Here is a 72,089-nt window from a genome sequence, read left to right as displayed (position 1 = left end):
GTCCGGCACACAGTTTTAATCTGCCATGAAGTTTTACAGTGAACATGTCTTGCACCAGTGTCACAGAAATCCGTCATTTCGCTTTGTGTGAGGTTTTTGGCCTCGGGACAGTTAAAAACCGATTTTTCTCATCCCATGTGGTACGACCTTGCCGTGGTGGGTGGGTTTACCTAACAGTGCCACAACTGTTGACTCCCGAACTTGTGCAGTCATGCACATTGAACAGTACAGTGTAATGAGCAACTGAAACCATGGTCATCGTACTGCGATTCATCTGTCACTTGTAGCAGACCCCATTTGCGTTAAGACGCTTACATCTCTATCTATTGGTGAAATTTTCGTCAAGGTTTTTTTCCATAGCGTTTTCCCCAGGGTCAGTAATAAATTTTTGAAATTTGGCGTCGTTCCGAGTAGTGGTTCTCTTTCCACAGCGTTTTGAAACTGGAAGTTTAATAATGGACACCTGTATATGTAAATTGTTGTAAGTATGTGATTGGCTTGCATGCTGTGCTTCCTGTAAGCCGCAGAGCAGAGTGCGTGTCTTCCGCGTGCAGGCAGCGGCTTCTTCTGCTACTGGCGCCCGCATGACATTGGCGCCTGGCGCCCGCGTGCCGTGTCCTCCGCTGCGGCTGGTTCGGTGGCCCAGCTCGCGTGCACCGCCCCCTACGCCGTCGCGGACCATTGATTTCCTGCCACGTTACGCGGAGCGCCGACGGCGTGTTTGGGCTCTGCGAATGCTATTGACCGACATTCTCGTAGCCGCGTTCCTGCGATACGGACGACTCCCTGCGCGGGCGCTTCGTAGCCTCCGTATTACTCCTTAAACAGCACAGGCTGCTGGCTGTCTCACGGGCTGTCTCAATGAACCATCGATTACCGACTCGGCGCTAGCGAGCGGGCACACCATTTCTTAAGGGTACTGAGATTCCTTTCAGAAAACGCAGCTATTGTTCAGCAGGCGTGCTATACAGCGAACGTCGCGAAATTTGACGTGAAAGAAATCACGTGACAGGGACTGTTTTGACGTGGCACGGCTACCTGCGCTGCACGATCTGTCACCATTTGATCCGTTGGCACTGCCGTCCTGTAACCTTGAGTGTTCACACCATGAGACAACGAGTCTCCAGTGAAGCCAGTTTATTTATTTAGCGTCTGAATTACAGAATTATATTTTAAAAGTACATATAATTAACTTGATATAAGATAAGATAAAAGATATGAATCAGTGCAAACAGATACAACTATATATATATATATGTATGAGATGCGACAATAATGAGACTGATTTTCTTTGCAAGATGTGGCAACCCTGCAGGCATGCGAAGGCACAATATCTTTGACCTTGGTCAATAGTCTGCTTCTAGTCCAAGCGGCACATCGATGCAACTGTTCAGACGTGAGTTGTGCTGTAATAAGTTAACAGTGTTTGTGTCTCTCGTCACAGAAATAGAAGCTCATGATATTGCGCAACGGTGTGCCATTCATTTTTGCGTTAAATTGGGTGAAAAAGCATCGACAACTTACAGTAAGCTCAAGAAGGCTTTTGGAGAGGAGGTTATAACAAGACCTCAAGTTTTTCATTGGCATAAAATATTTAGTGAAGGCAGAACGAATGTTGAAGATGAAGACAGCAGTGGACGACCATCAACCTCAGGGATGGATGTCAACTTGGCCGGGTGCGTGAACTCGTACGATCTGATCGAAGATTATCGGTGAAAATGATTGCAGAAGAACTGAACATCAATCGAGAAACGGTTCTCTAATAATAACTGAAGATCTTGGCATGAGAAAGATTTGTGCAAAAAATGGTCCCCAAAAACCTCACACCACAACAGCGAGGAACATGGAAAAATGTGGCAGCCAATCTGTTAGAGCAAACGGAAATCAATCCAGAATTGTTGAGCCATGTTATCACTGGTGATCAAAGTTGGTTTTTTCAGTACGATCCAGAGACAAAACGCCAAAGTTCGCAATGGTCCTCAAAGGGAGCACCCAGACCAAAAAAAGCTCGCATGTTAAAGTCAAAACTGAAATGCATACTTGTGTGCTTCTTTCATTCCAAGGGAATTGTTCATAAAGAGTGGGTGCCTCCTGGACAAACAGTTAACCAATATTACTACAAAGAAATTTTAGTAAGATTTGGTAAAAGAGTTCTTCGTGTCAACATTGCTGATAATTGGATTCTGCATCATGATAATGCACCAACTCATACTGATCTGTCAGTGCAGCAATTTTTAACCTCAAAACAAATTTCAGTACTATCACAGCCACCTTATTCACCAGATGTCGCTCCATGCGACTTTTTTCTACTTCCAAGAGTCAAAACGACGGTCAAGGGACACCATTTTCAAACAACACAAGCTGTCCAAAAAGCTGTGACGAGGGTCTTGGAAGACATTACAGAAGATGAGATCGACCAATGTTACCATCAATGGCAGAAGCGCTGGAGAAAGTGTGTGCAGTCAGAAGGGAACTACTTTGAAGGAAACAGCACTAAACTTGACTAAACCATAAGCAACATTATTGTCGCACCTCGATGAATAGGTAACTAAGGAAGCTGGAGAACCGGCAGCTGATAAAAGATGTTGTGAGATCTATTTTTCACCGTAGTTGGATATCTTAAGACTCCAACCAGTTAACTGCTGCAGGTGTTGCGTCTACAAAGTCTTTCCAGGCGCCCATGAATTTTGTTTTCGGGTAGTCGTTCAAAATGTACTCCAGTGTTTGTTCCGATGTTGCGCAGTCACATTGGTCATCATCGGCAATTTCCCACTTGTGTAGCGTAGCTTTGGTCACGGCATGGCCAATTCTGATACAGTTGAAGGAGCTCCATATTTTCCTTGGTTGGTTCGCATTCGGGAGTTAGATGGTCTGATCTAAGTTGCCTACGACCATGAAAGGACGGCCATTGATTTCAACATTCATCTCGTAATTTACAGCTTTCTGGGTCGCGTTGGCCAGTGTTCACCGAGATTGATTATTTAGTTTTTAGTCGAGTGCGCGGTAAGTTGTTCAATGATTCATGAACAGGAAAGTCTCCGGATTTTCTGAGCTTCATCCACTCCAGTGTTACCGCTTGTTGGTGTATGAGATTTGGGGGAGCATTGTTTGTGAGTATTGACAGCCTTGGTGTTGGTGCGGTTTCAAGAGTTTCCGTTGCGATCCTCATCGCATCATTTAGATGGATATCTATTTTGTTGACATGGCAACTCCAAACAGGAGACACAGTTGCTTGCGCTGTAGTTCTCAACGTGTTTGCGTTAGATCCACAGCTAGTACCAGCCGTTTTCCTTAATATGTTATTCCTCGATTTTAGCTTCTGTCCTAAATGTCAGGCATCTGTCGAGAGTCACACCCAAGTATCTAGGATGTCGACAATGTCTGATTTATTATGGTTCGGGCAAAGTCTCCACTTTTTGTTTTACTGGTCGAGCTTTCTAGCTCGAATGCGTTGCGGACAAGTATATAACATAAATAAAAGCGGGGCCAAAACCGAGCCCCGTGGGAGCCTTTTCTTAATGGAATAGAATTCACTTGTGGTTTCTCCAATGTTAACTTTAAAAGAGCGGTTTTAAGCGTAGTTTCCATTAGTTCACGAATCTCTGCGTTTGGAACTGTTTGATTTAGATTATACGTTAATCCAGCCAGCCACTCGGTGTCATACGCTGCTGTGACGTCAATAAATGGCATTGAGATTTTCTTTTTCACTTGGAAGCTTGCGTCTGCTGACGATGTTAAGGCGAGAACTTGCTCTCAGCAGCTTCGATTAGTACGAAATCCTGCATGGTGTACGTGGGTTTTGGCATCAATTATTGATATATTCGGTTATATGGAAGTGTTTCCAGCGTCTTGTAACAAAAAAAAGCTTGGGAATGCCATTGGACGGTAGCTCACTGGGTCATTTTTATATTTTCCTAGCTTTTGCAGTTTTAAATTGCTGATGGATTTTTCCGCTGTCCAGTGCTTCATTGTGAAATTTTGGTAGGCATTGCCTTGTTTTCCTTTCTAATTGTTTAATGAACTCGGAAAATATACCACCCAGTCCGACAGCTTTCCTGTTTTTGAGGGATTCGATTACTATGTCAAGTTCCTCCTCTATGAAGGGTAAGGAGAGATTAGGTTCAAATGGTTCAAATGGCTCTAAGCACTATGGGACTTAACATCTGAGGTCATCGGTCCCCTAGGCTTAGAACTACTTAAATCTAACTAACCTAAGGACATCACCCACATCCATGACCGAGGCAGGATTCGAACCTGCGACCGTAGCAGCAACACGGTTTCGGACTGAAGCGCGAAGAACCACTCGGCCACAGCGGGCCGGCCGAGAGATTAAGGAATTCTATTTTTTCTCTCTTGTACCTGAGTTGCTTCTTCATTTCTTTTTCGGAAACGGGATCAATTTGTACGTTTTCTGTGCGTTTCTTTATGTGTAACCCTACTTGGGAAGTGGTTATGTCAGATTCCTGATTCGGGATTTCTGTTGCTCCACCTAATTTCCTTAGAAGGGACCATGCTTCCCTAATTTTGTTAAAGAAATCTAGGTTTTCTGTAGTTTTTATCCACCTTTTCCAACGCGATTTTTTAATAGAGTTGTAAGATCCTGTCTCCTGGGGCTTCGATATTACCTATGCAGGCATTACATCTCCTTCTTCCACCATCGGGTGTATTCTCTGCTATGACCTTGGGGAATATGTCGTTTTACTGGTGCTGTAGTCATTCCAACAATTCTGTTATATGTAAACGTAGGCTTCCGCGGTCCTTGTCACAGTCAATAAACTTCTTCTGGGTTTGAGGGATTCGATTACGATTCTGGATTCGAGTTAGCAACACACTCTGAGAAAGGCGCTTTGCAACAGGCGCCGAAACGTCGGAATTTTACAGATGCCAATGCGGCCTCAAACCCAGAAGAATTTTATTGACAAATCTGTTACAGCTGGCTACTCTAGGTGTTTTCAAGTTTATGTTTGAGTCAGTTGCTTTCCGGTACTATTCCCAATCTGCTTTCCTCAAATTCCGAGGTGGTTGGTGGTTTCTGGGCCGTTGTTATAAAGGGAATTTGTATGCCAACATTCACAATAACTGGTCTACGCTGTAAATGCGGGAACCCACGTAGAACTTACTTCGAGTTAGGTAACGGTATCTTCTGAATGGATATTTTTCGCTTTGACATGTCATACTCGTATAACAAAAGGTGCGAGTGATCCCCTGTTGCTACTACTGCAGAGTTTTATCTTGGGGAAACGCTTTTATCGAGTTTAGAGGCAGCCAAGGCGGAGTTTCTTTGGAATACTTCCTGTGCTATGGTGGACTTGTTCAAAATGCTTCTGGCTCAAAACCATCACTAAAGTTCGTACCAATACTTCATGTGCTTTGAGGCATAGAGTAGGCCATTCCATAAAATGCCATTAATTTCCTTCAGATTACGAAACAACGATGATTAAATTGCGGAGACGAACATTGTCTTACTTTAACAGGAAATGTCTGACGCAAACTATTGAAGGATACGGAGAGAATGCTGTTGTTTAAATGTTAATTTTGCCTCAGATTTATCCATGATGTATGAAACCTGAGGTTTGCGATTGTATTAAAAGATTTTTAAAATAATTCTCTGCTTTAGTCATTTTTTCAGTATTTATTAGTACGGCGTGTTTCGGAGCATGCTGACATCATAAAGTGCTTTACGGTTACGTGTACGTACATCTTTAATACGTGTTTTTAAGTTTCTAACTTTTGATTTTAAAAAAATGTACATGTGACTGTAAAGCACCTGACGATGGTAGCATGCTGCCCAATCCCGTCTACCAATAAATATTGATAAATAAAAGTTACTGAACCAAAAAAATTGTTCTATAAAGATTTTTCCATCAACCAGACCTATAGCACCAACGTAAAGCGTGGAGAAATACCCTCAAGACCATCGTAACATTACGTGCTACGACTCTAGAAGCGGACCCTAGACCACACAGAGACACAGAGAAAGTGCGAAGACTTAGTGGGCATTGCCACCACAAGTACGTATACCCAAGCGCTATGGTGTGACCAGAAGGCCCAGAGTGCTGTTGGCCAGCAAGATCAGTCATACTGACACAGTGACTGAACTAGTGGACATGATGATAATTTACTTGTCAACGGAGAACAAAAGCATATCGTCTAAACAGCTCATGAATAATTTTAGACAAGAACATTCTTCGTGTGAGAAAGGAGGTCTGTACACAACATTAATGGTTCAAAACTGGCTCTGAGCACTATGAGACTTAACTTCTGAGGTCATCAGTTCCCTAGAACTTGGAACTACTTAAACCTAACTAAACTAAGGACATCACACACATCCATGCCCGAGAACTTAGAACTACTTAAACCTAACTAAACTAAGGACATCACACACATCCATGCCCGAGGCAGGATTCGAACCTGCGACCGTAGCGGTCAAGCGGTTCCAGACTGTAGCGCCTAGAACCGCTCGGCTATCCCGGCCGGCAACAGTAATGGAATTGGGGTTTGTGATTCAAACACTCTCAACTCACCACTAAAATGCAAGGAAGCATCCAGGGCAAATTTTGTGGAACTACAGTCTTAGTGTCAGATACACTGAAGTTAGGCCTGACGTGAGGAGCTATGTCTCCTACTAACCTGGTCCGGACTGACAGTTGCTTCCTTTTATGCACAATAGGCTCCTGCCCTTGGAGGCTGCTTTTCTCATGGTGTAGCATCGACGTTACATAATAACTGACTGCTTTTAAGAGACTTATTAGGGCCTTGTGAAGACAAGGACTAAAGCACTAAAGTAAAAGCCCACTTGCGAACCCGGCCGAGGCGGTCAAGCGGTTCTAGGCGCTAGAGTCTGGAACCGCGCGACCGCTACGGTCGCAGGTTCGAATCCTGCCTCGGGCATGGATGTGTGTGATATCCTTAGGTTAGTTAGGTTTAAGTACTTCTAAGTTCTAGGGGACTGATGACCTCAGATGTTAAGTCCCATAGTGCTCACAGCCATTTTTTGAACCACCTGCCAATGTACTGTTCGACTCAACGTACCGATTAACATCCAGAAACGCAACCGTGAGATAGTATGAGAATGGATGCGTTATTGTTTTCATTTCAGTCTTTGCATGTGACGGAAATACGTTAACTGTTTCACAAAAATGTTTTGAAAGTGGTAACTAGTGAATCTAGCCGTGATCCAAACGAACAATTATCGTTGCTATGTGCCGATAAGCGTAGAGAATACCATGCCCTGTGTCTGCTATATCGTCTTATCAATAATTGCAGTCCTTCCTAGTTTTCATCAACCGCTACACTGCTATCAGAACAACACGGCAGAAGTACTCGTTCCCAATAAAGTGATATCCCCCTATGCCACTCCACAACGCTACCGTGTTCTGTAAATCATTTTCTGTGCCAGGAACCAGACTTTGGAACAATCTTCCACAAAATATTAGAGAAATTAAAATCCTTTCACACTACAAAAGATAGCTAACGGCCCACCTTCTATCTGAACAGCTAATTCTCATCAACCCTCCCTACCCCACTACTTATCGCTCGCCTTGTCTACACTCTATTGTCATTCTCTTCTTTCTACCAGCCATCGTCTGTTTCACTTCAATCCTCTCTTGTCTCATTATCCCTTCTATTTCTTCTAATACCAAAAAAGGCTTCAAAAGCGCTAAACTAATCAGTATCATTCGTAATGCGCCCATTATTTGTTATTATTAGTGTTACTATTATTATTATTATTATTATTGCAAATTCTTTTCTTTAATAATCTAAATTACTATTATTGAGTTTGTTATGTAATAACTAATTAATACCATTCTTAATTCCTACATTATTTTATCATCATTGTTAGTGTTATTATTATTATTACTACTGCTATTATTATTTTTATTAATAATGCAAATTATTATAATGTTTGTTATGTAATATTTTCTTGTATGAGTTGTTCTTAGTCAGATGCAAGAGGGGGACTTAAGACGTTAATTTGATCAGGCTAAATGAACAATAAATAAATAGATAAATAAATACATTTTATGGAAATGAAAGAAATTATAACGTACTTTTAAATACGTTCCTGCCCCTCGTGCGTGTAGTGCTCTGTTATTGTTTGAAAATACTGCATTCAAGAGCGTCTGTTTATGAGTGATAAAGACGTTTAATCTATATCAACTTCCCAGGCTGGATACCTATTAAATTAACTTCTAGAGCGGGCCTAAGGGAATCCACCGAATGTTATTATTATCGCAATCAACTAAGCTACACGTAATTCACTAGACATCCGTAAGGTCCGAACACACCGGCCTCTGAGTGCTCCCCTCAATCCATAAAACCTTCATCAGCACCTCTTCAGACAATTGTGTGAGTCATTTACGCCACTTCATACGACGTGACGTAAGTTAACGACCAATACTGCACTGTCGGCTGCCGTAAGTGGAGTTACAGTTTCCTTCTCTAATGACCTTTGCGTCGACGAGGGAGGAAAGCAGTCGCGTTTAGCGCGGCGAGTTATTCAGCAGCTTTTATCCCGTGAGGAAACTGACAGGCGGTACTTGGGGCCGCTATCAGCTCGCGCAGTAACCTGCCCCTCCCCTCCCCTTGCCTCACCGCCTCGTTACCGTCGTCGCGTCGTAAACGCCTCCCCCCCCCCCCCCCCATCTCCTCTTGCCGACCCCCACCACGGCCACCTATGCCGCGCGCGGCCGACGCACCGGTGCTCGGCGCATCGCGTCGCGACGCCACTTGACCCACATCCTTCCACACGGCTCGCCCCCGCAGCGCGCCGCTCGGCTGCCCGCCACACACCCACCCCGCCTTCGCGTCCCGTCCCGTCACTTCGCGACGCTGTTCCTCCCAAGCGTTGGGCGCGTTCTTCTCGCTACGCTCTCGAGTCGACGGCGGTGATAAATACTGAGGAGATTTTGTGTACTGTTTGACGTTCCTTCCACCGGAAACCGATTAAAGAAAGAGTGCGTTTGTTGTAAAGGCGGACCAAGTCTGTTGAATAAGAATTCTACGCTGAGTTGCCTTTCAGAGAAGACCTAATGACTTGCTTCTCTAACTCTTTGTCGAATGTTTGAGCGGAGTGAGAAGAAGACTCCATAGAAATTACACAATGTATTTTTTTCCGAATTTTCATAGCCTAACAAAGAGTAAACAAGGGACAAATGGGACGTCAAACTGACCACCGTGAGGTCTAGGTGTGCGTTATATACGTGAGAATGATCAGAGGTTGATCGAAACCGGCCACCGTTTTTTAAAACAAAATGCTTTGTGGAGTCTAGACTGCTTCTATTACGTTTAATAATTACGAAAAATTTAATTAGCGATTTGAGGGAAGACTGAAATATTCCAGTGACAGCTGGTGATAGTGTCAAAAAATATGAGACAGCAGCTTAAATTGAAACTTGTCTTCTTTCTCTTGATCTATATGTTCTTAATAATAGAGTACTCATCGTTATTTAAATATATTTCATGCTTTCTGAACAAAACTTCTAATGTTCAAAATGGTTCAAATGGCTCTGAGCACTATGGGACTTAACATATGAGGTCATCAGTCCCCTAGAACTTAGAACTACTTAAACCTAACTAACCTAAGGACAGCACAAACCTCTAATGTTAACAACATCATAACAGCTGTTTTAGTTGCCAAGATGCACGTCCTAGAGTTATCACTATGTGATATGACGGGGTTTGAACCTTTTTGACCTGTGTTCCTATGTCTGGTTTTTTATGTGTAAAGTAAAAGATTCTGATAATTACACGATTATCTGACATGCGACATGTAGTGCGTTGTATCATTGAGATTTGTGTAACGCTTTATTTATACATGGTGATGCATGCAGACATTTTATGAAACCAAAACAATGGAGTGCTCACTTGAAGTTTGATACAGTTGCTCTAGCACAAAGTCAAGGCTACAACATGAATTGTCGGTATCGTCATCTTCACCATCATTGTCAATAAAATCTTGCTCTAATTCACGCAAAACTTTTTCGTGTTGTGCGACAGAGAACGGAATGCGATTTTCAGACCATGAGTTCGAAGTCCTAGTTAAAATACTGAACGCTGCATGAGCTAGAAATTCGAGCAGTTAGACCCTCTCCAATGAGAGTTAGTCCAAAGAAGGGGCGGGCTGTGACAAGCGCGGATAAGACAGCGGTATTCCATGACGGCTCCAGTGACGTGTGGTCTGAAATATTCTGGTCGAATTCTGTGCCTCGAGGAATGATGGTGATGATGATGATTATTTTGGCTTGCGGGGCACTCGGCAGCGTGGTTATCAGCGCCCTTACAAATTCCCAATCTTTGCGCTTTCCAGTCTCGCCTTTTTCCTGAATGATGATGAAATAGTGAGGACAACACAAACATCTAATCCCCAGGCGGAGAGAATCCGCGACCTTCCAGGATTCGAATCCGGGACCCCGTGATCCAAGGTAGCAACGCTAACCAGTAGACCATGAGCTGCTGACGCCATGTGGAATGGGGGATAGGAACGTGCAGGATGTGACACTGGTGGCAGAAAACTGCTCCTAGGGGCAGCTGTCAACATCATTTGCCAACAGTAGAGGTGGTAATAAGATTGGACTATACCCTGATCGTACAGGTTCGACGACCAGAGCGGCGCTCACTCGCCACTCTGCAGAATCCCACACCGGCGTGAATTGTGGCCCGTGGGGTTCTAGGAAGGGCACTGTATTTGGTCTGGTGGAGCTTTCTGGTATCACTACGAAAAGTACTCCATATGCTTCTTTCGAAAATGTATTTTACGACACAATCACACACAATTTCAATAATAAATTACTGGCTACCTTAAGATTCTGAGACAGATGCAGTAGTCCAGTCGTTTTATTGGCAACGCGGTTTTTGTTAGTGATTGAAATGAGCTACTGCATCCGTCGTATAATCAGTCTGAAGATAGCTAGTGAAGGTCAAAACCGTTTTCTTACTTAAAACTGTGTGTGGTCGTGCTACAAACAATATTTTAAGAAGAAGCGTTTTAGCAATCTCTGACATCTCCAGTGCGACCGATATGTCATCCTACATCTATATCTACGTGATTACTCTGCTATTCACAAAAAAGTGCCTGGCAGAGGGTTCAATGAACCAACTTCAAGCTGTCTCTGTACCTTCCACTCTCGAAAGGCGCGTGGGAAAAACGAGCACTTAAATTTTTCTGTGTGAGCCCTGATTTCTCTTATTTTATCGTGAGGATCATTTCTCCCTTCGTAGGTGAGTGCCAACAGAATATTTTCACAATCGGAGGAGAAAACTGGTGATTGAAATTTCATGAGAAGATCCCGTCCCAACGAAAAACGCCTTTGTTTTAATGATTGCCACTCCAATTCACGTATCACGTCTGTGAGTTTCCCCTATTTCCCTATAATACAAAACGAGCTGCCCTTCTTTGTACTTTTTCGATGTCATCCGACAGTCCCACCTGATGCGGATCCCACACCGCACAGCAATACTCCAGAATAGGGCGGAAAAGGGTGCTATAAGCAGTGTCTTTAGTAGACCTGTTGCACCTTCTAAGTGTTCTGCCAGTTTTCTCTATCGTCAGCATTATCTATGTGGTCGTTCCAATTTAGGTTATTTGTAATTGTAATCCCTCAGGAACAACAGAGGGCCTGTAACACTTCCTTGGGGAACTCCGGATATTACTTTTGTTTTACTCGCTGTCTTTCCGTCTGTTACTGCGAACTGTGACCTTTCCAACAGGGAATCACGAATACAGTCGCACAACTGAGGCGATATTCCGTAGGCACGCAGTTTGGTTAGAATACACTTGTGAGGAACGGTGTCGAAAGCCTTCTGCAAATCTAAAAATATGGAATGAATTGGACATTCCCTGTCAATAGCACTCGTTACTTCATGAGTATAAAGAGCTATTTGTGTTTCACGAGAACGATATTTTCTGAACTCGTGCTGACTATGTGTCAATAAATCGTTTTCTCCGAGATAATTCATAATGTTAGAACACAGTACATGTTCCAAAACCCTGCTGTAAATCGACGTTTGTGATATGGGCCTGTAATTCAGAGGATTACTCCTATTTCCCTTTTTCGGTATTGGTGTGACTTGAGCAATTTTCCAGTTTTTAGGTTCAGATCTTTCTATGAGCGAGCGGTTGAATATAATTGCTAAATATGGAGCTATTTTATCAGCATACTCTGAGAAGAACCTGACTGGTATACAATCTGGAGCGGGGCCTTACCTTTATTAAGTGATTTAAGCTGCTTTGTTACACCGAGGATATCTATGTTTCTCATCTTGGCAGTTGTTCTTGATTGGAATTCGGGAATATTTACTTCGTCTTCTTTGGTGAATGAGTTTCGGAAAACCGTGTTTAATAACTCTGCTTTAGTGGCACTGTCATCAGTGACTTCACCGTCGTTATCCCGCAGAGGAGGTATTGAGTCTTGTCACTCGTGTGCTTTATGTATGACCAGAATCTCTTTTGGTTTTCTGCCAGATTCCGAGCTAGAGTTTCGTTATGGAAATTATCAAAAGCGTGTCCCATTGAAGTACTCGCTATATATCGAACTTCTGCAAAACTTTGCCAATCTTGGGGATTTTGCGTTCTTTTAAATGCGGCATGTTTTTTTCGTTGCTTCTGCAACAGCGATATGATACGTTTTGTGTTCCATCGGGGATCAGTACTACCAATTATTAATTTATGTGGTATATATCTCTCAACTGCCGTCGAACTATCTCTTTGATATCAATCCACATATTTTCTACGCTTACATGATCAGCTTGGAAGGTGTGGAGACTCTATTTAATCTATCCTTTCTGAAAACTGTTAGGTCGTTTGAAAAGATTTCGGCTGAACTTATTTCCGGCTTTAGCCAGCTTTCCGTACCGATAACTGTTTGAGCTTTAGTGATTTCTATTAGGACTTGGAACTCTGGTTCTTTCCCAACACAGATACGACAATTTACAACTACAATACTGATTGTCCCTACAACTACCTTCTTGTATTTTACCTGCCCCTTTTACACGGACGCCCTTTCTGTGGTTTTCTGAGACCTTCTTATCCCCCCCCCCTCCAAAAAAAAAAACCCAATCCCTTCCACACAGCCTCTGCTACCCTTCTAACCGCATCCTGTGTGTAGTGGACTCCTGCTCTGTTAAGCAGAACCCGAAAACCCACCACCCGATGGCGCAAGTCAAGGAATCTGCAGCCAACTCGGTCACAGAACCGATTGAGCCTCTGATTCAGACCCTCCATTCGGCTCTGCACCAGAGAACCAAAGTCGGTTCTGTGTGAAATCTTACGGGACTTAACTGCTAAGGTCATCAGTCCCTAAGATTACACGCTACTTAACCTAAATTATCCTAAGGACAAACACACACACCCATGCCCGAGGGAGGACTCGAACCTCCGGCGGGACCAGCCGCACAGTCCATGGCGGCTACTCCCGCGCGGCAAGTCGGTTCTACTGACGATGCTGCAGATGGTAAGCTCCGCCTTAATCTCGCAAGCAAAACTGGCAGTCTTTACCATTTCCGCTAGCCGCCCGAAACCAGAGATAATCTCCTCAGATCCAAAGTATTCTGTACCTGTGTTACCTTTTTTACGGCCTATAAATGAGCTGTGGAACAATATTTTAGGCAAAAGAGACTCTTTTTTATTGCATAGTATGCCACTAGGTATAACGATACGTTCATAGTAAACACGTCACACATTGGAGAAATATGTAGGATGTAAGATTTTCACTACATTTTATAGTATGTTCAGTTCTTCATATGCTGAGACACATAACATACAGCTGTACATTGTAACAAAGTAGTAAACATAATTTAACTGTAAAAATCTAATGATGAAGGTTAGTAATCCGCATATACACTATGTAGTCTAACAAAATTTAACAGTGGCTGTTCGTAGTTAAACAAGTGACTGACTAACATACATATTTTACTGCTAACGACGTACTGTGAGTGTATTCACTTGTCAATGTAACACATAACTGCGCATTTGGAGAGCTAGCTGTCAAGCAATTTTGAATGCGCATGCGACACGTGTATACAGATGCATGCGGTACAGGTACTACAAAAAAATAAAATACGCAGTTATTTTATTTTCAGTACTAATGCAGAAGACAGGGAAAATGTATAATAAATACACACATATGACAATTAAGTAAATTGGTATAATTATAAGCTATGTAATCTAAAAAAGGCAAAAATAATTGGTACTGTACAATTTTATGAGATAGAAGTTTTAATGTATACTAACATTTCCAAATCCTGCCAAGAATTTTCTGGGAATTGTAATAACTTCTAACTGGAATATTTCACCAACTTGTTATTCTGGTACAGTTACACATTTCTGGAATTAGAAAAATTGTGGCTACAACACTATAAAACTAGGTTTAGGAGAGAATTACATTTTATCATCCAAACTTTCTAGGACATAATTTTGAATAGAAACAACGTTAATTCTAAAGCAAATAATTATTAGCTGGGTCAAATTTATAAATGCATATGGTTTACACGATTCTAAATTTGTAAATTTTCCTTTAAACAACATGTTTCAATGGATACTAATTGTCCGCCCCGATAGCTGAGTGGTCAGCGCGGCGGCTTGTCACGTCAAGGGGCCCGTGTTCGATTCCCGGCTGGGTCGGAGATTTTCTCCGCTCAGGGTCTGGGTGTTGCCCTCATTATCATTTCATTATCATCAGTGGAAGGCAACGGGAAACCACCACTGGAATCACCTCCCAAAACGCTCATGTGGTGGACCACGCTCCCCCATGACAAGACCTGCCGTGAGGCAGAACACAAAGAAAAGACATATATACTGATTACACAGTTATCATCAGTAGTCTAAAAATTGTACAATTAAAATCAAAGTTTGTTGAAATACAGCCCGAATATATGGTATGGTGTTACGAATGAAGAGAGAAAGAGAAAAAAAAGTGATACACTAGGAGCAGTATTACAAGTGGTACTGCTAGTATTTCGCCTTGCAACGTTATAAATTGTATTTAAGTGTTGATGTGGAGTCATCCATTGGGGTTGGCACCTTGAACTGCCTTCAAACTCTTTTCTTTCACTCCAACTTTTCAAAAACAGTAAAAATAAAATTCTATTTGAAATGCGATAGCTACTCGCTTCAGCAATCTCTACTCGAGTCAAACAAGTTGTACTCGCCCTGTCGTCTTGTGACCTCTACGCTGGCACCATTGTGGCCGGGGGCCGTTTCTGGCTTCCAGGTGACGTGTGTGAGAAGCTGTGGGATGGGATTTTACAGTACCGCGACTGAGCGCGTATGACCCCAGTTGTCTTTTGCGCCCTAAAGCAAAACAAAAACAAAAAGATGTACCGCGACGAGTGCGGAATCAAGAACTCTCACTCAACAATAACATTCCTTACTAATCGGAGGTCGACGACTCTGGGCCTGGAGCCAGCCTTGCCTAGCAGTCAGCGAGCGAGTTCTCTGTGGCAGCGGGACGCTGTAAAACACCATAAAAATGGCTGGAGGCGAATCAGCAGGTTAGCCAGAAAGCTCGGCGTACACCGCGTTCAGCCCAAGGCAGCTAGCTGGAACACGTAAGGGTAGATGCCCCAAGTTGAACCCACGATTCTCAGAGACTGGCTGGAGTGCCATGCAGTATCACCCAATGGGCCATGGAACCATTAGGGTTAGCTGCCAAGTTGTTGACGCTGCTCGAAGAGTCTGTTGCTGCTAGGCTACATTTTTGTCAAATGTGTGGTGTGAAGACTGCGCTGGTCAAATGCACGGCGCTGATGGAAGTGTAGCTGTCGGTTGGGAGTATTTATTATCGCCCTGGCCGTGTGTATGACAAGAGATAGTCACCCACCATGTCAGTGGCTGTGGAAGCGCTGCGTTATGCTACAGCATGTAGCAATCTAGTTCACTAACAGTGGCAACACGCTGCACTGCAGAACACTGTGCCAACGTTGTTGCAGCACTCAGGCGCAGAACTATGTAGGTTCTGTCACTTCGAGTAGACTCAGTGCGCAGTACATTGTCTTGGTAGGTAATGGACTGTGAGATCGAGCGGGTGGACGGCTCTCCACCGACGATGGACATAGACGACACAAGCGACGACCTGATGAACGAAATTCCTATTATCATGGCTCGCCGTTGGTACCTACTGTGGTATTTCGAATACGTTGGAACACTTGTTCTGTTGTAATTCACCCGCTCTGTGATACTAAAAACTTTTCGAGTGAATAACGTATAGTGGAATCGAGGGTATTATTCAGGTAGCTTTGGATCTTCGCCGGCAGCATTTCGAAAGGATTATTAGGTAGATACAGCAGAGGAAAGTACACCAGAGGACACAACTTCAGAGCCATTGTCAATATTACTTTTATTGGAAGACGAGAAGTCGATTGCGGGACGTCACATTGAGTCGAATTTAGCAGTGTCCCGCTGTTCTGTAACTTCAATCCTTGCTCATAACAGGTGGTAAAAGCTGCGACTGAGTCATTCACTCAGTAAACCCAGCGAGGTCCTACTTTCTGAAAGTATGGGTGGTTGCAAGGATGTCCCCTGGTCATCCTCCCGCATCTGTTCCCCTGAGGAATAGTTCCATTTTGAATGCCATAATGACAGTTTGGAACACCTGAAGTGACATACCGTAAGTTGCTTCCTATGGCATTGGCGCAGCTTTTCTGCTGTCATCAACGCATTACTCCTCTTAACCAGCGTAACTAACAGAATCCCCTTTATTCTGCTATGCAAAATTTTTCCTGAAGTCTTTTTCATCGAGTACAGGTGTAACATATAGTATTTGTATCTGCCGTTAGCCGCGCGTAGTGGCCGCGTGGTTGGAGGAGCAATGTCACGGATTGCACGGCTCCTCCCGCCGGAGGTTCGAGTCTTCCCTCGGGCATGGGTGTGAGTGTGTTTTTCTTAGCATAAGTTAGTTTAAGTAGTGTGTAAGTTTAGGGACCGATGACCTCAGCAGTTTGGTCCCTTAGGAATTCACACACATTTGAACATACGCCGTTAGTACCTGCTAGTCCAATCTCTTTTCTCTGTCAGCCTAATTCTCGATCGAATATGGGAAGGTGCACACAGATTGTGTTAGGGTGGCTTGCTCACTTTCTTGTATTCCTTTTCTTTCTTACACTTCTGTCTCTCTTTTTGGAGATTGGCGCCAGTAATGAAGGTAAAGCCTTCAGTGCGCCCTGAAAAGGGTGACTGCTGTCCGAGATGAAATTTCACATTTATCAGCGGGGTCATCTTCACCACTTGGTATGATCCTTGATGATGAGCATAAAGTTGTTTGTTTGTTTTTCTTCCTGCTTCGGGGTGTGAGGACTTGTCAACATCAACCAATATGGTTTGTAGGCATCTTGGCATTCCATTGTCCTTTTTGCTCCTACCAGTATAGGACCTTCACATATGCTTTTTGCACTTGCCACCACACTTCCGGTCGCAGGTTTGAATCCTGCCTCGGGCATGGATGTGTGTGATGTCCTTAGGTTAGTTAGGTTTAAGTAGTTCTAAGTTCTAGGGAACTGATGACCACAGATGTTAAGTCCCATAGTGCTCAGAGCCATTTGAACCATTTGAACCACACTTTCTGTAAGGTTCACGAAATACTGCATTGATGCACCATTTCCTCTCACTCTGGATTTCACTATTGCAAATAAAGATGGTATCTTCTGTCCATACGCTATCTCGTATGGTGATAGACCCGTACACCTGTGAATTTTAGAATTGTAAGCAGTGACTACATAAGATATTAGCATATCCTAGTCATCATGATGCCTGTTGGTATACTCTCTATCATTTGATGAATCAATTCCATATTAATTTTTAACAAATGACAAAGCTGCTTTACCAGCTCTGAGATGATCTTTGTCCATAATCAACACCTCTAGCGTATCTTACTTTAACGACCAGCTATCCACTGCAGCTTACACCACTCTTTTGGCTTGTTGTTTCGGAATAGATGTCATTTCTACATAGCGTGAAAAGTAATTTGTTATGGATAACACACCAAGAACTCTTGCCACTGTCTACTGAAAAAGATTCAGATTACCGTAAACGATCATATCAAATAGATTTCTGGCTTCTGCTCACGCCTGCAGTGGAATAAGCTGATGACTTAATTCTGCTCACTGTGCACATGGTACGTAGTTCTTTACATTCTGTTCTATGTCCTGGTCACATGTTTGCCACGTTTCGTTCTGTTGTTCGATGCCCACCATGCCCTGCTAAACCGTAATAAGTAATGTGCCTGCTTTAATACTTCATTTTGTGTCACAGCTGGTACCAGGACATGAGGTTCAGATTTTGTATGCTTTCATAGCACAACAGATTGTGGCTGTGTAGCAAATAGCTTGCAGTCATCATCAGCTGCTTGCACTTTCTGCAGTGGTGGAACCTACTCAGATTGCACGCAATTTTCAGTTAAACCCATTTGCATTTCTGTGATTCATTCCAGATTGAAGAATTATCTTAAAATCAAATTAACTGAGTTTTAGCATCCAGTACATTAATCTGCTCGATGGGTCTTTCAGAGCTAACCGTCATCTGTTACAGCATGATGTGTTATGACTTTAAATTTCGTCCCATATAAATAACAACGAAAATATGTTACACCGTATATGAGACCCAGTATCTCTTTCCCCATTATAATTTCCTCTCAGTTTCGTCTGATAGATGTGAGACACAGGCAAACAGATGTTCTGCCCTAGCTACTTCCTGACTCAGTACACAGCCAAACACATGATTGCTCGCTTTGCATGACAACACAAATTCCTTGTCACAATTTGTGAAAACCAATATCGGTGCGGTTTTCAACAACTCTTTCAACTGACAGAACACGTCTCCCCACTCCATGACCAGAGAAACTCCTTTCATGAGTGAGAGGCCAAGCTTATTCTCAAATATTGTCACAAACTTTTAATAATAATTCGCGAGGCCCAAGAAAGACTGCAACCACTTGTCTATTCACGGTGCCAGAAAGTGGATTTTCTTATCCTGCGTTTTCCAGACTATCTAGTGACAAATTACATGCCGTAAATACTGCACATCTTCTAGTGCAAAGTGGCTCTTTTCTAAACTGAATGTCAAGTGCACCACGTGCAATCTCTTAAACACTTCCATTATCCCAAATACGTGCTATTCTATGCTCTTTGCAAAGATGATTTTTTCACCTAAATACGCCACACATTGTCTAGATTTCAGTCCCAAAAAACTTGTCAAGAGGTGCTAAATGCGGCTGGTACACTATTCAATGCAAACGGAGTAAGCCAATACTTAGACAGTCCTGACAGGAATGTGAATGCTCTCATTGGCCAATTCTCTGGTCTATATCTGATGACAGCCACTTTATAGATGTGTAGTAGAAAAATATCTGCATTGTCTCAAATTATACAAAGTTTTCGTTATATTCGTGACTGGAGAAGTATTTGTAACCATGCAGTTGTTAAGATGCTGATAATCACGTCAGCAACGATAAACCTTTATCCCATTCTTTCTTTTCTTCCTGTCGATGACAAATGGTCTTGACCAGGGACTGGTGTTTCATGTAATTGATTGTTTTCCTGTGGTGTTTTTACTACACACACACACACACACACACACACACACACACACACACACACACACACTACTTTTACTGGGAGATTAGTTCTGTGTTGATCCACATTAGGTTTCTCGTACTTTACAGTTCATCATCTAGCAAACTGATGCTTAGTGGTTCTGCATGTAGTCTAAGTGGTTCACCTTGCACCAACGGGCAGTATGGCACTTGTCTGCTGTTTCCCCCACGTGGAAACATGGTCCACCAAGTTACACCATGCACCATCCAGGGGCAATTTTAACGTGATGTTTAACCAAGAAAAGTAAACCTAAGAGTGTGCAGTAACCCCACCTGTATGAAGCAAAACTTGCATGTAAACCTGAAATATTTCGTATCAGTATGAAAACTCAGTAGTGCTGTGCTCAGTGAATGTACATCATTTCCATTCACGGTACTTAATCAACAAATGATATGCAAAACCTATCTTCCCCCTTGAGGCTCAAACATCCCACAGACACCCGTAAACCAGAGTCCAATAAAAACGTATGCTTGTTCCATCCACTCAGGAGTATAAGCAAAATTCCACAACTGCACACATTTTGTCTGTGCTTATATTCATTGGGAGCACCGTGTGGCAGTTCTGGAGTGCCAATTGTCCTTAACAGTTATCTCCATCTTATTTCCGCCGACATTATTTATTAGGCTTTTTCGCACTACTGTTCTGGATGACCTACAATCCTGCATTTCTTACAATATGGGTCATGGAATTTCTGCTATATGTGGTTATTTGTCCACACCTGTAACATTTAACACCGACAGTAGAAATTGCTCACTTTACTGAACTGTGTCTATCTCTTCTAATGCTAACGCAGTTGCTATGGCTTCAGCTACTATTTTTTATTTATTTTTTAAGTCATCAGTCTTCTGACTGGTTTGATGCGGCTCGCCAACCTCTTCATCTCAGAGTAGCACTTGCAATCTACGTCCTCAGCTATTTACTGGATGTATTCCAAACTCTGTCTTCCTCTACAGTTTTTGCCCTCTACAGCTTCCTCTAGTAACATGGAAGCCATTCCCTGATGTTTTAACACCTGTTCTATCATCGTATCCCTTCGCCTCGTTAGTGTTTTGTACATATTCCTTTCCTATCTGATTCTCCGCAGAACCGCCTCATTCCTTTCCCTATCAGTCCAATTCATTTTCAACATTCGCCAGTAGCACCACATTTCAAATGCTTCGAATCTCTTCTGTTCCCGTTTTGCCGCAGTCCATGTTTCACTACCATTCAATGCTGTGCTCCAAACGTGCATTTTCAGAAATTTCCTCCTCAAACTATGCCCTATGTTTGAAATTAGTAGACTTCCCCTGGCTAGGAATGCCCTCTCTGCAGTTCTAGTTTTCTTTTGATGTCCTCCTTGTTCCGTCCGTCATTGGTTATTTGCTGACTAGATAGCAGAATTCCTTAACTTCATCAACTCCGTGACCATCAGTCCTGATGTTAAGTTTCTCGCTGTTCTGATTTCTTGTACTTCTCATTAGTTTCTTCTTTCTACGATTTAATCCCAGTCCATATTCTATAATCATTAGACTGTTCATTCTATTCAGGAGAGCATGTAATTCTTCTTAACTTTCACTCAGGATAACAATGTCATCAGCGAATCATATCATTGATATCCTTTCACCTTGAATTGTAATTCCACTACTGAATTTCCTTTATTTCCATCATTGCTTCTTCTATGTACAGATTGACCAGTAGGGGGCGAAAGACTACTTCCTTGCCTTTCACCCTTTTTAACCTGAGCACCGTTCTCGGTCGTCTACTCCTATTATTCCCTCTTGGCTCTTGTACATGTTGTACATTACCCGTCATTCCGTATACCTTACCCCTATTTTTCTCAAAATTTCAAACACCTTGCGCTATCTGATATTGTCGAACGCCTTTTCCAGGTCGATAAATCCTATGAACGTGTCTTAATACTTCTTTAGTCTTGCTTACATTGTCAACCGCAACATCAGAATTGCCTCTCTGGTGCCTTTACCATTCCTAAAGTCAAACTGATCGTCATGTATCACATCCTCAGTTTTCTTTTGAAATTCTTCTGTATTTTATTCTTGTCAGCAACTTGGATGCATGAATTGTTAAATTGATTGTGCGATAATTTTCGCACCTGCCAACTCTGGCAGTCTTCGGAATTATGTGGATGACATTTTTCCGAAAGTCAGATGGTACGTTACCAGACTCATACATTCTACACACCAACGTGAATAGTCCTTTCGTTGCCACCTCCCCATTGACTTTAGAAATTCTGATGGCTTATTACCCATTCCATCTTTTCCAATCATACCTCTTTCTCTTGTGATCCTTGAAGAGAATATACGTTACTACCATCTGAAATTTGTTACAGAACTCAATTAGTCTTTCTATCATTCCTAGTGTCAAGCCCATATTCTCCCATAAACCTTTCATCTACTTCTTCCCATTCAACCGCATTCCAGTCCCGCATGACTATTAGATTTTCATCTCTCATTACGTACTGAATTATCTGCTAAATACCCTCAATGCTTTTTCTATCTCTGCATCTTCGGGTTGCGTTTTCGATGTGTGTACCTGAACTAATGCTGACGGTGTTGATTTGCTATCGATTTTGATGAGAACAACCCCATCACCGAACTATTCATGGTATCACTCTCTCCGCCCTACCATCGTATTCGTAACAAATCCTACTCCCATTATACCATTTTCTGCTGCAGTTGATGTTACCCTATACTCATCTGACCAGAAATTCTTGTCTTCTTTCTATTTCATTTAACTAACCTGAACTATATCTAGATTAGGCCTTAGCATTTCCATTTCTTGATTATCTAGCTTCCCCATCACGTTCAAACTTCTGACATTCCACGCCCCGACTCACAGATCGTTATCCTTTCGTTGGTTATTCGGTCCTTTTCTCATGCTCAACTCCCCTTGGCAGTCCGCTTCCGGAGATTTGAAAGAGGGGCTATTCCGGAATCTTTTGCCAACGGAGAGATCACCATGACACTTTCTGAATTACAGGCTACATATCTTGTGGATACACGTTATACAGGGTGGTCCATTGATATTGGCCGGGCCAAATATCTCACGAAATAAGCATCTAACGAAAAAACTACAAAGAACGAAACTCGTCTAGCTTGAAGGGGGAAACCAGATGGCGCTACGGTTGGCCCGCTAGATGGTGCTGCCATAGGTCAAACGGATATCAACTGCGTTTTTTAAATAGGAACCCACATTTTTTATTATATATTCATGTAGTACGTAAAGAAATATGAATGTTTTAGTTGGACCACTTTTTCGCTTTGTGATAGATGGCGCTGTAATAGTCACAAACGAATAAGTACGTGGTATCAGGTAACATTCCGCCAGTGCGGTCGGTATTTGCTTCGTGATACATTACCCGTGTTAAAATGGACCGTTTACCATTTGCGGAAAAGGTCGATATCGTGTTGATGTATGGCTATTGTGATCAAAATGACCAACGAGCGTGTGCTATATATGCTGCTCGGTATAATGGACGACATCAACCAAGTGTCTGGACTGTTCGCCAGATAGTTACGTTACTTAAGGAAACAGGAAGTGTTCAGCCACATGTGAAACGTCAACCACGACCTGCAACAAATGATGATGCCCAAATAGGTGTTTAAGCTGCTTTCGCGGCTAATCCGCACATCAGTAGCAGACAAATTGCGCGAGAATCGGGAATCTCAAAAACGTCGGTGTTGAGAATGCTGCATCAACATCGATTGCACCCGTACCATATTTCTATGCACCAGGAATTGCATGGCGACGACTTTGGACGTCGTGTACAGTACTGCCACTGGGCACAAGAGAAATTACGGGACGATGACAGATTTTTTGCACGCGATCTATTTAGCGACGAAGCGTCATTCGCCAACAGCGGTAACGTAAACCGGCATAATATGCACTATTGGGCAACGGAAAATCCACGATGGCTGCGACAAGTGGAACATCAGCGACCTTGACGGTTTAATATATGGTGCGGCATTATGGGAGGAAGGATAATTGGCCCCCATTTTTTCGATGGCAATCAATCTAACTGATTCAATGTATGCTGATTTCCTACGTAATGTTCTACCGATGTTACTACAAGATGTTTCACTACATGACAGAATGGCGATGTACTTCCGACATGATGGATGTCCGGCACATAGCTCGCGTGCGGTTGAAGCGGTATTGAATAGCATATTTCATGACAGGTGGATTGGTCGTCGAAGGACCATACAATGGCCCGCACGTTCACCGGATCTGACGTCCCCGGATTTCTTTCTGTGGGGAAAGTTGAAGGATATTTGCTATTGTGATACACCGATAACGTGACAACATGCGTGAGCGCATTGTCAATGCATGTGCGAACGTTACGGAAGGCGAACTACTCGCTGTACTGCAGTAATGTGGTACTTACAGGTAATCACGCTGTAACAGCATGCATTCTCAGAAATGATAAGTTCACAAAGGTACATGTATCACATTGGAACAACTGAAATAAAATGTTGAAACGTACTTACGTTCTGTATTTTGATTTAAGAAACCTACCTGTTACCATCTGTTCGTCTAAAATTGTGAGCCATATGTTTGTGACTATTACAGCGCCATCTATCACAAAGCGAAAATAGTGGTCCAACTAAAACATTCATATTTCTTTACGTACTACACGAATATGTAATAAAAAGGGGGGGGGGTCCTATATAAAAAAAACACAGTTGATATCGGTTGACCTAAGGCAGCGCCATCTAGCGGGCCAACCATAGCGTCATCTGGTTTCCCCCTTCAAAGTAGACATCTTTCGTTCTTTGTAGTTTTTCGTTTGACGCTTATTTGTTGGGATATCTGGGCCGGTCACGATCAGTGGACCACCTTGTATATCTGTAATGCAGTGGTTCCCATTGCGTTCTATATCTTCATGCCGTTGATCGTTGCTGATTGTTCCGATCCCAAGCACAAGAGATTGCCTTGAACCTCTGTCCGTTTCTGCGCCCTCTGTGACAAGGCCGTTGGCAGAATGAGGATAACTTCTTATACCGGAAGTCTTTGGCCGCCAAAGCTGATTGTTAATCAGCATTTAAGTGATAGGGGGTTTCTAACCCGCGACCAAGAACGTTTTGATTAGTATTCAAAGACGTTACCCGTAAACCACGTGTGTGTTTACAACAATAAGCTCTTAGGCAACTCTGTCTGAACTTTGCTTGACGTATTTGTTGGCAATGCTTCCAAAAATGCACCCTAAATCCTATGCTCTTGTAGAAGGAGCCTATTGGTATGATAAAACTATCCGTCAAATTGTATATGTTGACATTTACCTTTCTAATCCTTTCCACGAATTGACTCCTTCCATTTATCTGACATATTGCTCGACTGTTCCTATGATACAGATATGTTTCTTCCTGTTTCGCTGTACCAAGTCTATCCCCACAATTTCTAGTGTTCACGGATTCTTTAACTTTTCATAACACATACGTTTCAGCATCTTCCACCAAACGCAATTTCGTCATACGTAAAAGTTGTTCCTGTGACTAACATCGCCGGCCGGGGTGGCCGAGTGGTTCTAGGCGCTACAGTCTGGAACCGCGTGACCACTACGGTCGCAGGTTCGAATCCTGCCTCGGGTATGGATGTGTGTGATGTCCTTAGGTTAGTTAGGTTGAAGTAGTTCTAATTGTAAGTTCTAGGGGACTGATGACGTCAGAAGTTAAGTCCCATAGTGCTCAGAGCCATCTGAACCATTTGTCCAACATCCCAGCTTACCGGCTGTTAACAAGTTGCTTAGAAAGAGGTAAGAGGTATGCAGCTTTAGAAAGAGGTAAGAGGTGTAAGAGATAGGCGTGGACGTTGGGAGCGACTCCGGCGGGTTACTTTGAGCCGGCACCGGCAGAGCGGCGGCACGCGGCGTGCGACCGGATACCCTCTCGAGTGAATCTGCGCCGGAGGGCCGATGCGACGCGCCGGCAGACGGACGGCCGTTTGAGCACGCGCGGCGCGCGTTGACCCAGATCTGAGCGGCGCGCCGCCGTTAAATCCGCGAGCGCCCGGCTAATGGCAGGCTGCGGCAAGGGACGGAGGCCGCCGCTGCGCGAATAAATCATCCGCGCGCCGCCTCCGTCACAGGCCATGCGACGCCGACAAAAACTTGTTGTTCCTCACTGGTGTCGAGAGCTCGCCGCGGGTCGCTGCCCAGCGTCGATCCCCCCCCCCCTCCCCCCCTTTCTGTCTGTCTGTCTCTCTCTCTCTCTCTCTCTCTCTCTCTCTCTCTCACACACACACACACACACACACACTTGTAATCCTCCGACATAAAGGCTCAGATGGTGGCACTGCTGTGGCATCGCGGCACTGTTTCCATCGTTAGACATTATGAAGTAACCTAGATATGGTTACAGTAAGAATTTAGAAGTATGAACAACAGTGCTTCGTCTGGAACCGCAAGACTGCTACGGTCGCAGGTTCGAAACCTGCCTCGGGCATGGATGTTTGTGATGTCCTTAGGTTAGTTAGGTTTAACTACACTCCTGGAAATGGAAAAAAGAACACATTGACACCGGTGTGTCAGACCCACCATACTTGCTCCGGACACTGCGAGAGGGCTGTACAAGCAATGATCACACGCACGGCACAGCGGACACACCAGGAACCGCGGTGTTGGCCGTCGAATGGCGCTAGCTGCGCAGCATTTGTGCACCGCCGCCGTCAGTGTCAGCCAGTTTGCCGTGGCATACGGAGCTCCATCGCAGTCTTTAACACTGGTGGCATGCCGCGACAGCGTGGACGTGAACCGTATGTGCAGTTGACGGACTTTGAGCGAGGGCGTATAGTGGTCATGCGGGAGGCCGGGTGGACGTACCGCCGAATTGCTCAACACGTGGGGCGTGAGGTCTCCACAGTACATCGATGTTGTCGCCAGTGGTCGGCGGAAGGTGCACGTGCCCGTCGACCTGGGACCGGACCGCAGCGACGCACGGATGCACGCCAAGACCGTAGGATCCTACGCAGTGCCGTAGGGGACCGCACCGCCACTTCCCAGCAAATTAGGGACACTGTTGCTCCTGGGATATCGGCGAGGACCATTCGCAATCGTCTCCATGAAGCTGGGCTACGGTCCCGCACACCGATAGGCCGTCTTCCGCTCACGCCCCAACATCGTGCAGCCCGCCTCCAGTGGTGTCGCGACAGGCGTGAATGGAGGGACGAATGGAGACGTGTCGTCTTCAGCGATGAGAGTCGTTTCTGCCTTGGTGCCAATGATGGTCGTATGCGTGTTTGGCGCCGTGCAGGTGAGCGCCACAATCAGGACTGCATACGACCGAGGCACACAGGGCCAACACCCGGCATCATGGTGTGGGGAGCGATCTCCTACACTGGCCGTACACCACTGGTGATCGTCGAGGGGACACTGAATAGTGCACGGTAATCCAAACCGTCATCGAACCCATCGTTCTACCATTCCTAGACCGGCAAGGGAACTTACTGTTCCAACAGGACAATGCACGTCCGCATGTATCCCGTGCCACCCAACGTGCTCTAGAAGGTGTAAGTCAACTACCCTGGCCAGCAAGATCTCCGGATCTGTCCCCCATTGAGCATGTTTGGGACTGGATGAAGCGTCGTCTCACGCGGTCTGCACGTCCAGCACGAACGCTGGTCCAACTGAGGCGCCAGGTGGAAATGGCATGGCAAGCCGTTCCACAGGACTACATCCAGCATCTCTACGATCGTCTCCATGGGAGAATAGCAGCCTGCATTGCTGCGAAAGGTGGATATACACTGTACTAGTGCCGACATTGTGCATGCTCTGTTGCCTGTGTCTATGTGCCTGTGGTTCTGTCAGTGTGATCATGTGATGTATCTGACCCCAGGAATGTGTCAATAAAATTTCCCCTTCCTGGGACAATGAATTCACGGTGTTCTTATTTCAATTTCCAGGAGTGTAGTACTAAGTTCTAGGGGACTAATGACCTCAGCAGTTGAGTCCCATAGTGCTCAGAGCCATTTTTTGAACCAACAGTGCTTCCAGTCACAATTTATTTTCAGTTATTAAGTGACACGATGCATTCTGTGCCCTTTGGTCCATCATCAGGCATAAATCGTTTAATATGCTCTTAACGTCTGCTCTTGAGCGAGATGGTGAGAAATGTACTTACCTGTAGTGAAGAAGTTAACTGAAGAAATCTGCAAATCAGGCAGCAGATAAGAAGAGAAACAATGAAAACCTCACCAAAAGGTCCAAGACGAACGTTTTTAACGATGTAATGGCATTAAAAGCTCATTTATACATTCCGTAATTGCACATCGCGTCACTCAAGACGCACAGTTCTTTGTGCACCTCAAAACGCACAATACTCCAGTATAATATTAGGCGACCAAAGGCGAAGCTTATTATGTATTGTCGTATGTGAGAGTTATGAAATAATTTGAGATATGTAAGGTACTAAATATAAAATGAGTATTTAAGAATACTAAATAATAATACTAAAATAACTATGGCTAGGGAAATCTGCTTGTCATTTACCGTGCATACAGGCTTTATGATTTTCTGTAGGTATAATTTCATTTGCTCTAACAGACACTGGGTTCACCGTGTAATACTACCAGACCGTTTTGTAGCTTGTTGATAAGTTATTTAAGTTCGAGCATACACTGTGCAATGGCTGATCTTTCAAAGTGGTTAAGTCAGAAGGCATTCGTAAGTTCCTGAAATCGGGTTTTGAAACCTGCTTATTTTCCCGACGTAGCAGACAGGACAGCTGACGTGTGATATTTTGCATACCCTACTTTTGTTGAATTTTTGGGAATCTGCTTTTGTGCTGTGGACGTATAGGTGTCCTAACTTATTCTTACTGCAGAACGCAGTTGGTAAATGTCTTTTTCTATTTAACAGGTTAGCTATTTTTGTGAAATACACCCTAGGTGAGATATACTAACATATATTTTCTCCTCTTTATTATTATGTCTATTTTTGTCTTACTTTTGTGTGTTTGTAGGTGTAAATTATTATTGGTTTGAACTACGTAGCCATGGAAGCAGCAGACATAAATAATTTTTTGAACGATTTGCACCTAATGCACAGGGTCTAAAATGCTTCTTATGAGCTAATAAAACACAAACATTTTTGTGATTCACGGCATTATTATTCGTAATTCATGTGTACTGAATACAGTCAGGTCCAGAAACCCAAAATATAGGTGGAAATAGATTAGAGAGAAGATTTTATTTTAAACTCCTGTAGCTTCAAGACGGGCTACATTCTTACAAATAAGTTATTATAAGCGATCCATAGCTCAGACAAAGTAAGATAAGGAGCCGTGGTCTTCACCTTAAGAGATTTAGGCAAACCACGTCGTTAGTATGGTCGGAGGATGGTCTCAAGCAACCCTTATATCCTTTGATAGTTATTTTGCAAGTGACACCATTCAGTACTGGGATTCTTAATCATGTATGTACACTTGACAGCAGTGATTCCCAATTGTAATTACATGGCTAGAACCGGCAAAGCAAATGAAACAAAGATTCGAGACAGCACCCTTGTTTCTCTGTAAAAGTACTTCATTATGTTTCCGCTCTTTACTTGGTAATGGAAGTATGGTTAATCGGTGTTAATGAGTGTGCACAGCATTTGCACTCTGATACTGGCCCGCCCGAGGGTACATAAATCACAGCGTAGGAGGTGACACAGTGGTTAGGGCATTAAACTCGAATTCTGGAGAAGCTAGGTTCATCTCCTTGTCTGACTATAACAGATTTCGGCAGTCAGTGGTTCTGCAGATCTCTTAAGGTTGGAACAGTTTCTTTGAAAATCCCATGGGCGATTTCCTAACTTATCTCTGTCCAATCCAGTTTTCGTTCCGTGTCTGAAATCTGGTTGTGGACTAAACGTTACAATTTAATCTTTTTTTCTTCTGTAAAGAATTAAAGGAAAATACCATGACCCTTACAAAAGCCAGTCGGCCCTACTCTTTTATAGCGTTCGCACTGGTAGTCGGAACAACTGAAGAAAAATCTCAATTCCCGGAAATTTACACATTATTGTTTCAAAAGAGCTCTACGTCTCCTCTCATGCTTTAAACACGTAGACACGTTATTGGTAATTCGCACATCGCATCTGGACGCTCGAAAGTTTAAGGACCTCTCTCACGCATTGTTTTTTCTGCCTCATCCGACCCTTTGGTCCAGATGGCTGGCGTCTTTGGTAGATGACTCCTAGGTCCCAGGTTCCGTTCCTAAGAACACTCTTCAATATCGTGTAGTCTGTAACAGCGTCCTCCTCAGCTGCGCCACCGAATAAGATAGCTAGGACACTGAACAGGTTTTAGAGTAACAGAGTTGGAATCTATGATCAGGTTACATGTTTTCGATTTTCCACTATTTATGTAAATTAGTTCCGGCCATTACGTTGGGATGGGCCATTCATGAAGGCCACGTCCGATTTCGGTCCCCCAACCTTGTTCACTCCGTGATTTATTCTCCGTCTCTTGCTTATCTTCCGGTTGAGGTTGTGAACTTCAGTTTGTCAATACCAGCTATGAAAATGCCTCAAGACACAGAAGTCAGTAGTGTGGGTACGTGAATTGGAGCCACTCACGAGGAGTCGAGATACTTAGTGTCACTGGTGCATGGGGAACGATATCAGGCGAAGTGTACTCATTAATATATAAATTTGTGGAGGCGGAACTAGAATTGATTGCTGTAAAGTAACCACAATAAGTTTCAGGAGATACACCACAATAAATAAACCAAATAATGTCAGAAAATGTGGGACATTTTGGTACTCCGCAGCCACATGCATGAAATGCTGACATGTCTGACAGACTGCTCGTCTAACCAGGACTTCGACTGGACACGAAACTTATCCGAGACTTCTGTTTGGTGTAGGTTGAGTAAAGTTATATATTCCAATTCCTTATAGTAGAAATAGCTGAGCTTCTGCTATTAACAGAAATGAAGCAAATAATTCAGATTCAGTTTTATTAATACATAACATTTCTGTTTTCGAAACATTATGGACGGAACTATACAATAAGCTCCCTCGAACGGAATTTCATTGCTATGTGGAATGTTTGCCAGGTGGTTGGCAAGTTGGCGGCCAGCCAATGACACAAAACGCAGGCAACTGTACTTCAGTTGGTTCCTAGAAAATGGAGCCAAAGACAGTCACAACGAGAGCGCGGAGTACGATGGAAGTGGAAACTATGCCTCAGCGTTGCATGAAGCGACGAATGCCCTCTCGGTTCAAAAGAGAACGCGAAATTGACGACAGGCGAAAGTTAGAAGACATTCGTGCGTTTCTAAAAAGATCAATCCGCGAAGCATACAACTACCACCGTCATACCTTAGCAAAACATCTGGTCCTATGTAAAATCACTAAGTGCATCTAAGGATTCTATCCAGTCACTCGTTAAGTAGTCTGGTGTGACACTTGAAGATAACAAAAGGAAAACAGAAATTTTAAATTTCACGTTTAAGAAGTCGTCCACACAGGAGAAACGCCCAAACATACCGTCGTTTGACCAACGCATGCACTCCCGTATTGAGAATATAGTAATAACCATCCCTGGTGCAGAGAAACAACTGAAAGAGTTGAAAACAACGTCCGGATCGAATCCCAGTTCAGTTTTACAAAGAGTATTCTGCGGCATTGGCCCCTTACTTAGCTTACATTTATTGCGAATTTCTCGCCCAGAGCAGAATCCCAAGCACAGATGAAGCACAGATGAATCCTGTATATAAGAAGGGTAATAGAACGGATCCGCAAAATTACAGACCAATGATCCCTAACATCGTTTGCTACAGAACTCTAGAGCATATTCTCAATCCGAATATAATAAATTTCCTTGAAAGGGAAAAGTTTGTGTCGACGAATCAGCACGGTTTTATGAGCAGAAAGTATTGCTCGTGCAGTGCGAACCATGGATGAAGAGCTTCCTTATTTCTAGATTTCCGAAAAGCATTTGACACGGTGTTGCATGTGTAATAGCTTCCCACATATGTGATTAGGTCGAAGACTTCTTAATTAACAGAACCCAGGGATCATTGGTCTGTAATTTTGCTGGTCCGTTCTGTTACCCTTCTTATATACACGATTCATCTGTGCTTTTTCCAGGCACTTGGGATTCTGCTCTGGGCGAGAAATTCGCAATAAATGTAAGCTAAGTAAGGGGCCAATGTTCATCAGAGACGAGGGTATCGTCAGAAATGCCCCAGGGGAGTCTGGTACGACCGCTAATATTTGCTATGTACATTAGTTATCAGAAATCTGCGGTTCCTTACTGATGATACTATGGTGTACGGGAAGGTATCATCGTTGAGTGACTGTAGGAGGATACAAGATGACTTAGACAAAATTTCTAGTTGGTGTGAGGAAAGGCAACTGGTTCTAAATGTACAAAAATTTAAGTAAGTGTGGATGAACAGGAAAAAGAAATCCTTAATGTTCAAATACAGCATTACTAATGTGCTGTCTGACATAGTCACATCTTTTAAATAGCCGGGCGTAACGCTGCAACGCGATATGAAGTGGAACGAACGATCATGTGAGGACTGTAGGAGGGAAGGTGAATGGTGGACTTTGATTTATTGGAAGAATTTTAGGAAAATGTGGTTCATCAGTAAAGGAGACTGCATTCGTAAGTACTGCTCAAGTAGTTTGCTATCCGGATCCGTATTAACGGGAGACATCGAAGTAATTCAAAGGCGGGCTGCTAGATTCGTTGCTGGTAGGTTCGAACAACACGCAGGTATAACGGAGGTGCTTCGGGAACGCAAATGGGAATCCCTGGAGGAAGGCGATGTTCTTTTAGAGCATCTGAAGCTGACTGCGGAACGACTCTATTGCCGTCAACGTACATTTCGTATAAGGACTACGAAGATATAAGATACGAGAAATTAGGGTTCATACGGAGGTATATAGACAGTCGTTTTTACCCTCGCTCTGTTTGCGAGTGGCACAGGAAAGGAAATGTCTACTAGTGGTACAGGGTACCCTCCGCCATGCACTTTACGGTAGCTTGCGGAGTATGTGTGTAGATGCTGATGTAGATGACGTGCAGCGCCTCGGAGCTGCAGCGTCGGTGCTGAGGAAGAGACGAAGGAACGACTAAGACTGGAAAGCTGTAGTAGCTGGAGTGAGCGGTGCTTTATACGAGATTTGCCTTACGTTTGCAGAATGGATATTTTCGTGGAAGTGAAAGGAAGCTTTTTTGGTCATCAACTTTCTGACTAATTTCATGCGGCTTGTCACAAGTTCCTCTTATGTGCCAACCTCTTCATCTCAGAGTAGCACTTGTACAATATGCCCTCAATTAATTGTTGGATGTATTCCTATTTCTGTCTTCCCTTACAGTTTTTACCTTCTACAACTCCCTTCAGGAGCGTTAAACTTATTCCGTAATTTTAACATGTGTCCTATCATCCTGTCCGTTCTTCTTGTTAGTGTTTACCGTATGTTCCCTTCCTCGCAGATTTTGCGGGGAACCTCCTCATTATTTACTTTGTCAGTCTAAGTTATTTTCAACTCGCTTCTATAGCATAACATTTCAAATGCTGCAATACTTTGATTTTCCGGTTTTCCCACAGTTCATGATTCACTGCTATAAAGAATGTACATTCATAGAAATGTATTCCTCAAATTAAGGCCTAAGAATATACTTTAGGCAAATAGTGGTCATTTTTCCCAGTTACTACATAAATCAACGCTTGAAAATTGATGTAACTCGCTGCAAAGTATTGAAGGGCGCATGTTTATTTCAATCTAGAGTAATTAAGAAACAAATAAATAATTAATTAAATGCCCACTGTGCGTCGTGAGTCCAAGTGAGGAGCTACAAACGGTTGCAGTAGCAACAGGTCGAAAAGGAATCCGTCGTATACACGTGATACCAAGTGATTCTTATTTTCTCTCACAAGAGTCTAAGGCGTAGATACTAATTGTGTAACAGATGCGAGGTGCCGGGGCAAGCAGTGTATTTAACACTAAATTCTTCTAGAATCTACATATGTAAATTCTGCTCTAAGCCCCCCCTATTCTAACTCCGACTTTTGCTGTTGCACATGGATTAAAAAATATACGTGAACTGACTGTAATCATCCCTGCAAGTGGAGTAGAAAAGAGTTTGGCACCTGCAATAATTTAATTTGATAAATAAGTTAAATAAAGGAAGGTTTCATTAATGTAGTGAAACATTTCTAATACATCAAATTGGCTCAAAGTGGATACTCAAACAAATGCTGTGAAGGTGAAGTTGCCCCTAAACTAGATTGTGAGGTTTATGACGAAGTGGTATGTGGAGCCAATTCCTTGCCACTCAAGTCTTAAGAGAGACACACAGCTAACCAACATTAATTGCTGCTACTCAAGACAGAACAAAGTTAGAAAAAGACGAACAGGCGCGCTCTGCTGAGCTCTGATTATCACCTAGGAAAATCCCTTTCTGCCGGTGCTGCGGACATACATTACCAAACTGTCTTCTTAACTGCCAGAACACGATCTGGCGTACCGGAGGCGATGGCTGGTTGCTTCGACGTCCTCGACCGAAAAGCGAGAGCCGACCCTACACAAGAGCACCCGTACAGGCCGAACACACAACATTCCCGCCCCCACGACAGTGGCCGTGGTTAAACGTTCCAATCAGCAACTCGAAAACCGGCGGAAAATTCCACTCTATTGCCGGAACACTACCATTCCACCAATGGAGATTCTTGGCGCCAATTTCTGCACTGATTTTGCTACGTCACGGAGCTATGCCCTGAGCAAGCCAATCACAGTTACTATTTTTCAGAAAGCGCGGGAATTTTCCGGCCACAACTGCCTGGGTACACAAGTCATTCCCACGCCTCGCTGGTAGCCCGCTAGAAAGTGTTTTCGCTAAGTTTCTGCGAAGTAACGGAACCTCTAGCCCAGCCGCTACTTCAGGCCCCTGCGGGCGTGTCTCTTGACAATGTCGGCGTCTGGAAAGCTTTCACTCGACTCCCTCACACTCGTCGGCTTAACCCTCTCGAGATCCGCAGAGCCCGCCTGTCACCGGACCACCTGGGTGACGAGAGACGCTGCGTGGGAAGTCCGCGTGTGAAGGAATAGCAACTTTTCACCGCATGCAATTAGAGACGAAAATCGTAAGATAGAAATATGAGAGGGGGCTCATGCCACCTCTCACAGACACATTCATTTTCTCGTCGGTTTTATGTATCAGGAAAAAGGCGTCATGATCTATGATCATTTGATTACGGCTTTAAACCTTTTCAAGTGATTGTGTATGTGTCGTACATCAGGCACCACACTTATGACACAATTCCGTGGCCCTTCTGCATAAATGAATACAAGGTTTAGTTGCCATAATCATCAAAAACCAAATCCTGTGAACTAATCGCTCTGGTAACAAAGCTTAGTGTCAGTCGAAATTAAAGTAAGAAATACCACGTCCCGGGCTCCAGTCAAGAAATACGTGATCCCACGAAACCGCCAGCTGACAGTTCTCTTTGTGATATTTACACGATGGAATCTGAATATAATGAAGAGTATAAGTTAAGAACCACTACAAGTGTGTATTTGCTGATGACACTACGCAACTCCAGAACCAAATCACTGGTTAAATGCTGTTTCGTTTAGTCCTAACAGGACGTTGGTGGAAACAACGGTAGTTTCAGAGGCGCCAGTTTACTTGCCTCCCCCATTTTGTCGCGTAAATCCATTCGCGTAGATACACTCGACGTACACTCCTGGAAATGGAAATAAGAACACCGTGAATTCATTGTCCCAGGAAGGGGAAATTTTATTGACACATTCCTGGGGTCAGATACATCACATGATCACACTGACAGAACCACAGGCACATAGACACAGGCAACAGAGCATGCACAATGTCGGCACCAGTACAGTGTATATCCACCTTTCGCAGCAATGCAGGCTGCTATTCTCCCATGGAGACGATCGTAGAGATGCTGGATGTAGTCCTGTGGAACGGCTTGCCATGCCATTTCCACCTGGCGCCTCAGTTGGACCAGCGTTCGTGCTGGACGTGCAGACCGCGTGAGACGACGCTTCATCCAGTCCCAAACATGCTCAATGGGGGACAGATCCGGAGATCTTGCTGGCCAGGGTAGTTGACTTACACCTTCTAGAGCACGTTGGGTGGCACGGGATACATGCGGACGTGCATTGTCCTGTTGGAACAGCAAGTTCCCTTGCCGGTCTAGGAATGGTAGAACGATGGGTTCGATGACGGTTTGGATGTACTGTGCACTATTCAGTATCCCCTCGACGATCACCAGTGGTGTACGGCCAGTGTAGGAGATCGCTCCCCACACCATGATGCCGGGTGTTGGCCCTGTGTGCCTCGGTCGTATGCAGTCCTGAATGTGGCGCTCACCTGCACGGCGCCAAACACGCATACGACCATCATTGGCACCAAGGCAGAAGCGACTCTCATCGCTGAAGACGACACGTCTCCATTCGTCCCTCCATTCACGCCTGTCGCGACACCACTGGAGGCGGCTGCACGATGTTGGGGCGTGAGCGGAAGACGGCCTAACGGTGTGCGGGACCGTAGCCCAGCTTCATGGAGACGGTTGCGAATGGTCCTCGCCGATACCCCAGGAGCAACAGTGTCCCTAATTTGCTGGGAAGTGGCGGTGCGGTCCCCTACGGCACTGCGTAGGATCCTCCGGTCTTGGCGTGCATCCGTGCGTCGCTGCGGTCCGGTCCCAGGTCGACGGGCACGTGCACCTTCCGCCGACCACTGGCGACAACATCGATGTACTGTGGAGACCTCACGCCCCACGTGTTGAGCCATTCGGCGGTACGTCCACCCGGCCTCCCGCATGCCCACTATACGCCCTCGCTCAAAGTCCGTCAACTGCACATACGGTTCACGTCCACGCTGTCGCGGCATGCTACCAGTGTTAAAGACTACGATGGAGCTCCGTATGCCACGGCAAACTGGCTGACGCTGACGGCGGCGGTGCACAAATGCTGCGCAGCTAGCGCCATTCGACGGCCAACACCGCGGTTCCTGGTGTGTCCGCTGTGCCGTGCGTGTGATCATTGCTTGTACAGCCCTCTCGCAGTGTCCGGAGCAAGTATGGTGGGTCTGACACACCGGTGTCAATGTGTTCTTTTTTCCATTTCCAGGAGTGTATTTTATTTACCCTATACCAATGATGTATGGAAAACAGCTAACCGAGCAGTATCGAGAGATATGAAAGCTTGATCTGATAGTTTTTACGTTGCTGCTAGGAAGTCGTAATCTTTTCGCTACATTTTAGATGCAGATTCCATTAAAAGCATTTCCCTCATAGCCGATATCAAAATGACTCCAAAAGAAAATACGGCAATGAAAAATTCGGCCAGAGGCCAAACTAGATAGGCGGCAGTATCGTAAGGATTCTTATATAATTTATAAATGTGTGTGCGTGTGAGAGCGCGAGTGCGTGTGCGCGCGGCAAGTGTTCATGTGCCGATTAGAGATGCGAATAAATAGTGAACCATTAATTTAGTCATTATCAACTAACTTCTTTGAGCAAAAATATAAAAACAGGGCCGTAAACAGTATATAAATCCTTGTGAAACAAGATAAATAACTAATTAAGTGTCTGTGTGTATGAGTTTTTCTAAATTTTATCCCCTTTGCGCTAAGCCACACACCGTTGGGTGGCTTGCGGAGTATCAATGTAGATGTAAGCTGATACAATTGAAGAAATCTTCTGCGGATGAATAAAAAACTAGACAATTAATGACTGGAATCTAATTAGAAAACACAAGTGGTATGCTTGCGTCTCTTGACACAAACGCATACGAAACACATTTCATCTTTGCACTCTACTTCCACAGTGGTCTAACGGTTTTACACAGTATCGCTATACGTTTATGGTGCCCGTGATTACATAGTTTTATCCATATTGTGCAGCTTCAAGCGTGACTGTATTCAGTACACTGGAGGTATGAATCAAAAAACTTTTTCAGTCGCAACTTTTCGTATTTTATTAAATACACGTTGCATTTCGGACCCTGTAGGTCCATCATCAGGTATAATTTGTCTTAACATGTTTTATTTCTTCTCTTCAATGAGGTGAAATGCATATTCCTGTCACGAAAACATGACATAGTTCGGGACCATATCAGTGCAAATGTAGCGGATATTCCACTTACATTATCAGAATTTTCTCCTTTTTTGCAGATGATACAAACACAGGAATGAAAGGCAGTGCCAATCTTCTTACTGAAAACGCAACTAAAAAACGTTAGAAACAGACGGTTCAAGACAAATGGAGTATCGTTAGATTCTAACAAGACTCAATACATAAGCTTAAGTATTTCTCGTAGAACTCCAAACGCTACAGAAAAAAAACAATGAAATACAAGGAACAGAAAGTGTTACACGTAGATCATAACTTTTACCTGGAAAATCCCTACTTTAGAAGTAATGAAGCATTTTAGTTCGGCTGCACTTGCAGTATGAATGGTTACTGGTTTAAATTGATGAACTAAGTTTACGTATTTCCATTCAGTAACGAGTGAATATTTTTTTTGGCGGGTGTTTTTTTTTTTGGGGGGGGGGGGGGGAGCACCAACTTGGTGTGATGGCACTATCAGTCTGCTTGGGTAGCTCAGTGGGTAAGAGCATTGCCTGCGAAATGTAAGGTTTTTCGTTCTACTAGTAGTCGGCACAAAGTTTCAGTCTACCAGAAAGTTCCTCACGTCGAGATCACATACAAAATTAAGAGTTACGCGCACTCAACACACGTCAACACTTGGCCCGGACTAAAGCCATTATGAGGCAGCAGCTGGTTTGCTCTGTATAGTTGTTAGTATACCTTGAGTATCTGCTACACGTGGGAGCAGAGCGGATCTCCGAAGATGACATCCGACACATCGACAATCGCTTTTATGCACGGTTGCAGGAATGCGTTGTAGCTAGAGACGTATACAAAGTACTGAACCTGTTTTTCAATATAGTCTGTCAATAGGTGCACGAATCTCAGTCCACAATCATACGTTACAAGACTGGAAATGTCTTACGAAGTTAACTGTCTAATCATAACGTATGAATTTTTCTAGTCGCTCGCAACCAGTGACGACATCTGTTTCAATAATTTTGCACTTCATTAACGGGTATGTTGAATATTTGTCTCGCAAACAGCCTGACAAGGAGAGGATGGTTTTGCAAGCCAGCCATTGCGCTGTGCATCGACAACCAGCCAGATATCACTCGGCAATAACCCTGAGAAAGCGTGTAGGGAACTACGTTTTCGTTTCCGAAAAATCGTACTCGTAGATCATATCGCGTCATTCTTTTCGGACCAGGCGGAATCGGTAGAACACTGGAAGATGAGGTAATTTTATCAATATATACTAGACCCGCAACCAAACAGAAATTGTCTCCGAGAAGTCGAAAAAGTTAGATTAGATTTCTATCTGATGTAGATGAGGTGGGAAGCGGTCAAGTTCTACGAGGCCTACTTTCAGGTCCAACCCATTTTCCCTACACGCTGCCTCGAGTAGCGTTTCTTGCAATACTTTTTAATCTTAGATAAGAATAAATTTTTTATGTTTATGTCTAATACTTTTTCATACAATTCTTACAGAAATCGAAAATTACATACCGGCCAAAGTGTTAGTTAGACCTGCCGTTTATTCCTTTTCCACCTTAACATTCCCTAAAATGGAAGAATGTGTCTTGTGGCAAAAGCACAGATAAAAGCATACAGTCTGCACCGGAGACCAGACACATACCGTTGAAGTCCCTACGCACGTTATCTATTCACAATACAATTTATTGAAAGAAATACCTATAGATTTCGATTCATTCTCTTGCCAAAGATTAAAAAAATATTGCAAGAAGTGCCATTCAAATACATCTACACGGAAGTTAACTGATCCAAGCGCAAGACTTCCACCAATCGAGCACCAATAAGGTTTGCAAAGGTATTGCTCCTCAAGTAAACTCAATGGAAAAAATATTTGTCATACCCTTAAAATCTGGAGCACTGGAGATTATGTAGAAGTGCGAGGTTCATACAATAACTAATGTTCAATCTTTTTTTTTTTTTTTTTTTTTTTCCAGCCATTACCAGATGTACGCGGTATGGAGTAGTAGAGTTGATTTGAGCTGTGAGTGATCATAATCACTAAAACTTTCATTTATTAACACATTAGAAAAAATAATTTTACTATCTATGTTAAAGCTTAAAGGAGCACTGCGTTACAAAATAGAAGGTAATTCAGTGACAAACTGACAGCCTCTCAATCGCACGAAAATACCAAGGCGTTACAATAAACATGAAAAATTCAAAAACAGGTAACAGACCCTCCCAGATACCCTAGTAACGCTAAAACAACTGCTATAACAAAATTACAGAGGGCTGCCCACAAAATAAGTACAATTAGCCAAAAAATTTTGAAAGGTATGCATATGCCAGAGCACCATGATCAAGCTTGCTATAATCATGAGAACTCTTACTTGAAACGTTGATCTAATTAATGGCGCACACAATCTGGCCAATAAGACAGTTATAATTTACGGACAGTATTACCAGATATAAGTAGTATCGGAGAAATTTGAAAATTGGCGATGACCGCCACCTGCAAAATTTGAAAGCTGTACATTCGGAAGGCCATAACTGCGTCCTATCAGAATTATGGGCCAAATTTTCGCACTGGGTAGGTTACTGGGGTTTATATGTTGCAAGTGTGCTTTTTTCATCTCGAAACACGGAGTCAAGATGGTGATGTTCAAAGTTTCGGAAACACAATTCATGTAGTGAAAACATGGGCAAGAGCTTTTACCAACGTGCGTAAGTGCGTGGCGTCAGTGCATGGAACATGTTGAAGAGGTTGTAGAAAAATAGTACATGTAAAGAAATGTTGACTGATATTTGAGATGTGGCGCCGTTGAATTAGTAGACTGTTCTGTCAGGCGCCACTGCCTCAGGTCTAGTATCGACTACCCCTCTTGCGGCTCCATTGCCAGTATCCATGAGGAAGTGTTGGTATCTGTAGGCTGTCCCTTTAGAAGGTCTTTGCTTGCCGATATACAGGGTGTTACAAAAAGGTACGGCCAAACTTTCAGGATACATTCCTCACACACAAAGAAAGAAAATATGTTATGTGGACATGTGTCCGAAAACGCTTACTTTCCATGTCAGAGCTCATTTTACTACTTATTTTCAAATCACATTAATCATGGAATGTTCATATATGCTGATGATGCAGCAGTGGCCACACAGGATAAAACCTTTGAACAAGTGGAGGAGAATCTCACAGGAGCCTTAACAGAACTTGCTACCTATTACGACGGCAATAATCTCAAACCAAACCCTAGTAAATCTCAAGTATCCGCCTTCCATCTTAGGAACAAACAAGCCAAACGGAAACTCCGAGTCATGTGGCAAGGGGAAGAGCTGAAACATACAAACAGCCCAAAATACCTGGGAGTAACATTGGACAGAGCACTTACTTTTAAGCAGCACTGTCACAACACTAAAAAAAAGGTCTGTGCCAGGAACAACATACTGCGGAAGCTAACAGGTTCATCGTGGGGAGCTCAACCACATGTTTTGCGCACCACGGGTCTGGTGCTGAGTATCTCAGCAGCGGAATATGCGGCGCCAGTTTGGAGGAACTCTGCTCACACTAAGCAAGTTGACGTCGCCGTAAACGAAACTGTACGTATTGCCACAGGATGCCTCAAACCAACTTCCACAGACATCATTTACCCCATCATAGGCATAGCACCACCCACTATCCGCAGACAAGTAGCCGCCGAGATCGAAAGATCAAAACAAAAGAATGATCCTCGACACCCGTTGCATATGCACCGAAAACAACGTGTCCGGCTGAAATCCCGCAGGAGTTTCATTGAAACTACTGAAGAGCTCGTCACCAAACCCGCCGCAAGGCGGCTATCTCTTTGGGAAGAAATGGTGCCACACTCCACAATGGATCTACTTGAGGAGGGATCTGCAGGATTTCAACTACCTTTTACAACTTGGAGGTCATTAAACCGGCTGCGCACTGGAGTAACTGGGTGCAAATCAAACCTATTTAAATGGGGTTACAGTGATGGCGACAGGTGTGAATGCGGAGCAATACAGGACTTGGACCACCTACTGATCTGCCCAGATATGTCTATGACATGCACTAAAGATGATATTTTGAAAGTCAATGACAAAGCAATCTACGTTGCTAATTTCTGGGAAGGGAAGATATAATTGGTGCATCCGGACACGGAAGAAGAAGAAGAATGGAATGGAAACACACAGCAACAGAACGTACCATCGTGACTTCAAACACTTTGTTACAGGAAATGTTCAAAATGTTCTCCGCTAGCGAGGATACATGCATCCACCCTCCGTCGCATGGAATCCCTGATGTGCTGATGCAGGTCTGGAGAATGGTGTATTGTATCACAGCCGTCCACAATACGAGCACGAAGAGTCTCTACATTTGGTACCGGGGTTGTGTAGACAAGAGCTTTCAAATGCCCCCATAAATGAAAGTCAAGAGGGTTGAGGTCAGGAGAGCGTGGAGGCCATGGAATTGGTCCGCCTCTACCAATCCATCGGTCACCGAATCTGTTGTTGAGAAGCGTACGAACACTTCGACTGAAATGTGCAGGAGCTCCATCGTGCATGAACCACATGTTGTGTCGTCCTTGTAAAGGCACATGTTCTAGCAGCACAGGTAGAGTATCCCGTATGAAGTCATGATAACGTGCTCCATTGAGCTTAGGTGGAAGAAACTAAAATGAGCTCTAACATGGAAATTAAGCGTTTCCGGACACATGTCCATATAACATCTTTTCTTTATTTGTGTGTGAGGAATGTTTCCTGAAAGTTTGGCCGTACCTTTTTGTAACACCCTGTATATACAGCGTTTCCTGAGTGGGAGCACGAAGTTTGGGGATTGGTGGTAGCGTCGCGACAAGAGGTGGTCGTGAGGTCCGAGCGACCGAAACCACGAGCTGCGCCAAGGAGGGCCTGCGCAGAGCGAAGATAAAGGAGCACTTCACCGGGGTCAGCGCCGGCTACAAGCAACAGGCTGACCATCCCATCGGTTGTTTGGCAACATTCGTGTTGGACGACCGCTCGTGGCCTGGCTGCCCTCTTCTACCTGGATTTCATCGGCACCACTCAGTAACCGTTGCGATGCACCGTAGACCTATGGAACTATTTGCTAATAAAGGGGAGTAACATTCTTTAATCCTCGTGGTGATTTGTGTCATTGTCTACCTGCCCTCCTTATTATTTTCTGGTTTGTTCCCTACCCTCGGAGTTTTACTCGGTCGGCTCTTTGTTCGTAAATATAGGCCGTAGTACTGTACTAAGACACAAGTTGTCGTTTGAAAATTTGTCCCGTTATTATATTGCCTGTTCTTTCTGGTTTGTTCCCGATCATTAATGTTCTAATGAATCAGCTCTTGGTCGTAAATACAGCCATAAAAATTGTACTAAGGCACAAGTTGCCTTTAAACAAAAGAGGGACCTTGTGGTTAGATTTAGATGTTAACCAGTTCAATTCTTTAATTGTAATTGTATCTCTTAGTCATTAGATATAACCTGAACAACCAGTTGTACTAAGCTGTTCATTGCTGTGTTTGAAAGATCGGGTCATTATTGCTGTATTTTAGCTGGATCTTCTGGTTCCGCCGAGTGAGTTCTCTTGTAATAAGTGTTCAAAAGTAATGTTTTAAGATGTTCCTTCAGAGCGGTCTTAATAACTGACAATCAGATTAAGTCTGAAAATATTAATAGACAACTGTCATCAGCGCTTTAGTCAAAATAAAATCGTCAGAAGAGACTGGTTGGGATCCAGTCGAACCTTGGTTGCCGTTTGAAAGTCAGAAGTTGGTTGCTTTGAAGTAAGCTTTATCATTGTCATATTGTTTCCTAATCTGTTTAACCTTTATGCACAGGTGCGCATCTTAACCCCCAACTTTTGCGACATACAGCTTTCAAATTAATAGTTACGTCACCTGTTTTGAGTAATTAAATCACTCTTGTCATCAATGGTGCTTATATAGTTTTCATGTGTTGCAGAAGGGCATTCAATAAGACAGGCGGTGTCCATAGCGGTAGTAAACACCGCTGTTTCACCCGATAACGGGAGGGCTGCAGGTCCGGCCATCTTGTAATCATTGTCATATTGTGTGGTGTGCGTACTGTAAGACCATCGGTACACACACCATCAGATTATTTGACTTGTCGCTCTAACGAAGTAGGCGAGTGTCAGCAATATGTCTCGTGGTCTTATCGCGGCGTGTTTATCTTCTGCCGTTAGGTCAGACGATAGAAATGCCACTTGCACGCTTAGAGTAGCAGATTGACGGTGACCAACTTTAAACAGAACTTGATTAATTTTCACACACATTTATTAGAATAATAAAAATCATAGACATTACGTAACTTGATTCTGGATGCTATTTACAATTAACATCTGAAGTTCCTTTGGTCTTGGTACGTTAATCTTATTCTCACATATCTCTGAAAGTAATGGTTTTATTATATACTATTTTCTAGGGCAGACGCTAGTGTACTTGTCATATATGAGATTGACAACCATACATTTATGGAATTCTTAACTTACCTATAACATCGCTGAAGCGTTTTTCTTATGTCTTTTAAAGTTATTTTATGACGTAGCTTTCATAGGCTATATTTATTGGAAGTTATAGCGTATGAAAGCTACGTCATAAAATAACTTTAAAAGACATAAGAAAAACGCTTCAGCGATGTTATAGGTAAGTTAAGAATTCCATAAATGTATGGTTGTCAATCTCATATATGACAAGTAGGCTACCGTCTGCACTAGAAAATAGTATATTCAGATCGCCTGATGATGGAAATAGTGCTGAAACAGGCCTGTCGTGATTAAATAAACATCTAAAAAAAGCAGCTTTTCTGACTTAATTCATAAAATTTTCTATTTTAAGAATAAACATGTTCCGAGAAAAAAATTGTGTGATACTATCTACTGGACGACACTCGTAGCAGACGGTCGTGCGACTGTCCACTGCTGACGTAACTCAAGGCAGTGAAGTAGTGTGTAGGCTATGTGCCATTCGTTCGCTGGGTTGACGAACTGACGTGACAGAGTGACAGGAAGGAGCTGCCGTGTATGGATGTGCCCATGATCACGGCCTGACTAAAGTTCTGCAGTTTTTCAAGTGTCACCGCCGACTGCTAAATGTTTGTCTGCAAGGCAGGATGTACCACTCGCAGCCATGTAATATGGGGTAAGTACAGTGATCATCAGAAGAAAAATGTGTGTGAATTCCTAAGGTACCAAACTGCTGAGGTAAACGGTCTCTAGACTTACGCTAAAACAGACCCACACGCCCATGCTCATGCCCATGCTCATGCCCATGCCCAAGGGGGAACTCGAACCTCCGGCGAGAGTGGCCGCGTAATCCGTGATATGGTGCCTAAGACCGCGTGGCCACTCCGCGCGGCTCGTCAGAAGAACGAACCAACAGGGAGCGGAGAAGAGAGGTCGCCTTGTCAACGGCAGTCGGTTTCAGTCGCAACAGCAAATGTCAGTGAATGCAGATCCACTTCAGACATATTTCAAGCGAACGGTACAAAGCAGACAGCATGCAAGGGACCTCGAAAAAGGCTCGCATAGAGCTGGGCAGTATGTCGTTGGAGGTACGTTGTGCCTCTTATTCGGCGGCCGGTGTGGCAGAGCGGTTCTAGGCGCTACAGTCTGGAATCGCGCGACCGCTACGGTCGCAGGTTCGAATCCTGCCTCGGGCATGGATGTGTGTGATGTCCTTAGGTTAGTTAGGTTTAAGTACTTCTTAGTTCTAGGGGATTGATGACCTCAGAAGTTAAGTCCCTTAGTGCTCAGAGCCATTTGAACCATTTGAGCCTCTTATTCAAATGATTCAATGTGTCGAATTCGTCTATGGTCCAATGAGACATTAATCTGCAGTGTGTGGAGGCCGTAGTCCAAGCTATAATTGGGTCTGTGGTGTTTTGGTGGTATTTTCCGCGTTATGACTTCGCTCCACTCATTTAGATACCTAGTACATGACCCAAAATGTTTATTTCAACATTGTCGTCGACCAAATATTGCTCTTTCGTCTACATCTTCATGATGAATTTGCCATGACCACTCCTCTCTTCTAATATGACAACAGTCGTGTTCACGGAGTTGCGTTCATACTTTCCTGGTTTGACGAACAATGGGACACCCTACCGCACCTAGACTTGCCGGCTAAATCAGCCGCACTGATTCTCGTAGAAAACGTCTGCGACTTGGTTCAAATAGCTCTACGCACTATGGGACTTAACATCTGAGGTCATCAGTCCCCTAGCCGGACGGGGTGGCCGAGCCGTTCTAGGCGCTACAGTCTGGAACCGCGCTACCGCTACGGCCGCAGGTTCGAATCCTGCCTCGGGCATGGGTGCGTGTGATGTCCTTTGGTTTAAGTAGTTCTAAGTTCTAGGGGACTGATGACCTCAGAAGTTAAGTCCCATAGTGCTCAGAGCCATTTGATTTGATCAGTCTCCTAGACTTAGAACTGCTGTACTTAAACCTAACTAATCTAAGGACATTACACACATCTATGCCCGAGGCAGGATTCGAACCTGCGACAGGAGCAGCAGCGGGGTCCCGGATTGAAGCGGCTACAACCACTCGGCCACAGCGGCCGGTCGTCTGGTGCTATTTGTAACTTGGAACAACAAATGAAACGTAGCAGTTAACATTCCCGAATTTTACAAGCTGTTCGGGACCTGTTCCCCAAAATGACTTCATCTGGATGTGGTATACTCGAAGAAATTGCGGCATTATCAAGGCTATCATGATTCGTGTGACTAATTTTTTGTCCGGACGGATTATGTCTGCAACGATTGGAAATCACAGATTCTTGGATTTTTCTAAAAATATTAGGCTTCGGGTTTGGTATGTGTAAATAATATTCTTTCTTTTCGAGCGTTCTAATGTTGTCACCTGGTCCGAAACGTATCCTGCGTCATGATTTTTGACCTCTATTCTTCCAAAAAAAGCTTCACAGGAGCTCCTTTCGAATTGCTCCCGCCGAATATGCCTAAGTTCGACAAATTCAGTGGGTCGCAGGATTTGGCCTCGCCTTAATTATGATAAAGTGTAACGAGACTGGTACATTTACCACGAAACCTCGTGTAGTTACATTGTTTCGCAGTTTATACCAAAGAATAACATTTGCACTACCAACTCCCGCAAAGACGCTGTTCCGAGGTTCCTGTGGGCTGCCGTCGCAAGGGCAGTATGCAGCAGCTGCGACGGTGGAACTGGCGTGACCTACTTGGCAGGGCGGCTGCCCCAGGCTGCCAGTATCCTGCAGGGCTTAATGCGGCTGCTGCAGAGCCGCCCCTCCACCCCCACCACCTCCTCGTTAACAACTCTAACCATCACTTCGTGCCCGCATTAAAACGGCTAATAATTGTGCCCAATTTTCATTTGATGTCATTTTTCTACGTAGTTTTCGGCTTGCACTAAAATTCGTGAGGACCTATCGTCAACACTGTTTAATACTGATTAAATTCAAAATTCCTGAAGTCATTGGGGGAAGTGAATACTAAACGTCTAAATAGAGTGTATCACTTTCAGAAAAAATCATCCACAAAGACCTGAAGAGAACAAGGGCGTACAAATGTGAGAACAATCCGTTTCTTAAAATAGAAAATTACAGAAGACTGGAGTAATAATTATGACGTTTTGAAAGGTAAGAGAATCAGAGAGGTAGTTGACAGTGCCACTCGGCGGACGTACGTGGCGGTCGTTGTGTTAACGTCACTTCCCTGACAGTCACCAGCTGGTGATGCACATGAGCTCTTATAATCGGTGCCATGTAGTTATGTTTACATTTGACGTGCCGTTTTACGGTGATCTTCATTATAGTGGAGTGAATATGCAATGTGAAACGACTTGAAACACTGATGGACGATATGATGTAATATTTTAAAGCATAAGATTCAGTGATGACAGAATCACGGGTCATTCAATGAAATGCTATTTAGCGATCTTGGCTTGAGAAGTTTTCTTCAATTATCATACGTTGCATATTGTCCCCATACTGACAATGTCAGGGCTTTTATTTCTTTTTCATCAGTCTTCTGACTGGTTTGATGCGGCCCTCCAAGAATTCCTCTCCAGTGCCAACCTCTTCATCTCAAAATAGCACTTGCAACCCACAATCTCAATTATCTGCCGGATGTGTTCCAGTCTCTGTCTCCACTACAGTTTTTGTCCTCTACAGCTCCCTCTAGTACCATGTCCTATCATCCGGTCCCTTCTCCTTCTCAGTGTTTTCCACATATTCCTCAACTCTCCGATTCTACGCAGAACCTCCTCATTCCTTACCATATCAATTCACCTAATTTTCAACATTCGTCTGTAGCACCACATCTCAAATACTTCGCATATTTTATGTTCCAGTTTTCACACAGTCCATGTCTCACTAACATACAATGCCGTACTCCAGACGTACGTTCTCGGAAATTTCGGCCGGCCGCTGTGGTCGAGCATTTCTAGGCGCTTCAGTCCGGTACCACGCGGCTGCTACGGTCGCACGTTCGAATCCTGCCTCGGGCATGGATGAGTGTGATGTCCTTAGGTTAGCTAGGTTTAACTAGTTCTAAGTATAGGGGACTTATGACCTCAGATGTTAAGTCCCATAGTGCTTCGAGCCATTTGAACCATTTTTCGGAAATTTCTTCCTCAAACTAAGCCCTATGTTTGACTTCTCTTAGCCAGGACTGCCCTTTCTGCCAGTGCTAGTCTGCTTTTGATGGCTTCCTTGCTCCGTCCGTCATTGGTTATTTTCCTACCTAGGTAGCAGAATTCCTGAAAATTCATCCACTTCGTGACCATCAATCCTGATGTTAAGTTTCTCGCTGTTCTCATTTCTGATACTTCTCATTACTTTCGTCTTTCTTTGATTTACTCTAAATCCATATTCTGTGCTCATTAGACTGTCCATTTCGTTCAGCAGATCATGTAATTCATCGTCACTTTCACTCAGGATAGCAATGTCATCAGCGAGTCGTATGATTGATACACTTTCACCTTGTGTTTTAATTCCACTCCTGAACCTTTCTTTTATTTCCATCATTACTTCTTCGACGTACAGATTGAACAGTAGGGGCGAAAGACTACATCCCCGTCTTATATCCTTTTTAAACCGAGCACTTCGTTCTTCATGGTACACTCTTGTTATTCCCTCTTGGCTCTTGCACGTATTGTATATTACCCATCTCTCCCTATAGCTTAGCCGGCCGGTGTGGCCGTGCGCTTCTAGGCGCTTCAGTCTCGAACCGCGTGACCGCTAAGGTGGCAGGTTTGAATCCTGCATCGGGCATGGATGTGTGTGATGTCCTTAGGTTAGTTAGGTTTAAGTAGTTCTAATTCTAGAGGACTGATGACCATAGATGTTACGTCCCATAGTGCTCAGAGCCATTTGAAACATTTGAACCTATAGGTTACCACTATTTTTCTCGATTACGAACCGCAACGTCAGCACTGCGTCTCTGGTGCTTTTACCTTTCCTAAAGCCAAACTGATCGTCATCAAACACCTCCTCAATTTTTTTCTCCATTCTTGTATGTATTATTCTTGTCAGCAATTATAATGCATGAGCTGTTAAGCTGATTGTGCGATAATTTCCGCACTTGTCAGCCCTTACAGTCTTCTGAATTGTGTGGAGGATATTTTTCCGAGAGTCAGTTGGTATGTCGCCGGACTCATACATTCTACACACCAAATTGAACAGTCGTTTTGTTGCCACTTTCCTCAGTGATTTTAGACATTCTGATGGAATGTTGTCTGTCTCTTCGGCCTTGTTTGATCTTAAGTCCTCCAAAGCACTCTTAAATTCTGATCCCCTAGCTCTTCTAAATCGACTCCTCTTTCTTCTACTATAACGTCGGACAAATCTTCCCCCTGATGTAGGCCTGCAATGTACTCTTTCCACCTATCCTCTCTGCCCTCTGCATTTAGCAGTGGAATTCCCGTTACGCTCTTAATGTTACCATTTGGCTTCCTTATATGCTGAGTTTGCCTTCCGACAAACATTTCTCTTTCGATTTCTTAACATTTTTCCTGCAGCCATTTCGTCTTAGCTTCCCTGCACTTCCTATTTAGTTCATTCCTCAGCGACTTGTATTTCTGTATTCCTGAATTTCCCTGAGCATTTTTGTACGTCCTTCTTTCATCGATCAGCTGAAGTATTTCGTTACCCATGGTTTCTTTGCAGCTACTTTGTTTGTATCTATGTTTTTCTTTCCAACTTCTATGATTGCCATTTTTAGGGAAATCCAATCCTCTTCAACTGTACTGGCTACTGAGGTATTCCATTTTGCTGTATCTATAGCCTTAGAGATCTTCAAGCGTATCTCTTCGTTTCTTTGTGCTTCCGTATCTCTATTCTTTGCATATTGATTCTTTCTGAATAATCTCTTAAACTTCAACCCACTGACCATCACTACGACGTTGTGATCTGAGTATATATCTGGTCCAAGGTACGCTTTACAATCTAGTATCTGATTTTGGAATCTCTGTTTGACCATGATGTAATCTAAATGAAATCTTCTTGTACTACCCGACCTTTTCCTAGTATACCACCTCCTCTTGTAATTCTTGAACAGAGTATTCGCTAATACTAGTGAAATCTATTGCAGTACTCAATTAGTCCTTCTCCTCTCTCATTCCTTGTGTCAAGCCCAAATTCTCCTGTAACGTTCTCTTCTACTCCGTACCCTACAATTGCTTCCAGTCCCCCATGACTATTAGATTTTCATCTCCCTTTACGTAATGTATCCCCCACTCCCGTTATCCATTTTCTGCTGCTGCTGATATTACCTTATACTCATCTGACCAGTACCGGGACCTCGAGACCTTCCGCAGAGAGAGTTGGAGGGCCACAGTGTTTTAATGAACACTTTATTGACACGTCATTGTGTTTAAGAAATAATTTTCATACAGACATTAAAAATAATAGAAACTGTTCGCAGTACAATGGAACAAAAAGCAGTTTAAATGCTATAAATGACAGAGAAGGATATTTCAGGTACAAAAATAAACTCAAAGCAGTGGTCTTCTTAGGGGAATATAATAATCTTCTTCTTCCATAACTAAGTAGTTATCATACAGTTACTGAAAATTCTTTGCAGACAAATTAAAAAATCTAATAAGAAAGGAAACTAAATTAATAAATGGAAGAAATAACGGTTTGTGAATTTTTACATTATTTTGGAAGTTTGTATCATGAATAACACGTATCACATCGATAAAATATTAGTCTGCCTGATTATTAATGAAAATTTAAGAGATGGCGTGTTTCGAACCCAGGACCGATGGCGTTTTGATTACTAATCAAAGTCTCTGCCACTAGGCCACGAAGGCATCAATAACTTGTGAGACAATGTTATGTAACATGTTCAAACTTCTTAAGAAAAAAGGTGTAAGATATAGTGAAAGGCCTGTAACATACAATCCGTACGAGAACCATGACGGAAAAATAAGTGTGGAAGACAAAGGCTGAAGGGCTCGGATTAAAAAGGGTATAGGCTGTCGTCCCAACTACTCAGTCTGTACATAGAAGAAACAATGACGGAAGCAAAAAAACATCAGGAGTGGGATTTATATCCACAGTGAAAGGATATCAATGATAAGATTCTCTGAAAGAAATTGCTATTCTCATCGCAGATAAAGAAGTGTTGCAGGATGTCTTGAATAGAATAGTTTAGTGAGCAAGCTGTTGATTCAGATTAAAGCGAAGAAAGGCGAAATGGAGAGCAGGAAAAATGAGTTTAGTGATAAACTGTACAGCAAAATTTGAGACCAGAAAGCAGACGTAGGAAGTGTACGTTAGAAGCAAAATAAGATGTGACGGGTGAATCAAGGAGAAAGCAGACTAGAAAGGTAAAGAAGTAAACTACTATCAAACAGCTGTCTTATATTGTAGGGAGCACATTGTGCTCATGTGGGAGCGATCTAGTTGGTTGTAAAACAATAAACTAGTAGCCAAGATCGCTGGAATTCTTTTTATTCCATGATTTCCGGTGTCGGCTTAACTAAAGCTGCCAACATCGGATCTTAGGACACATACAAGTTACAACATCAAGGCAAACAATGGTGATATTAATAGTTGCCTATAACATGCAGGCTTTACATAATTGTCGTACGTAGCACATAGGCGTCCAAGAGAGATGACATTATAAATGTTAAGTGTCTTTCTCACACACAATCGCAAGTATTACCTGGTTTGCGCTTGTGTGTGATGGAGACACTTAACATTTATAACGTCATCTCTCTTGGACGCCTATGTGCTACGTACGACAATTTTGTAATGCCTGCGTGAACTATTAATATCACCATTGTTAGCCTTGATGATGTAACCTGTATGTGTCCTAAGATCCGATGATAGTAGCTTTAGTTTCGCCGAAACCGGTAATCGTGGAATAAAAAGAATTCCTGCGATCTTGGCTACCAGTTTATTTTTTTTAAAACAGCTGTCTTAATTTGAGGAAGAAATTTCTGAGAGTGTGCATTTGGAGAACAGCGTTGTATGGTAGTGTTTCAAATATTCTATCGCTTGCGCCTTAGTCCCGCATTTTGTGCGGTGTTGGCGTGGTTAAATCGGATTTGGCATGTTAAGTTGAAGGGGTGGTCGGTTGCCCTTCCTGCCGCCACCCCGTACCCGTCGGGACGGAATAAGAGTACCCCATCTGTCTGCGTCTAGTATAAATCATAGAAAAGTGCGGATGTGTTTCAAATGTCTGTGAGTCGTGTAACTGAGGCGAGACGTGGGGACCAGCACGGTATTCACCTAGAGGGATGTGGAAAACCGCCTAAAAACCACATCCAGGCTGGCCGGCACACTGGCCCTCGTCGTTAATCCGGCGGGCGCATTCGTATGGTAGTGCTTCAACGATTGTGGTTAAAAGTAGAAAATCGAAATGTCTGAGATACGGTACTTTAGATGAATGTTAAAAATTAGTAGTTAGACTAATAAGGAGTGAGATTCTCCGCAGAATCGCCGACGAGAGCAACACATGGTAAATATTGAAAATAAGAAAATACAGTATGACACATGTGTTAAGACATCAAGAAAAAATTTGCATATTACTTGAAAGAAATGTAGAGCATAAAAACTGTAGAGGATGACACAGATCAGAGATTTTTTTTTGTCATCGGTTTTCCGACTGGTCTGACGTGGCCCGCCAGGAATTCCTCTCCAGTGCCAGCCTCTTCATTTCATAGTAGCACTTACAACCTACGTCCTCAATTATTTGCTGGATGTATTCCAATGTATGTCTTCCCCTACAGCACCATGGAAGTCATTCCGTGAGGTCTTAACAAAGGCCCTGCCATTCTTTCCCTTCTTATTGTCAGTGTTTACCATATATTCCTTTCCTCGCCGATCCTGCGGAGAACCTCCTCATTCCTTACCTTATCAGTCCACCTAATTTTCAACATTCTTCTGTAGCACCACATCTCAAATGCTTCGATTCTCTTCTGTTCCGGTTTTCGAACAGTCCGTGTTTCACTACCAAACAATGTTGTTCTCCAAACGTATATTCTCAGAAATTTCTAACTCTAATTAAGGCTTATGTTTGATCAAGTAAATTTCTCTTGGCCAGGAATACCCTTTTTGCCAGTGTTAGTCCGATGTTCTCCTTGTTCCGTCCGTCATGGGTTATTTTGCTGCCTATATATCAGAATTCCTGAAGATTGTCAGGTATGATCCCGATATCTGATGTCAAGTTCCTCGCAGTTCTAATTTCTGCTGTTTCTCACTATTTCTTCGATTTACTCCTAGTCCGTATTCTGTACCCGTTAGCCTGCTCTTTCCATTGTAAGGAACCTCTAATTCTTCTTCACTTTAATAGAGGATAGCAATGACGTCAGCGAATTTTACCATTGACATCCTTCCGCCATAAATTTTAATCCCACCCTTGAACTTTTATTTTTGTCATTGTCTCTTAGATGTATAGACTGAACAGTAGGGACGAAAGTAAACATCCTTGTCTTACGCCCCTTTTAATCTGAGCGCTTCGTTCTCGGTCTCCCACTCTTATTGTTCCGTCTTGGTTCACGCGCATATTGTGTATTACCCGTCTTTCCCTACATCTTGCACCGTTTTGCCTTGTCGAACGCTTTTTCCAGGTCGATAAATCCTACGAACGTTAACCGATTTTTCTGCAGCCCTCCTTCCATTATCACCTGCCACGTCAGAACTGCCTCGCCGGTGACTTAACCTTTGCTAAAGCCAAATTGATCGTCGTCTTCTTTTCCATTTTCCTGTGTATATTTGTTGTCAGGAACCTGTACGCATGAGCTGTTAAGCTGATTTTGCGATAATCTCCGCACCTTTCGGTGCTTGGTATCTCTGGAACTGTGTGGATGATATTTTCTAATATGTCGCCAGCCTCCTACGTTCTACACACCAACGTGAATAGTCGTTTAGTTGCTACTTCCGACTATCATTTCAGAAATTCCTATGAAATGTCATCTAATCCTTCTGCCTTATTCGGTCTCATGTCGTCCAAACCTCTTGTAAATTCGGATTGTAATACTGCGATTCCCTGGTTCTTCTGCACAGACTCCTCTTTCTTCTTCTACAACGTTATCAGACAAATCTTGCCCCTCATAAAGGCCTTCAGTGTACGGTTTCCACCTATTCGCCCTGTTACTGTGCATTAAACAGTAGAACTCACGTTGCGCTATTAATGTTACCACCCTTGTTTTTCATTTCACCGAAAATTGTTTTGATTTCGATATATGCTGCGTCAGTCGCTCCGACAAATGTTTCTCTTTCCATTTATTCCATTTGTCATGCAACCGTTACGCCTTAAGTTCCCTGCATTTCGTGTTTACTTCATTCCCAAATGACTTGTATTTCCGTATCCCTGAATTTCCCTGAGAATTTTTGTACATTGTCCTTTCATCGATCAACTGAAATATTTCTTACGTTACCCATGGTTTCTTCGCAGTTACCTTCTTTGGACTTAGGTTTTTTCTTCTAGCTTTTGTGATTGTCCTTTTTAGATATGTTCATTCCTCTTCAACCAAACTGCCTACTGAGCTATTCCTCATGGAAGAAGCCTTAGAAAACATGAAGCGCCTCTCTAGATTTGTTACTGCTTCTGTATCCCACTACTTTGCGTATTGATTCTCCTGACTAGCCTCTTAAACTTCTTCCTCATCACTACTAAATTATGATCTGAGTCTATATCTGCTCCTGGGTGCACCTTACAATGAAGTATCTGATTTCGGAATCTCTGTCTGATTATGGTGTAATCTAACCGAAATCTTCCCATATCTCCCGGCCTTTTCATGTATACTTCCTCCTCTTGTGGTTCTTGAACAAAGCATTCGCTATTACGAACTGAAATTTATTGCACAGTCTTTATCCTCTCTAATTCCTTGTCCCAAGCCGACATTCTCCTGTAACTCTTTCTTCTACCCCTTGCCCTATTACCGCACTGCAATCCCCTATTTTCATCTACCTTTACATATTGAATACCCGTTCAATCCACTCATATATTTTCTCTCTCTGTTCATCTTCATCTTGCGACGTCGTCATGTATGCCTAAACTATCACTGTCGATGTTGGTTTGATATCCTGTCTGATGAGAACAATCCTAACGCTAGACTGTTCCGTTACATAGTCTACCTTCCTGTTCGTAATGAATCCTACCCTCGTTACAGTAAAGTCTGGTGCTGTTGATATTACCCTACGCTCGTCTGACTAGAAATCCTTGTCTTCTTTCCATTTCAGTTAACTATATCTATACTGAGCCTTAGCAATTCCCTTTCCAGATTTTCTAGCTTCCCTGCGGCGTTCAAACTTCTGGCATTCCACACCCCGACTCGTAGAGCGTATCCTTTCATTTCTTATTCTATCGTTTTCTCATGGTCTCCTCCCCCTTGACTGTACACTGCGGAGATCCGAATGGTACTAGGCCGGAATATTTTGCCAATGGAGAGATCATCATCACACTTTATCAATTACAGGCCACATGTCCTGAGAATATAAATTATGTGTACTTAATGCACTGGTTTTTATTGCCTTCTGCATCCTCATGCGCTTGATCAATGCTGATTCTTCAGCCTTTAGAGACAGTTTTGGGAAGAGAGTTCCCTGAACCTTTGTTCGCTCGTCCGCCCTCTTCGACAAGGCCGTTGGCGGAATGAGAGTGACTTCTTACGCTGGAAGTCTTTGGCCGCCATTGTTATTGATTTATTTTCAGAGTGTAAGGGGTGGAGGTGTTCGAACCCGGGACTGAGGACATTTTTATTCCTAATCAAAAACGCTATCCCTAGACCATACAGAATATATCCAACAAATTGGCAATATATGTAACAAATAATGAGGACGTAAGGTGCGACTGCTACTCTTAGGTGAAGAGATCAGCACAGGAAGGGAGATTTTGGCGGATTTTATCAAGCCACACAGAAATCTTATGAAACACAGATAGATTTTTCGGTGTCCTTTTCTGTCTTTGAAGACAAACATCGATCAAAATATTCACATCAATTACATACCGATCCCTTGTGAAATGCTTCCTGCTGGATCACTAAGGCACCATACGGGTTCGCGCCCTCAGTGATCCATTTATAATTTCAGGGTAATCAGTCGTATGGAAGGTCAGCGAGACCTTGCCCGGGACGCACTAGGGACGCACTGAGGCGACCGCGAGGAGACCGGGTGGCGACCTTTAACCTTAAAACTCTTTATTTATGCCGAGCACCAGCAGTAGATTGTCCTCATCAACAAGTTTTATTTTAGCTTGCTACATGCATATGCTAATAGCACTCCTTATGCACTAACAGCTTTCCTGAGACACTGCAGTTCCTAATGAACAAAACTCTAATTTGGGAGGATGCGCCTCAAAACCCGGTCTAGAAATCCAGATAGAAGTTCTTCGTGGTTTCACTCTTAATCGTTCAGGCGAGGGGTTGGTTTATTAAACAGGCAATTACCACCCCTTTTCCTCCCCACCTTTCCACTCTCTTATGAAATTTGTTATTAACAACCAAACCCAATTCAAAAGTAATAGCGGTGTGCATAACTACAATACTAGGGGAAAGGATGATCTTCACTGTTCAAGATTAAATCTAACTTTGGCACAGAAAGGGGTGAATTATACTGCCACTAAAGTATTTGGTCACTTACCAAATAGCTTCAAAAATCTGACAGATAACCAGCAAGTATTTAAGAAGAAATTAAAAGAATTTCTGAATGACAACTCCTTCTACTCCATAGAGGAATTTTTAGATATAAATTAAGAAAAAAATAAAAAAGTTGTTATATTAACTTAATTATGTTGTTAAATTAACTTAATTATGTCATGTATTGGAAAATTTGACTCGCTCCACATCATTACGAAATATCGTATTCATGATCCATGGAACTAGTATTAATCTAATCTAATATAATGTAATCTAATCTAGTTAATGCCCCATCTCTAACTCCACGATGTCGACAATAGTTCGAATATTAATATTCCTTCCTTCTTTGCAGAAATACGAAATTTTCTCCACGTACACACATTCAGGAGTATCAATTTGGGCTACGTCGTCCCTCATGAGCGATTCAAGTCATATACAGCGTATATACTGTTCCAGCTTATGTTGAGGAACTATAATCATAAAAGTGTGATAATCTTTGTTTGTTGATTACCGTATTATTTTAACCTACCGTTCGTACGTTACGCGCATGAGATGTTCACGATGTCAGGAAACTGTGGGGCGGCAGTTTATTTTTGCTCCACAAATCCGCTGTCTGGTCTAGGACAACGAACAATGTAACTCATTCGAGAACAGCTGTGCAATGAACGCCTCTCTATAGATCGTAAATTTGTTCTACACTTCAGGTCAAGGTTCACTGACTGAAGTAAGCACTTTGGAAATTGGCTATGATATAGGTTCGTCCTCATTAATCACAAGTACTCCAGCCAAGTCCGTACTCAACTATAGGGACACAATTCTCGTAAAAAATGGTAACGTTTATTTATCTGAGTAACTTATCAGTCACTCAAACTACACGCTTGCAACTGACAGTCAGCTTCCACATAGAAACATTGACCTTCCGATTAAAAGACACGGCTAAAACAGCCTGTTTGCAGTTAAAACCTGCATATGGTATTCAGTAATCAGAAATGCTCTACGTAATGGTCTGCAGCTGCTTACCTGTCAAAGAGCTAGGGTCTTTAAGCAAAGGCCGTGTTGCAACCTGTAGCAAGGGAGGTAATTATCACTTTATTAGAAAAACTCACAGAAACGCAATCGAAATCGGATGTTAATGATCCTGTCTGTCCAAGTAAATAATTGAACGCTTTACTATTACTTTCAGAGAAACGTAAGTCACATCCTTCCCCTATGAAAAATAAATCCCGACTAATGATCATTAGTCTGCGTAGGTAGTCTACCGTCTATAGAATGCGGGGAAGCGCTCTTTTCGGGTTGGCTGATACAAACTAGGGCATACGAGCGTTGCTGCTGCTCTTATATCACACCACATAAACTTTAAATCTCAGCATACGACCACGTACGTGTCCGAAGGACAGAAGTAAAGATATTACTTCCTTTTTTACAGTCCACGTGATTCAGTTCACGTTTGCACAGGGTTACGCACACGCTCTTAGGAAATTGCATCCATTCAAGTATTATAAATGTGAAAGTAACTCTGTCTGTTACGCTTTCACGACTAAACCGCTGAACCGATTTTGGTGAAATTTGCTATGGAGATAGCTTGAACGCCGAGGAAGAACATAGGCTACTTTAGAAACTGTGTAGTACAAGATGTTTATTGATTTCAAGAATATAACTAGAAATATGGAACAGTAATTACTCTTTGAAAAAGCTATTTACTCTTTGACTTTTGAACTTTATCATATTATTGAAAATGCTGTTATTGTTTACTATGTTCTGTATAATATGATTCAGCGTAACGAGTTCAATGCTTATACGCTGTTCTACGCGTTTTATCCACACTTCCATACTAATATCCGCCACAAGCCCGTCTCATTGTAACCAATGAGCGCCAACCCGTCTCTTATAACTTCTAAGAGGTGTTCTGATTTGCGTGAACAGCTCGTGGCCATGTGGTTAGCATTACTGACTCTCGGTCAGGGGTCACGGGATACCAGGCATTGATTTATTTCCTTTCACTTTCCGTAGCCCCGCCTTCCCTCCTTTCATACTACGGTGCTGACGTGCTATGGATGCTTCCAAAAGCAACTTAAATTACAGTACGAGGGAGACGAAAATTTAATAGTCATGGGTGACTGGAATTCGAGTGTAGGAAAAGGGAGAGAAGGAAACGTAGTAGGTGAATATGGATTGGGGCTAAGAAATGAAAGAGGAAGCCGCCTGGTAGAATTTTGCACAGAGCACAACTTAATCATAGCTAACACTTGGTTTAAGAATCATGATAGAAGGTTGTATACATGGAAGAACCCTGGAGATACTAAAAGGTATCAGATAGATTATATAATGGTAAGACAGAAATTTAGGAACCAGGTTTCAAATTGTAAGGCATTTCCAGGGGCAGATGTGGACTCTGACCACAATATATTGGTTATGAACTGCAGATTAAAACTGAAGATAGTGCAAAAAGGTGGGATGGGACCTGGATAAGCTGACTAAACCAGAGGTTGTACAGAGTTTCAGGGAGAGCATAAGGGAACAATTGACAGCAGTGGGGGAAAGAAGTACAGTAGAAGAAGAATGGGTAGCTCTGAGGGATGAAGTAGTGAAGGTAGCAGAGGATCAAGTAGGTAAAAAGACGAGGGCTAGTAGTAATCCTTGGGTAACAGAAGAAATATTGAATTTAATTGATGAAAGGAGAAAATATAAAAATGCAGTAAATGAAGCAGGCAAAAAGGAATACAAACGTCTCAAAAATGAGATCGACAGGAAGTGCAAAATGGCTAAGCAGGCATGGCTAGAGGACAAATGTAAGGATGTAGAGGCTTATCTCACTAGGGGTAAGATAGATACTGCCTACAGGAAAATTAAAGAGACCTTTGGAGATAAGAGAACCACTTGTATGAACATCAAGAGCTCTGATGGAAACCCAGTTCTCAGCAAAGAAGGGAAAGCAGAAAGGTGGAAGGAGTATATAGAGGGTTTATACAAGGGCGATGCACTTGAGGACAATATTATGGAAATGGAAGAGGATGTAGATGAAGATGAAATGGGAGATACGATACTGCGTGAAGAGTTTGACAGAGCACTGAAAGACCTGAGTCGAAACAAGGCCCCCGGAGTAGACAACATTCCATTGGAACTACTGACGGCCTTGGGAGAGGCAGTCCTGACAAAACTCTACCATCTTGTGAGCAAGATGTATGAAACAGGCGAAATACCCTCAGACTTCAAGAAGAATATAATAATTCCAATCCCAAAGAAAGCAGGTGCTGACAGATGTGAAAATTACCGAACAATCAGTTTAATAAGCCACAGCTGCAAAATTCTAACACGAATTCTTTACAGACGAATGGTAAAACTAGTAGAAGCTGACCTCAGGGAAGATCAGTTTGGATTCCGTAGAAATACTGGAACACGTGAGACAATACTGACCTTACGACTTATCTTAGAAGAAAGATTAAGGAAAGGCAAACCTACGTTTCTAGCATTTGTAGACTTAGAGAAAGCTTTTGACAATGTTGACTGGAATACTCTCTTTCAAATTCTAAAGGTGGCAGGGGTAAAATACAGGGAGCGAAAGGCTATTTACAATTTGTACAGAAACCAGATGGCAGTTATAAGAGTCGAGGGACATGAAAGGGAAGCAGTGAATGGGAAGGGAGTAAGACAGGGTTGTAGCCTCTCTCCGATGTTATTCAATCTGTATATTGAGCAAGCAGTAAAGGAAACAAAAGAAAAATTTGGAGTAGGTATTAAAATCCACGGAGAAGAAATAAAAACGTTGAGGTTCGCCGATGAGATTGTAACTCCGTCAGAGACAGCAAAGGACTTGGAAGAGCAGTTGAACGGAATGGATGGTGTCTTGAAGGGAGGATATAAGATGAACATCAACAAAAGCAAAACGAGGATAATGGAATGTAGTCGAATTAAGTCGGGTGATGTTGAAGGTATTAGATTAGGAATTGAGACACTTAAAGTAGTAAAGGAGTTTAGCTATTTGGGGAGCAAAATAACTGATGATGGTCGAAGTAGAGAGGATATAAAATGTAGACTGGCAATGGCAAGGAAAGCGTTTCTGAAAAAGAGAAATTTGTTAACATCGAGTATAGATTTAAGTGTCAGGAAGTCATTTCTGAAAGTATTTGTATGGAGTGTAGCCATGTATGGAAGTGAAATGTGGAAAATATATAGTTTAGACAAAAAGAGAATAGAAGCTTTAGGAATGTGGTGTTACAGAAGAATGCTGAAGATTAGATGGGTAGATCACATAACTAATGAGGAAGTATTGAATAGGATTGGGGAGAAGAGAAGTTTGTGGCACAACTTGACCAGAAGTAGGGATCGGTTGGTAGGACATGTTCTGAGGCATCAAGGGATCACCAATTTAGTATTGGAGGGCAGCGTGGAGGGTAAAAATCGTAGGGGGAGACCAAGAGATGAATACACTAAGCAGATTCAGAAGGATGTAGGTTGCAGTAGGTACTGGGAGATGAAGAAGCTTGCACAGGATAGAGTAGCATGGAGAGCTGCATCAAACCAGTCTCAGGACTGAAGACCACAACAACATATACCAACTGCCTTTCGGGAAAATATCATCCACACCATGTATGGTTGGAGTACAGCACTGTATGGTAGTGAAACGTGGACTGTGTGAAAAGCGGAACAAAGGGGAATCGAAGCATTTGTGATGTGGTGCTACAGACGAATGTTGAAAGCTAAGTGGACTGATAAGATAAGGAATGAGGAGGTTCTGCGTAGAATCGGATAGGAAAGGAATATGGGGAAAACACTGACATGAAGAAGGGACAGGATGATAGGACCTGTTAAGACACTTGGGTTACTTCTCAGATAAGTCGTAAGGTCAGTATTGTCTCACGTGTTCCAACATTTCTACGGAATCCAAACTGATCTTCCCCGAGGTCGGCTTCTACCAGTTTTTCCATTCGTCTGTAAATAATTCCCGTTAGTATTTTGCAGCTGTGGCTTATTAAACTGATAGTTCGGTATTTTTCACATCTGTCAACACCTGCTTTCTATGGGATTGGAATTATTATGTTCTTCTTGAAGTCTGAGGGTATTTCACCTGTCTCATACATCTTGCTCACAAGATGGTAGAGTTTTGTTAGGGCTGGCTCTCCCAAGGATATCAGTAGTTCTAATGGAATGTTGTCTACTCTCGGGGTCTTGTTTCGACTTAGGTCTTTCAGTGCTCTGTCAAACTCATCACGCAGTACCATACCTCCCATTTCATCTTCATCTACATCCTTCTCCATAATATTGTCCTCAAGAATATCGCCCTTGTATAGACCCTCTATATACTCCTTCCACCTTTCTGCTTTCCCTTCTTTGCTTAGAACTGGGTATCCATCTCAGCTCTTGATGTTCATACAAGTGGCTCTCTTTTCTCCAAAGGTCTCTTTAATTTTCCTGTAGGCAGTATCTATCTTACCCCTTGTGGGATAACCCTCTACATCCTTACATTTGTCCTCTAGCCATGCCTGCTTAGCCATTTTGCACTTCCTGTCGATCTCATTTTTGAGACGTTTGTATTCCTTTTTGCCTGCTTCATTTACAGCATTTTTATATTTTCTCCTTTCATCAATTAAATTCGATATTTCTTCTGTTACCCAAGGATTTATACTAGCCCTCGTCTTTTTACCTACTTGATCCTCTGCTGCCTTCACTACTTCATCCCTCAGAGCTACCCATTCTTCTTCTTCTGTATTTCTTTCCCTCATTCCTGTCAGTTATTCCCTTATGCTCTCCCTGTAACTCTGTACATCCTCTGGTTCAGTCAGTTTATCCATGTCTCATCTCCTTAAATTCCCACCGTTTTGCAATTTCTTCAGTTTTAATCTACAGTTCATAACCAATATATTGTGGTCAGAGTCCATATCTGCTCCTGGAAATGTCTTACACTTTAAAACCTGGTCCCTAAATCTCTGTCTTACCATTATATAATCTATCTGAAGCCTTTCAGTAGCTCCAGGATTCTTCCACGTACACAATCTTCTTTTATGATTCTTGAACCAAGTGTTAGCTATGATTATGTTATGCTCTGTGCAAAATTCTACCAGGCGGCTTCCTCTTTCATTTCTTACCCCCAATCCATATTCACGTACTATGTTTCCTTCTCGCCGTTCTACACTCGAATTCCAGTCACCCATGACTACTAAATTTTCGTCAACCCTTCACGATCTGAATAATTTCTTTTATCTCTTCATACATTTCATCAATTTCTTCGTCATCTGCAGAGCTAGTTGGCATATTAACTTGCACTACTGTAGTAGGCGTGGGCTTCGTGTCTATCTTGGCCACAATAATGCGTTCACTATGCTGTTTGTAGTAGCTTACCCTCACTCCTATTTTTTTTTTTATTCATTATTAAACCTACTCCTGCATTACCCCTATTTGATTTTGTATTTATAACCCTGTATTCACCTCACCAGAAGTCTTGTTCCTCCTGCCACCGAACTTCACTAATTCCCACTATATCTAATTTAACCTATCTATTTCCCCCTTTAATTTTTCTAACCTACCTGCCCGATTAAGGGGTCTGACGTTCCACGCTCCGATCCTTAGAATGCCAGTTTTCTTTATCCTGATAACAACGTCCTCTTGAGTAGTCCCCGCCAGGAGATCCGAATGGGGGACTATTTTACCTCCGGAATATTTTACCCAAGAGAACGCCATCATCATTTAACCATACAGTAAAGCTGCATGCCCTCGGGAAAAATTACGGTTGTAGATTCCCCTTGCTTTCAACCGTTTGCAGTACCACAACAGCAAGGCCGTGTTGGTTAGTGTTACAAGGCCAGATCAGTCAATCATCCAGACTGTTGCTCCTGCAACTACTGAAAAGGCTGCTGCCCCTCTTCAGGAACCACACGTTTGTCTGGCCTCTCAACAGATACCCCTCCGTTGTGGTTGCACCTACGGTGCGGCTATCTGTATCGTTGAGGAACGCAAGCCTCCCCACCAACGGCAAGGTCCATGGTTCATGGGGGTATATAGCCAGACTTATATATTCTGCACCCCAACATGAATAGCGGTCTCGTTGCCACTTCTCCAAATTATTTTAGAAATTCCGATGATATGTTTTCTATCCCTTCTGTTTCATTTATCTCAAGTTTTCCAAAGCACTTTTAAATTCTGACTTTAATAGTGAATCTCCCACCTGTATATCGTCTCATGTTTCTTCTTACATTGTATCAGACAAATATCTCCCCACCTCATAGAGGTCGTCAGTGTACTCTTTCCACACCTGCACCCTCTCTCCTCTGCATTTAATGGTGGAATTGGCATTGTACTCTCAATGTTACCACCCTTGCTCTTAACTTACTGAATGTTATTTTCACTTTCCTCTCTGCTGAGTGAGTCCTTCCGACAATCATTTCTTTTTCGATTTCTTCACATTTTTCGTGCAGCCATTTCATATTACCTTCCCTGCACTTCCATTTGTTTCATTCCTCAGCGTCTTATATTTCTGTATTCCCAAATTTCCCTGAGCATTTGTGTACTTCCTTCTTTCATCGATCAACTGAACTATTTCTTCTGTTACCCATAGTTTCTTTGCAGTTATCTTCGTTTCACCTCTCTTTTCCTTCCCATATTCTGTGATTGCCCTTTTTAGAGATGTATATTCCTCTTTAGTTGCATTGCCTACTGAGCAATTCCTTATTCCTGTATCGATAGCCTTACAAAACTTCTAGCGTGTCTCGTCATTCCTTAGTTCTTGCATATCACACTTCTTTGCGAACTGATTCTTCCTGAGTAATCTCTTAAACTTCAAACTACTCTTCATCGCTACTACATCTTTGTACTTCCTTCTTTCGTTCATCAACTGAGGTATATCTTCTTTTACCACTGTTTCTTCGCTGTTACCTTCTTTTTACCTATGTTTTTCTCTCCAACTCCTCTGATTGCCCACTTTAGAGGATTCCATTCCTCTTCAATTGTTCTGCCTACTGAGTTATTCCGTATCGCTGTATCTGTAGGCTTAGAGAACTTCAAGCGCATGTCTTCAGCCCACTCTTCATCACTACTAAATTATTATCTGAGTCTATATCTACTCCTGGATACGCCTGATTTCGGAAACTTTGCATGATCACGATGTAATCTAACCGAAATTTTCCCGTATCTTCCTACCTTTTCCAAGTATAGCTCCTCCGCTAGTGATTCTTGAACAGAACATTCGCTACTACCAGTTGAAATTTATTGCAGAACTCAATTAGTTTTTCTCCTCTATCATTCCTGGTACTGTGCCCATATTCTCCCGTGGCCCTTTCATCGACTTCTTTCTTTACAACCGCGTTCCAGTCTCCTATAACTGTTGGACTTTACATATTGAATTACTCATTCAGTATCCTCAAACACTTTCCCGATCTCTTCGTCTTCTGCTTGCGACGTCGGCATGTATACCTGCGTTGTCGGTCTTTGTTGATACAAGATACAAGATTATCGTTGTCGGTGTTGGTTTGCTGTCGATTCTGATGAAAACAACCCCATTACTGAACTGTTCACGGTAACACATTCTCTTCCCTATCTTCGTATTCATAACGAACCCCTCTCCCGTTATACCATTTTCTGCTGCTGTTGATATTATCCTATACTCGCCTGAACAGAAATCCTTTTCTTCTTGCCATTTAACTGACCTGAACTATATGAGCCTTAGCATTTACCTTTTCAGATTTTCTAGCTACAACGTTTAAACCTGACATTCCAGGCCCCTACTCGTAGATCGGTACCTTTTCGTTGGTTATTCGATGTTTTTCTCATGTTCACTTCGCCCTTGGCAGTCGCCTCATGGAGAATCGAATGAGGGAGTATTCCGGAATTTTTTTCCAATGGAGTGATCATGGCCGGCCGCGGTGGTCTAGCGGTTCAGGCGCTCAGTCCGGAACCGCGCGACTGCTACGGTCGCAGGTTCGAATCCTGCCTCGGGCATGGATGTGTGTGATGTCCTTAGGTTAGTTAGGTTCAAGTAGTTCTAAGTTCTAGGGGACTGATGACCACAGATGTTAAGTCCCATGGTGCTCAGAACCATTTGAACCCATTTTTGGAGTGATCATCACGACACTTCTTGAATTACAGGCCACATGTCTTTAACTCGGTGGTTTCCATTGCCATCTGCGACCTTATACCATTGATCATTGCTGATTTTTCCGAGTTTAGGGGTAGTTTCCCGCCTCAAGGGCAAAACGTGACTGCAACTCTGTTCGCTCTTCCGTCCTCTTTGACAAGGCCGTTGGTGGAATGAGGGTGACTTCTTATGCCGGAAGTCTCCGTCCGCCAATTTTGATGAGTTTTATTCATAATTTGAGCTATGGTGAGGTTCAAACTCGGGACCGAGAACGTTTTGATTACTAATCACAGACTCTTCCCCAAGACCACGGGTGACCGCATGGCAGCAAATAAAGACGCATTTCATTATGTAAGACTGAAAATTTCGTTTTAAGTGAATTTATCAATCCAAAAAGTCATTGAAGTTATCAAATAGAGATTTGAATTGTGAACTATGTTACTAGAATTTCAAAGAGTTGTGTGAAGTTTTCCTAGAAACTGGTGTGTTCGAACATACAAACCCATCCACAGTTTGTGCATGATGAACGCCTCAATAAGGGGTCGCACGACTGCTTCGCATATGGAGCAAGAAGAGATAAATAATGCCTCTTGAGTCATTAAATATCACTTCAGCGCAACACAGTAAAACAACAATTTATACGAATTAAATTTTAGGATATGGCGCAGTAAATTTAAGATTTGCTCAGGGCTTCATTACATGCTTTGCAGTGAACGTCCGATCATATTAAAACTGAATATACCGTGACAACTGAAAATTTGTGTAAGACTGGGCCTCGAACTCGTATCTGCTTTTCACAAGCAGTCGAATTTTCCAGTACGCTATCTGAATAGGTAGTTAGAACGGACTTGCGCTGTCACTGATGTTTCCGCCTACGATTTCTAAAATCTACCTATGTGAGAATATACCCAACAAGGGAGCAGGTTTGATGGAGGCTCGTCGTTTAACATTACGCCATGAAGAGATGTGAATTAAATATGAATGGCTCTATATCGATTTCATACCAATCAACCCCCGTTTTTCCTTTCCGTATATTTAAAACAATCCCTATATGTACCTTTACACCGAGTTAGAAACAAACCCCACCGGATCCAACCCGCCATTGGCGCTATTTTCACATATCCAGAGGGAAAACCTCTCTATGCTATTCGGAAACTGCATACTGTCCAGGCGCATTAATATCACCACCAGTTAAAAGCCTTAAAAACCACCTTTTATTGTGCGGACCGCTGCGGGAAGTGCAGTAAGAGTGAGTGAATTCCTGGGAGGTACCGATAGCGAAGTGGGGCCATGCCGACTCTCTTGCCGTGGCAGATGGGCTAGCCTCCTCGGCTGAGCGTGCACGGTGCGAACAACTCGATCGAGCTGGTCCCACATTTTCTCGACTGAGTTTAAATCCGGTGAGTTTGGTGGCCAGGGGGCCAGGGGAGTACGGTAATCTCAACCTAGTGTCCTTCGAACCATACACGTACACCACGAGCTGTGAGACACGTTGCATTGTCCTATAGGTAGATGCCATCGTGTCGAGGACGTAGACACGGTCCCAAAGGATAAATGCGTACTTGTGTTGACCCATTCGGCCATCCAGGATGACGAGATCACCCAGGGAATGGCACTAAAACATTCGCCAACCATAATGCTCCCTCCACCGACCTGCACCATATCGACGAATGTTGTAGGGTATTTGCTTTCAGGTGTTTCATGCATATGGAAAGATCACACGTCGCCAGTCAGCAGAAAGTCCAGTTGCTGTATTGGAATGCAAATTGCAGCCGTCGTCTCCTATGAACAGCAGTCAACATGGGTGCATGAACCAGGCGACTGCTGCTGAGACCCATGGGCAGAAACATTCGCTAAACAGTCGTTGAGGATAACCTTGTTGGTAGCCTGTTGGTTCATTATGCTGTCAGTTGCTCAAAATTTGCACGTATACTCGCTCGTACATACACTATGTGATCAAAAGTATCCGGACACCCCAGGAGCATAGGTTTTTTCATATTAGGTGCATTGTCCTGCCACCTGCTGCCAGGTACTCCATATCAGCGACCTCAGTTGTCAGTAGACGTCGTGAGAGGGCAGAATGGGGTGCTCCGCGGAACTCACGGACTTCGAACGTGGTCAGGTGATTGGGTGTCACTTGTGTCATACGTCTGTACGCGATATTTCCACACTCCTAAACATCCCTAGGTCCACTGTTTCAGATGTGACTGTGAAATGGAAGTGTGAAGGGCCACGTACAGCATAAAGGCGTACAGGCCGACCTCGTCTGTTGACTGACAGAGACTGCCGACAGTTGAAGAGGATCGTAATGTGTAACAGGCAGACATCTATCCAGACTATCACACAGGAATTCTAAACTGTATCATGATCCACTTCAAGTACTATGACAGTTAGGCGGGAGGTGAGAGAACTTGGATTTCATGATTGAGCGGCTGCCCATAAACCACACATTCACTGGTAAATGCCAAACGACGCTTCGCTTGGTGGAAAGAGCGTAAACTTTGGACGATTGAACAGTGGAAAAACGTTGTGTGGAGTGAAGAATGACGGTACACAATGTAGCGATCCGATAGCAGAGTGTGGGTATGGCGAATGCCCGGTGAACGTCATCTGCCAGCATGTGTAGTGCCAACAGTGAAACTTGGAGACGGTGGTGTTATGGTTGGTCGTGTTTTTCAAGGAGGGGACTTGCGCCCGTTTTGTTTTGTGCGGCACTATCATGGCACAGGCCTATATTCATGTTTTAAGCACCTTCTTGCTTCCCACTGTTGAAGATCGATTCGGGATGGCGATTGCATCTTTCAACACCATCGAGCCCCCGTTCGTAATACACGGCCTGTGGCGGAGTGGTTGCACGGCAATAACATCCCTGTAATGGCCTGGGCTGCACAGAGTCCTGACCTGGATCATATAGAACACCTCTGGGATGTTTTGGAACGCCGACTTCGTGCCAGGCCACACCGACCGACATCGATACCTCTCCTCAGTGCAGCAATTCGTGAAGAATGGGCTGCCATTTCCCAAGAAACCTTCCAGCACCTGATTGAACGTGTGCCTGCGAGAGTGGAAACTGTCATCAAGGCTAAGGGTGGGCCAACACCATTTTAAATTGCAGCATTATCGATGGAGGGCGGCACGTAAGTCATTTTCAGCCAGGTGTCCGGATACTTTTGATCACATAGTGTATCTCCGTAGGCTTCCTTCACCCCTCTCGTCTATGGGCCGTGTTGCACCAAAGTTGCCTTGGCGCCGTTTCTGGGTAACGCCATTTCGCAATGCACATTATACTTCGGAGGCACGCGAACAGTTTGCAAACGAATGTTTCGGAAATGCTTCCACCCTTGTTCCGAAGGTCAATGATCATGCCCTTTTGTACGTCAGTTGGCGCTCCGTTTTCGCATTACGTCAAAGACTGCACTGTTTTACACGTCCCCTGCAACACGCTTTGTATACCCATCACCGTTAGAGCTGCCACCTACCGTCTGTGAGTGGTTATTGCACACGGTGACGTCAAACATACTGACATTAACATGACTGGTTCCTTTATTTCCTGAGACCGTTCACCGAACTTTTCAGACGTACCTTGTAGGCCTTAAACCCGTAATACTATGTTATGTTTTAGTTAATTACTGATTTTTGATTTATTATATTACAGTCATATTACATTTTTTCTATTACGGAAATTATCTCAAGAACAAATCGCAACTAAAAGAAATTATCTGTGGCGCATTACAGAGAGTTAGGGTTGACGATGAAGGTCTGCCGGTGTAGAAATATTCAAATAGAAATGCATTCATTTAGAATTCAACGATAGTCCTTGAAAACGGCACTGTTTATGCATTATCGAATTATGGAACAGCTTTGAGAGAGAATTCTTAATAGAGTGCAGATGAAAAAGAAATTAAAGGGAGATAAGTTGGGCTCCCAGTGATTTCTTACGGCATTTCTGGATGAGTGTAAGATGATTTCAGCTGTGCCACTTCTTGAAAACAATTAATACGCGTCACCATAGGAACATAACAAGCATTAAATAATAAAATATCGCGAGTTGGTATTTTTGTGAACTTTCTAAGGCATTTAATTGTGTAGGTCATGTTACACTTTTAGAAAAAAACTAAAGTTTTGTTGGAATTGTATTTAACTAACAGAATCCAAAAGGTTGTGCTGAATAAGTCAGAGAAAGCTGGAAAAGTAGAAAATTTTAGTGACTGGGGAGAAATCACAAAGAAGATCCGCATGGTTGAATTTTGGATCCACTCCTGTTCCTTATAAATGTCACTTAACATTTAACAAGCAAAACTGGTCTCTCTCTCACTGACCTTGAGCCTTGTTTGTTGTTACAGCCAACAACATACTGATCGGGAATTGAAGTCCCTTAAAATAAGTAGGTAAATGGGTTGGGATCATTGATATAGTCGGTATGAGAGAGTGAGAGAGGGAGATATTTACTGTTGCTGGATCTGTGAGGTTTGTAGCTTCAATGACAGTGTGTCACATAGTTTTAATCTGCAGACGGGCAAGATGTCTGGCTTCTGTGCGTCTGCATGTTTTGTAATGTCGTGTAAAAATTTGAAGTAAGTCAGCCAAGAACCGTTAGAAATTTTATTAACAACGTTTCCTTGTTAGATATTATATATGTATATTTATATGTATGATATATATTGAAAAATATATAACCTGTGTCTGGCCTAATGTTTATTAGAATGTGGAGTAAAAATTTGAAACAAGTTAGTGAATAAATTACCAAAATTTTTGTCGAAAATATATACAGTCTACGTGTATCTACTAAAAATTTGCAGTAAATCGGTCAAGAAATTTTTGAGATTCTTGGTGTCAACGTTTCTCCTGTAAGAGGGTGAACATTAGTAAAACCAAAAAAAACTGCACGGACGGATCCTTGCCTGAAAATGGGGGAAAAAGATTCTATGAACATGTCCCCAGAAATGCATCGTTGCTACGTGAAATGGCGCGCAGGAATGACGGTTCCTCTGACCAAGCACCGTGTGTTCCTTTTGTATTGCAGACTGTGTGATTGACGCAGCGTACTGTAAAGAGGACTCATAACAGAAATCCCGTAATTGTGATGGTCTGCTGCAAAAACCATCGATAAAATCCTTCCCTTAGAGGGAAATTCACTGCTGATTATCCTTGCAGTCGTTGTAAGTGATAGGGGTAGTAGCGGTTGTCATGCAGGCTACACATAATCGTACTTTCGTTTGCTCGACGTTGGCGGGCCACTGGTTTGTACCAGGGTTCGTCTCAATATCCTGTAGGTCCTGGTCTTCCAACTTTGGTGTATGCAGAGTCCGCCGCCTCCTCTGCATTCGTCAGTTTGAAATGATCCATGATCACACAAACGCCTAAAAAGGATTTGAAATGTTGTGTAATGTGGTTGATGTCTGTGAGGGTACTTGTTTTGGCACTGCCCTGCTAACTCTCGATCATTTCTGTCTGGTTGGCCATACATAAACACCATCTCGGTTTGTTCCTGAAACGAATATGGGACCATTATGCTGCTTTAAGTACGCTCCGTCAATCACACGGCCTGCAACACACAAGGGACACTCGGCACATAGTCAGACTAACTTTCATTCATCAGCATCATCTACCTTGGCAACAATGCATTTCCGGATACGTGTTCAACTACCTTTTTCCTTCATTTACCAAACTTTCCACATCCCACACCCGTCCCTACATAAGAGACTTACAAGAAAGTGAGTTAATTTTACTTTGTCATCCAGTTCCATGTTTAAAATTTCAAATTTCTAGCTAATTGAGAAGTTAATTTAAAATTGCAAGAATGCAGACTAAATAAGAGTTTAAAATCAATTGCCAAATTTGTACTGAACAGAGAGACAGTCAAGAAAGCGACCTTATAAAAACTTTAAAGACGAGTCAGTCATCTTTACTCTTAACCAAAGGCCAACAGAGAAATTCGGAGTTCATAATTTTCACTGGTAAACAATGTCCAAGAGATTAATTAAAAATAGCTCCAACCTCCTTGTTCCGGTCTATGTTTTCAGAAAGTTTCCGTTGAAACTGGAAATCTCCTGCCAAAATATTTGTAGTTGGGAACCACTCTGACCCAATCCCATCTCACTGGAATGTAACAATAAAGATCACTGCTGTTAAATAGCCACGTAAAATTTTCAACAACAAAAATGGTTCAAATAGCTCTGAGCACTATGGGACTTAACATCTGAGGTCATCAGTCCCCTATAACTTAGAACTACTTAAACCTAACTAACCTAAGAATATCACACACATCCATGCCCGAGGCAGGATTCGAACCTGCTACTGTAGCGGTCGCGCGGTTACACTCTG

The sequence above is a fragment of the Schistocerca piceifrons genome, chromosome 1 (assembly GCF_021461385.2).
Source record: "Schistocerca piceifrons isolate TAMUIC-IGC-003096 chromosome 1, iqSchPice1.1, whole genome shotgun sequence".
In the NCBI taxonomy this organism is placed as follows: Eukaryota; Metazoa; Arthropoda; class Insecta; order Orthoptera; family Acrididae; genus Schistocerca; species Schistocerca piceifrons.
This window is presented reverse-complemented; position numbering follows the sequence as displayed.